Source organism: Mustela nivalis, assembly GCF_964662115.1.
Source record: "Mustela nivalis genome assembly, chromosome: 12".
Classification (NCBI taxonomy): Eukaryota; Metazoa; Chordata; class Mammalia; order Carnivora; family Mustelidae; genus Mustela; species Mustela nivalis.
In genome coordinates, this window is record NC_139031.1 from 67,100,083 (window position 1) to 67,172,171 (window position 72,089).

At 41.3% G+C, this 72,089-nt stretch overlaps 1 protein-coding gene and 1 long non-coding RNA gene across 3 annotated transcripts; one reads left to right on the forward strand and one right to left on the reverse strand.

The window, feature by feature from the left end:
* Positions 1-11,082: 11,082 nt before the first annotated feature.
* On the forward strand, positions 11,083-15,565 carry LOC309845536. The gene is made up of 2 exons (XR_014301330.1): positions 11,083-11,238; positions 12,566-15,565. It is a non-coding gene; the product is annotated as an uncharacterized lncRNA (long non-coding RNA).
* On the reverse strand, positions 14,563-50,907 carry COL1A2 (collagen type I alpha 2 chain; the record flags this gene model as incomplete). Of its 2 annotated transcripts, XM_082693622.1 has the most annotated exons (52): positions 14,563-15,565; positions 16,292-16,534; positions 17,230-17,414; positions 17,817-18,075; positions 18,403-18,510; positions 18,634-18,687; positions 19,145-19,252; positions 19,636-19,689; positions 19,848-19,955; positions 20,043-20,096; positions 20,455-20,562; positions 21,225-21,332; positions 21,932-22,093; positions 23,073-23,126; positions 23,997-24,050; positions 24,437-24,544; positions 24,641-24,694; positions 24,794-24,847; positions 25,527-25,580; positions 26,503-26,556; positions 27,250-27,357; positions 28,521-28,619; positions 29,882-29,926; positions 30,917-30,970; positions 31,257-31,310; positions 31,462-31,515; positions 31,977-32,030; positions 32,401-32,499; positions 32,966-33,019; positions 33,983-34,081; positions 34,183-34,236; positions 34,601-34,708; positions 34,867-34,920; positions 35,340-35,438; positions 35,546-35,590; positions 35,710-35,808; positions 36,320-36,373; positions 36,736-36,780; positions 36,879-36,932; positions 37,225-37,269; positions 39,040-39,093; positions 39,591-39,644; positions 40,046-40,099; positions 40,405-40,458; positions 40,554-40,607; positions 40,696-40,740; positions 44,084-44,140; positions 45,638-45,730; positions 46,882-46,917; positions 47,545-47,559; positions 48,146-48,156; positions 50,680-50,749. In XM_082693622.1, the coding sequence occupies 52 exons, from the start codon at positions 50,747-50,749 to the stop codon at positions 15,419-15,421; spliced, it is 4,104 nt and encodes a 1,367-aa protein (XP_082549748.1). In that variant the 3' UTR covers positions 14,563-15,418. The 2 variants fall into 2 exon arrangements, with proteins under 2 accessions (XP_082549748.1, XP_082549747.1); XM_082693621.1 differs by lacking the exons at positions 47,545-47,559; positions 48,146-48,156 and having other exon boundaries at positions 46,882-46,953; positions 50,680-50,907.
* Between the last annotated feature and the right edge of the window lie 21,182 nt (positions 50,908-72,089).

Genomic DNA, 72,089 nt, shown 5'->3' on the forward strand with positions numbered 1-72,089 from the left:
TAACAAACTTGCACAAGCAAACAAACATGATTTGACTTTTCAGAAGGAAACAACTTACTCAGATATTAGAGTCTCATTAACACATCCTGTGATTCAGCAGTAATTTTATTGATTATGTGAACTGTTAAATAGTCCATCTGCAATGCAAATGTAACTTTAAAATTAAAAACCTGACATCAATTTATTTTCCTCCAGCAACTTCAGAGCTAAATTAAATAAAACCCTTGATTTGAGGCAGCCAGCCTTTTCTGATAAAGCTTTCAAATATCCGGCATGTTAAAAGTGTGTTGCTAGGTATGTGAAAGATGATACTAGACAAAGAACGACACTGTTTCAATCATTTTTTAATAAAGGAAAATATATAACTCTCCTGTGTAGCTGCACACTGCTCGACTGGTGGGCAATACTAATATGTGTCCGGAGATACGATGATGTATCTGCTAGTCTTGCCGAGCTCTGCTGAGACCTCTTGTCCTGACGCTCTTGTGTGACAGCTGGCAGTGTTGTCGTCCATTCCGCCTTACTTGTAAGGCTTGCACTTGAAAACCCAAGCAGCTAATTTTAAAATAGTAATGCATGGCACAGGCATAAAGAATGAATGAAAATACTCATCCCTGAGGCATGTCATGGGTTGATTATAATAAAAATTCCTTAATTATTTATTAGTAGTTGCTTTATAAATCACTCTGGTTTTGCTGAAGGGTATAAACTGTGAGATGGGAGAGCAGAGCTAGAGAGGTGAAATTGTCAGGGGACACCGTAGTGAAGGGTTTCATATACCACACAGATGCCTTTTGACTTTATCCTGTAAGTGATGTGGAAACAGAAATCTCTTAACAGGAGATTGAAAGGTCAGATTTGTGTTTTCTCTGTGTGATAGCAGATGGATTTGAGGGAGACAGAAAGCGAGGCAGGTAGCACTTAAGGTGAAAGACCATGAAAGCCTCAAGTTGCAATATGGGGGGAAAAATGAGAGGTAGCACCAAAATATTTGAAAAGGAAAGCATGTCGGAAAAACATTCAGAAGGATTTGGTAGTTGAGTGAATATGGGGGCCAGAGGTAAAGTCGAGGAAAGAATTGAATTTTCTTCTCTGTATATCTGGGTGATGGTTAACTCCCTTATCTGATATTGAAATCACAGGTGCTGATGGTGATTAGAAGGGGGAAACATAAGTAGCTGGTTGACCTACTTTCCTAATGGAGACATGCAGTCACTCAGAAATTTTACAAGAGCAAATTGTATAGACAGACATACAATAAACAATGACAGTAAAATTACAGACAAAACCCTCCAACTAAATCACAAAAGGCCAGGAAAGCATAAGAACCTTTTTATGAAGCTGATGTCAGAGACATGAACAAAGATGGAACAATCAGGTTGCATTAATTGTATTTGTTATGTTGCAACGGCAATGATTTTACTCCAGCAATAATGAGGTCTGTTATAATGGGCATTCACCTTGTATCCCACCTATTCATTCATTAGAATGAGTCCCCCCCCCCTTTGACAAAGTAAATACACAATAAGATCAAATAAATTTTGATGATTGCCAACAGATGGTGAGGGGCTCAACCTCAGACCATCTGATCGTTCGCTTTTCAGTTCTTTCCGGCTGTTCTTTCTACTTAATTACCTTCCCCTCACTTCCTAATCCCTTCCATGTAATTCTACACCAAGATTGGGTCTAGCACTCTCTATTAATTTTCCACAGCCTACACTCCTTTCTGATAAGATATTCTTTCTTTATAGCTGTGTTGCTAATGGATCTAAACAGTCTGGTTTTAGCAGAACCTTTCAATCCTACTTGAACCATGTCTTTGCTCAATTTATTAATTCAGTTTAATGCTGAGAATTTAAAACCGACTCTTACAGTTTAATCTCATTTCACATCTGACACAATGGATCAATGACCAGTAATTTTACACAATCAAAGAACTATTTTAACTGACCTGTCTTTTAAATCCTTCTCCTATGAGACATTTATTTTTTCCAATCACTAAAACAGACTTACCAGAGTGATATATGTGTTTCAGTGAGAAATTTCCTTTATTACATGAACGCATGTATGCATTTTTTATGAATGGAGCAGAGAGTATATTGCTATAATAGGTATTTTAATGAAATTTTAGGCAAGCGCATAAAGGATAGGAATTCAGGGGAGCTCAGAAGGCATCTACTAACATAATTTACTATAGACTCTGCATATTTACACAATCCATATCTAGATAGAACCTTCTTTTTTCTTTTGACAAGTACATTTTAATGTCCAGTTCAATATTAGGAGGCTGCTTCTGTGTCCTGTTCAATAGTCCCTAATAACACTGCTTTCCTGAGGTAGACTAATAGAATTCTGTTGATTGAGACTTCCTGCACTCCACGTATGTTCTCGTGTTTCTGTCGTGTTTAGCAGTAGTTTGTTTAACCAAGTGCTTGTTCTTTTGATACAGAGATTGTGCATCAAATGCTATATACTGCTAAGGATTTGTAATAGAATAAGGCTTGGTTTTAAGGATAGCATCTATGTTTTGTGAGTGCCAGTTAAAAACAGTCACTATTATTTTCTGATAATGAAAGCAATAAATGTTCATTTAAATTTTTTTTTAAATACAGAAAAATAAGAGGAGAAAACTTCGACAATACTCATCATCTCTTTAGAGATGATGGTTATTCAATTTTTGCATATACTCTTTCTGGATCATGTATGCATATCTGTATAAAACGAAAATTCTAAAGCAGTCTTGGACTTGTAGATAGTGATTTTATACAAATAACCATTACACACATTTAATTTACGTGAATTTTACTCTGTGTGCATATGAGAGGACAACAATTTAAATAGATTTTTAAAAATTTCCCCTTCATTTTGTTCACAAGTATATGCCCCAGAATAAGCACGAGATGGGTGATAGGAACTTACTGTTTCCTTAGTCTCTGTGTCTCAATTCCTGTGTATCTTTTATGGTAAGTGCATCTTGCTATAGTAACCATGACTCCAGTGGTTAAAAATACATACTTTTTCCTATAACAGGGTCTAACCTCAGACCAGCTGCTTTGATGCTCAATCACAGACACAATGACCTATTCTAATGCTAAAAAGAAAAACTATGATGCAGTTATGGTATTTGCTCTCCAACCTGGAGATTTTCAAGGGTAATGTTAACTATATGAGATTTTTTTTTTTCATCGTGATTTAAAAACCTATCTCCTGCCTGAGAGGCAATTTCACTGTAATCTACTTGTTTATTTTAGTATATAGTTATTAATTCACCCCATATCACTAAGTATTCCTGGAGAACATTCTTCATAACCGTATTGCAATCCATCATCTGGATGTGCCATATCTACTCTAACCAATCCACTATTATTAGATATTTGGTTAATTTCCAATCTTTTGCTATAATAAGGCAATGACAACTGTTGCGCCTGAGATGTGATACAAGAGTCGATCATTATTTTTGTGCAAGTATTTATGCTGCTGTAGTGTCTTTCCCTTAGGCCCTTCTATCATGTTCATGTGGATAGGATATAGGAGGTGGAGAAGGTGATTTCACCATAGCCAACTGGGGATCAACTTCAGTGGAAGAGGAGGTAGTCAGACATACATTTATGAGTACAACCTTTTGGTGTTTCTTGGAGACTCCTCACTAGGACACCTTCTGTTCAGATGACTGGATTGGCACTTAGGCATGCGAGCCAGTTCAAAGAGTGGATTTGCTGTGGCTTTTTTGAGAGCTCCCGGGTTCTGGTTCCTTCTGTTAGCTTCATGCTGCAAATAGCCATGGCATTTCTCAAAGTTTGAAGACTTCTGTGATTCATGGGCTTGTCTCTCACACGAGTATAGCGCTCCCTCTCCAAGCTTAGGTTGCTCTGGGCAGCTGCATGAGAGGACAGCTATGTGCTTAGATTTGGACAAGGGAAGAAAACTAGAGTCTCACTCTTCATACAAACTCTGCTTGCTCAAAAGTCTTTAGAAAAATTAAGGATTCATTTCCTAGGATACATTCCAGGGTATGGAATAATAACTGCTCAAAAGTATAAAAATATTTTTAAGGCTTTTGGTACATACTGATAAATTGCTCCCCAGAAATTTTGTACTGATTTATACTCATGCCAGCTGTACATAAGACTGATATTTTGGCTAAAGCACTATTATTTTTAAAAGAAGGATAGTCATTGACCAGTTAAGATTGTACTTTTTGTTTCTTTATTAGACAAGTTGAACATTTGTTTTGTATATTTAATGACATTTTGTTTTTGTTTTTGTTTTTCAGAATTCATGTTCTTTGCCCCCACCACCCAAGTTTTTTTGGTATAGGTATGTGTTTTTTTGATGTCTAAGAACTTTTTGTGTTTTACATTCTTATCTGAAGACAAAGTACTCAAACCACATGAAATAAGGTACATATTTTTCAGGAGGAAGAAGTGACAGGAAAAGAGTGAGAGGATAGAGAGGCTGCATACCTCCAAATAGAGATGTTGTTTATGGCCTTTCATACCCTTGGCCTCTTGAAAAATCACCCCACCCATGGCTTCTGATGCCTAGGTGGCCAGATGTTATACCACATGACATTAATGATCACCGTTGATGGGATGTCTACTCAAAGGTCATCAGTTAGTAGGCTGCCAGGGGATTTATGAACTGCACTGAAATCTCTTCCTAAGGAATTAGGACAGCAAGGGGAAAAAAAAGCTGCTAATTAATAGTAGATCTAAAAAGACAAACATGTGGAATATGAATGAACCAGATTAGTGGGAGAGCTGCAGATAAAAGAGTCACAAATTCCTGCTCCTGAGATCTCTAAAACCCCCTTAAAAAAAAAAGCACTTTCCAGCTCCAGTTTCAGCAAAGCTGTTTGCCTTTCCCACTCTATGTCCCTGCTGCATGAGCTTCCCTGAGTCATCTCTATTATTCACAATTAAGTGAACTTGAAGAAACAGAATGATTCCGAGGCAAAATACCTGTGCTACAGATTTAATACTATCTCAGTTAGAATTCCATACATATCTCAGCAGAGTCATTTTTTAGTTAATTCTTTGATTTAATAATTTGTTCAGCATAAAATCATTGAGCATACAGTCTATATTAGGTTTTGGGCTAGGTGATAAAGGAGATACGGAGACGAATCAAACAATCTCTGTGATCTTGAAGTATACGGTTCCATCATACTTTTCTACATAGTGTGGTCTTTCATTACTGCAGAGTGTCAGATCAATGGTGGCCAACTAGTTGCTAGGCAACTTGAAAGATAGGAATACAGATCTGAGGCAGCTCCATTCTGATATGTATTTTTCTTCAAAATGTTTGTCAAGAACTGTGGAGGGTCTGAAATTTTCTCTGCTTTAAAGCTGATGTTAGCCAGCTACAGTTTAACAAATGCTGGCAGAAGACATGCAACTTCTAGGTCAGAGACAAAGGAGATGTTACTCACAGCAAGGCAAGCAACAGAAGCTTCTATGTTTGCTTCCAGTTCCCTTGCCCCCAGGGCCTGTGGGGGCAGTGCAGAGCAACCCAGCTGGACCCACTTCAACAGAGGAACACAAAGCATAGGGAACCCGAATGTTTTACAGTGGACTGCAAGCAAACCTGCCAGACATTTGCCCTGTAGGGAGACATTATCTTTATTACATTGACAGTAACCTGTTCTCCACTCTGGAAGGAGACACTGAATCCTTCTTTCAGGGCTGTTCATTATCACTCTATGAACATCCTTGAGAAGATAGTCCAGAACAAATGTTATCAGTACCTTTGTCTGCAAGATATTTTGTGGCATTGTCTCCCTACAATATTTTTTCTCTGGTGAATGTTTTCGGGCCAATTAAATTTCTGGTTCTTGTTTCTACTAACTCTAAGTATCTCTTTACTCTAAGATAGCCTTACAGTCCTCTGTTTTTGCTGTTCACTCTATATCTGTTTACTAGGTGCATGAGTTAAAGGTTTTTGTTTTATGTAATAGAAATCAATTTTCCTCTAACTTAAGTGAAATAGATAGTGAAAGGATACTGGGTTATTTCATAATTCAAAGCACAACCCAAAACCTGCTATGGTTCTATGATCTCATCAGCAGAAGTTTATGGCCACCCCTAGAGTGCTGTCATTAGCATGCCTCAACTTCAAGGGCTCCCAATCTCTGTCATTCTCCACTCCAAGTTTTACATTCTCAGGGAAAAGGAGTCAATGGCCCAGGTGGCTAAGTATCTGCCTCTTCTATTTTTTCAGTTATGGAAGAGGAAAGGGCCATAAAATCATAGGCCTACTAAATCTTAGCTGTTCCCAAATTAGGAGAGATCATTTTTCTGGGAGCTTTGGAAGCCTTCCCAATTGCTTTCTACTCTGTCTGGATTTGTTTTGATTGTTATTCCATTGCTTGTAAGAGAAATATGGTTATTGTATGCAACTTCTTTTTTTAAAATCAATTAAATACAGTTTTGCTTTGCCTATTATTTTCTTGGCCATCTCCTGCCATTTCTCAAAAAAAAATTTTTTTGAGCCATTTTCTAATATGATCTAAACCATTTTAGTGATTCAGGAGTTTTAGACAAATATAGGTAGCTTCTAGTGGTTGGAGACCAATTGGACTATCTGTCTTTTCTTGTCAATCTTATTATTAAGTGGCAGGCTGCTAGTAGAGCAAGGCTTAGCTCAAATTTTGTTAATATTAAATATTAAGTAGTCATTTATCTTAACAACCATTATTTCAACAGTAAAAATTTACTTTTCACATCTTTTATGCTAATTAATATATCCCCAATGTAGCTTTCAGCGATGCCCATTTGAAATGGCACAGCAGCCGCCTCTAAAGCTTGGGTTTTCCTAAGTAGGGTATCTCCAAGTTCACTCATCAGCCCTGGAGTGTGAACTAATATTACCTTATGCCCACACACACATACATACATGAGTTGTCCTGTGGAAGTATTTTTTAAAGAAAGTTACCAGACCACAATATAATAGGTCAGAATTTAGGCATTTAGTCATGCACTCATGCTAATTTCCATACTCCTTTGTAATTAACATTCCTCCTGACTGGATTAATTGGGTTTGCAATAAGTAATCACATTTATAATACTGCAACTGTTCCCAAATTAATTGCTCACGAGTTCAATGAGCCATTACATGTTCTCATTTAAAGCAGCTTAGAGCCCATGATTTTAGAGCTGTGGCCCTAAACATTTCGGGGAAAGGGTCACAGAATCATCTTAGAATATGTCAGTAATACAGTGACACAACTAAACCAGTGGTTCCCAAACTTTGAGAATACATGGGAATCACCTCAGTGATAGTCATTAAAAATGAAGATACCTTGATTCCCCCCAGCAATTCTGGTTAGGTAGATACTGTACGGGCTCTGGAAAACCTTTAAATTGCACACCATCTTCCTAGAAAGAGGCACATTTGCACCCACTTCCAAATTCACCAGTGATCTTAAGGGAGCATTTCAGAACCCTGTGGCATTAGTCAAGTACAGTTTTCCTTACCGCGCTGGCTGCATATTACCATCACAAAGGGAGTTTTAAAACAAAATTTCAGACCAATTAAATTATAATATGAGTGGTGTAGAGTGACTAAACTGTCTTCATGGTTTTCTCCCCCAACCCAGAATGGAGATTAGAGGTTTTCCCCAATGGATCAATCTATTTTACTGAATTAGATTCACTTGACAGATACCTAGCAAAAGTGATCATAAAAAGAAGCCCACCTACCCTGTAAATCTTACAAAATACACAGTTTAATTTGTGTATTGGTGAGAAGGCCCATCATTTTTGGCATTGATTTGTCTTTCTCTCTTCAAAGGTTCAAAGGATTTAGTGGACTTTGTACTCTGTTTGATAGATAGCCCTCCCAAGCTTGGGAGAAGAAAAGCAAGACTCTTTTTATAATTTATGGTGACAAGGTGAGTGCTTATAGTGACATTTCAGTTGAGGATAATCTAAGAATACATGCGGAGCTTCACATTAGCCAATGTGAATATACTATATTGTAATATTTAACGAGAAATAAATATTCATTATGAATAAACCCAGAGAAAGTGTTATATAGACAATTTTCTAGATGTTATCTGAGTAAAGTCTTTTTTTACTCTTTTGATTAGGAGCATATCTTATGATGAGCAAAGTAGTTGATGGAAACTTTAATTTAGTGACATTGATAAGGCTTAAATTTTTTTAGACTTTTGTGTTATAAGGAAGAGGAGACCTATAATCAGGGATAGAAAAACCATGTTGGAAATGACTATAATCCAACTTCTTTGAAGGATCCACTTATAATAATACTCATATAGACATTCAAAGCACTGGCTATAATAGGTGATTTAATGATGTTTAAAGCCCTTGAGTAAATTCATATAGGCCAAGAAATTTCCCCGAGGGCATGGATTTAGTAATTACGATCATCGCTTGTGCTGATAACTCTTGAGTTAGAATTTCTGCTGCCAGAGACAAAGTTTTAGAAACTCGAATTGTGAAAATTAAGTGTCAGGAGTTTGGCTAATTCAACATGTATGTATGAGTTGTAGTCCATTGGTGTACAAGAACGGGCTTCCAAGCAAGCAAAGTGCCGTTGTCTCTGCTCAGAAAGCTTTGTCTCCCAAATCGGATGAACCTATTAGCATACAGCAGAGCCTAGTTGAATTAGAAAAAAAATTTTTTTCCAGAAGTTTTACTTTGTGTTTTTACTGTTGAGGTGGGATTGTTTTTTTCTTCATAAAAAATTGAGAAGATTTTCAGGCTTCTAATAAAAGCTCAGTACTTTTTTTTTATTATGTTATGTTAGTCACAATACAGTACATCATTAGTTTTTGATGTAGTGTTCCATGATTCATTGTTTGCTTTTTTATTGGATTGTGGAGATGGATTCACCAGAACTGTGAGGGTTTGGAAGTTTGCTGGAATCCATTTGTCGTGGGAGAAATGGAAGTGTCACCGAACTGTAGATGTGCTTGCGGTTTAGGTCACTGTCCTCAGAGAAGTGGGCGCTTCTGGAAGGGTGAGGGTGGTGCTCCAGGCTGCAGGGAAGATGCAGTCTTGCGGGGACTGGGGCTGAGGCCACAGTGGTGCTGCCTGCTCACTGCCCACCCACCCCCCACACCGCTGTGCCTTCCTGTTTCCAATCCCAGCCATCCGGTGGGCAGTTAGTTCATCGCTATCCCCATCTACAGAAGAGGAGATGGTGGAGACAGGGCTCATAGGCAGAGAGCCCTGCCACCCAAGCCCCTGTTCTTTCCATCACATCCTGTAGTGTCCATTCTGTGTAATCCCCAGACTCCTTGCTTCACTCCCGGAGTTACGCACTGCCTTGTGGGGCAACGTTAGTAGCACTGGACAGCTCTACTCACCCAGAAGGCTATTCTCCCGTTCTCCCCTTGAGCTTACATTTGCCTACTTGTGACTTCCATTTTACCAGCTCCATGGGAGAGAGATTAAGGATAGATTTAAAAGGGTAAAAAAGGCGGGAGCATTGAGGACATGAAGGTAGGCTGCTACAGAAGCTGGAGGGAAGGCTGTGTGTCTTGGCAGACAGGAAATAAGCACAGGAGGCCATTCTATTTTCAACTCTGAAATCTGAGTTTTCTTTCTTGGATGGTGTGCATGTGGCTGCAGTCGAAGACTGGGGTGTTCTATTATCCAGTCAGCAGGGGGAGCAGTGAACTCAAAGTGACATCCTGTAGGGAGAGAATGGCCATCTACTCAGCTCGGTGGTGTATGAGTAGGTGTTCTTATTCTGCCTAGGATTAATAGAGTCCATGAAAAAAATTGTTTCTGCTTCTCCCCACCCCCCATGCTGTTGATGATTAATTAAGTCATTGGGCACCAAGAGCAGTGCTACACTAGAAAAATTTTATTTTAGTGGCATTTTGTATTTGTGAATTTCTTTAAATATGTAATGAATTACAATTTTAAGGATGCCTTCTAGAGTCCATGAGGATTGTTAATTCTGGAAAAAATTCTTATAGCTTGGGGAAATAATAGCTTTGTTTAGAAAGAGCCAGATGAGGAGACATTTGGTTCTGGGGGGATTTGAAGGTCCCTGAAGAACATGTTCCAGTTGTCCTTACAGTCTTTTATCATACCAGGAATTACAGTTTCTTTATGGTTAAACTTCGTTTAAAAAAAATTAACATATAAAATATTAACATATTTTACCTAAAAAGAATAACTCATTAATCAGTCTCCATTATTGAATTTGTTTGTTCTTATTTGTTTGTGGACAGGTGCACTTTGATATTGGTAAGTCCAACTCTGGGTCGTAAAGCATCTGCCAGGCCTGTTAAAACGTGGGAGAGAGGGCCCATGGCAGGGAAGTGGGAGAATGAAAGACAAACCTCAATTTTAGTTTTTTAAATTTTTTTCAAAGATTATTTATTTATTTGACAGAGAGACACAGAGAGAGAGGGAACACAAGCACGGGGAGTGGGAGAGGTAGAAGCAGGCTTCCCGCCGTCCAGTAGGGAGCCCAATGTGGGGCTCAACCCCAGGACTCTGGGATCATGACCTGAGCTGAAGGCAGACGCTTAACAACTAACCCACCCAGGCGCCCAAACCTCGATTTTAATGTGGGTCGGGGCTGGTTGGTTCTCCCAGGCCTTAGAACAGGAGAAGCAGCATTTTCCAGGTGTGAGACCCAAAATGAGATTTGAAAGTCATAGTTCAGGAAAGCCCAGGGTTTATTAAATAAGTAATCTGCCTTTGTGCGGTAGTTCATAAATGATTTTTGGTTATGAACCCTTTTGAGGCATCTGAAAAAAGTTGAGGATCCATCCCCAAGAAAAATACACATACACACAAAATTTAACACCCTATTTCAGGACTTCACTGATGTTCTGCTTCCCCCGAATCCCATCGTGAATCCTTGTTTAGGGCACTAGTCTCTCTAATAGAGGGTAGGGATAGGCATGCCGGTGGTGTGTAAAATGATCTATTAGAGTATGGAATTTCCTGTTTGTATTTATTTTCTCTGTTTTAAAGGCTTTTTTTACCCCATATAGGTTTTACACTGCACATCGTATATTAGCACTGTAGTACCTAGTATGTGCATAACATTTATATATAAATAGAGTAACAAAATTAATTATAAGGGCTCACATTTTTTACTGATGGGGAGGCATGCTCGAAATTGATTGATTACCAATTTGAAGAGTGGTGCTAATTGAATTTAGATTTTCGACTCTGTTCTCCCTACATTGGAGGGCCAAGGATAGGAGATTAACTCAAGAGGTGACTGGAAATTCTGGACCTAATGATGGTACGTAACATTTGCCCCCACTTCATGAAGCACAATCGCATCTGCCCCGTTCAGTCCTCCCGGTGGTTCTGTGGGCTAGAGGTAGAGCAGACGCGCTACTGTAAATCTCTGAGAGCAGGCATGTTCACCAAATTCTTACAGAACTTGAGACTTTCCCACGTGCCCTTGGCCAGTCGGTGGTAGAGGTGGTGCACATAAACACGGCTGCTGACCACAAATTATGTGCTTATTTGGCCCAACAGCAGGGATAAGTCAATCGTTACGGGCTGTCGATGGCCTCAAAGCTGCTGTTACCACCGCTCCCTGTGGACACCGAGTTGTTGAGTCCCTGGCTGATCCAGGCACGGGGACAGAAAGCACATTTTAGCTACTTGATCAGAGGGCCAGGAAGCCGAGCTAACAATTCAGCATTAGCTCTCTCCTGTTGGTACTGTAATACCAACATATTTCAAAACAGATAGAGGGCTCTGGAAGGGTTTAGATACATCTATGTACAAAAAAGATTTACAATGGGTTATTAAATGGGAGTTTTGAGGCTGGTTTCTCAGGAAGTGCCAACCACTCTTTCTCCCAAATTTCCCTTGGTGCCACTGTCAAATGCGAAGTACTCATCCAGATGAACTGTTGTTCCGACCCAAAGTGACATTTCCAACTTTTCTTATATATAATCCAATTTCTGAACTTCTTTTTCAGTGATATTAAGTGGAATAGCAGAAAACAGTATTTTGGCATTAAAGATAATAAATGGGTTCTGCATTGGTCAGGTGTCCTTGCTCTTTGCCAAAGCATTAGCTGTATTGATTTTAGAATTTTAAATGACCCTTTTTACCAGACTTGATTAATGTCTCATCCTCCAGTCTTGGCTACCTGCTCCTTCCTTCTCTCATACGCAAGCTTCTTCCCTCTCAGACTGGCACAAGTTAGAGGTGGCCGACCTTCATGGGACCAGGGGTCAAGAAATGTCGTGAGCAGGGTCCCTCAGGCCTGGTGATTAGCCTCTACAGACAGGGGGCTGGTCGTGCAAGGGTCAAGCCTTCAGTGCTCAGCCCAGGTCCCGGGAACACTCACAGTGGACCTCCTGGCTTGGTAAGTACCAGATGGTTCTAATATGTGGCTTCCAGAGAAGAAACCTCTGGCCAGATAAAGGCTTTGGAAGTAAAATGAGCTCTCTGGCAAAAGCTACCCAGCTAAACCCAAATGTCACTGTTGCTGTATGAAGCTAGGTTCATTTTCTGTGATTCCTTCTCATTAATTGTGTCCTCTGCTATCCTCAGAGGACACTTTATTTAATACTGTGTTCACACATTATTTTATTCTCTCCCTACAGCCGTACTATGGAACCCCCTAAGGGTACTGCCGCCTGGAATGTATAGCTTTGTGCACCCCTCCCTGGGGCCCCACATGTGGCCGGGTCACAGTAAGTGATGACTCAGGGGCTGGGTTTTTCCTTCTCTTACAGAAGAGAAGTGGGTGGGAGTTGGACCACACTTGCCCTGGAGATGGCCACTCCTCAGCCACGGTGGTTTTCACTTATTTGCTGCTTATTTTCATTATATCTTAAGGGTTAATTTGTTGTAAATGATGGTGATATTAGAGCATTAGAGCAAATTTGGAAAATTTGGGCATAAAAGTCGTTCCTATCATTCCTCCATGAATGCACCTACTCTTAGCATTTTGATCTGCATGTTTGATAGATTTCTAATGACAGTGTACTTGAATGTGATATTTTAAAGATTATAACATTCCATTCTAAGCATGTTTTTTGTTTAATCATCCTCATAAATTTTATTGAGATATCAAGATAGATTTCACTCTTTTCCTATTGCTGTCTATTGGACATACCATTATTTATTCCTTTTTAATATTGATTGGATATACCATCATTTATTTCCTCATTGTTATTTATCAGATATGCAGGTATATACTTATCAGATATACAATATATATTGTTTTTTGAACTATTTTCCTGTAATCCCACACTCAGGATTAAGTGATTATTAATGCATGTTGGCTTAAGAAGTCTGCCTGTTTGGATTCAGTTGGCAAAGCATTATTAACATCTAGTGTAGTGTTTGGCTCTCAGCCTGTACTCAGGAAATTATTTCTTCCTTCTTCACTTTAGCCTTCTTTAAGCTAGCTTTCTTGGACTGTGGACCTGAGGGCATAACAGACTGAAGAAACCCAGAGATTTCTAACTGGTTATCATGTAAGTTTGCTCTGGCCATTTCAGTTCTTTTGTTGGGAGCACTCATATTCTGATTATTTGTGTCATTTGGTCAGGAATATTGCTTAATTCTTGCCAGATACAAACTGTTAGAACTTTGAAGGGCTGTGGAAATCATTGTGTCTAGTGGTTTCCCAGTGCATGGATGTACAACACAATTTTGCAAGGTGCATAAGAATATGGATTCCTTACTAAATCGTAATTTGTTGGTTGAGAACTGGGAATCTGCATGTTTAAAAGCATCCCTGTGTTCCGATTCACAGACCATAATCTGAAGTTACCATTTGGTTAGTAGACCTTGCTGGCTTTTTAGAGCTGATGTTAGGTTTTCACTATGTTCAGTCTTTTGCTTTTGAAATTAATTGAATCTTGAGATGACTTACTTCAGGAGGCAAATATTACAATCACAATTATGTTCTGCAACAGGAAATAAGCTCTAAATGAATCTTAACATTTTACTTGACACATTACTATGTTTAAGTGTATTAAAGATGTCATTGAAAGGTGCAGGGGAGGAAAATGAACTTGATTTGGCAGGTAGGTGTTCATGGTACTATTATCCACAGCTGTCTCTGCTGATTGACGGCACACACATTACCTCCTCACAGGCATTGTACTCACTTGCATCAGATTTAAGTGTATGGCATTGTTACTGAATATTTGAAACTGTTTTAGTTAATAGTATTAATTGTACATAGACCAACTTTCAGCCACTGTTTCAAAGGGCTTAATAGATAACAAACCAGAAGGTTCTGTGGATCTCCACATGAAATAAACTTAGGTCTGCAATACCATTTGCTTAAGTCTTAGTATTTTGAGTAAGGCAAATGTTTTATAGTTCAGAGAGGGAATCTCCCCCCATTTTATAGGTAGGGAACTGAGACACAGAAAGGCGAAGTGGTTGAGGTCACTCAGCCACAATTGTAGTCACAACTGAAGTTCAGATCTCCTGGGTCCGTCTTCTCTGCTCTTTCTACTGTACCAAATTGCCTTTTTTGCATAGTTTCTACCTAATGAGAAACAGTCTAATGGCTGGTAGAGATGCTATAATCCATTATTTATATTACAAAGAGCAGTGAAGCAAGGAATTCTACTCAGTATTTTCTTTTGGAAAACCAAACATGCTTTATTTCATTTTTTTCACAATTTAAACATCTCACATATACAAAATAGTGTGTACAATTTAATTTTTCTGCTTGTCTGAGAAACAAGGCTTCTTTTTGGTACCACGGGAGAGGATGAAAATGAGACTGGCAAAGAACAAATGCTGAATTTAAAGAAGAGGACAAGGTTGGGCAAGTAATCTGCATACTTTTATTTGGGAGCAAGATGTAAAATACTGATGCTAAATCAGATGAAAAAAGAATACACAATACAACTCATTACAGAGGATTATTTCTTCTCAAATTCTTCTAGCACCATCAACGGTCTTCAAGTATCTGAAATACTATTAGCACCTTTGTATTCTGAACAAAACAAGTACCTCAGCTCATCTCCGTCTAGGTCAGCACCTAATGATGTGGATCACACTCACAGGACAGTGTTTTGAGGTAGTTTCAAACCTTTGGAAGTTTGGGTTTTTAACTTCCCTCTGTGGAAGATATTCAAAAGCCACAAGTGGTGCAAATGTTCATGGTTTTTATTTTTCAGTTTTTATTTTGGTTTTCTTACAAAGGTTGACATTTTCCACAACAGGTTGTAAGAGTGTTGAAAAAAAATTCCAAATCTTTTTTTTGGGGTGGGGTGGGGTGGGGTGGGGGAGGGAATGAATGAAATCATATTGCACTATGCTCTGATCGATCCTCCTCCTTCTCTTTTGCCCACAATTTAAGCAAGTAGATGTGCAGAGGAAATGGAAGGACTCAGTTCTCAGTTAAGAAAAGAAGAAAAAGAAATGGCAAAGAGAGAAAGTTTTTTCAGATTTCTTTCCTTTTTTTTAATTTAGGTTGAGTTCATTTATTTGAAACAGACTGGGCCAACGTCCACCCTGAATTCTTGGTCGGCATCACCGATGTCCAAAGGTGCAATATCAAGGATAGGCAGACGGGATGGCTTATTTGTTTTGTATTCAAAGATTGTCTTTCCCCATTCATTCGTCTTTTTCTGTTTGAAAAGGAAAAAAACATGTGTATGAATATATAAAAAATATGTATATATATGTAGATGTGTTTATGTAACATATATTTTTATATATACACATGTGTATATATATAAATATGTGTGTGTGTGTATTTATATAAATAATGTAGCACTATAGAGATAGTTAAAAACCACTTTGGGGCGTGTTCATTATGAAGTGTGTCCCAGATCACCATGTTCATCTTTGAAACAGAAGCATCAGGGGTGTCTTTACATATTCCAAGTAGGTTTATTGCTACAGTATCATTTTTGAGGGGTGTGTGTCTCGGGAGGGAGAGCTGGGTGGGGGTGTTGTGAGTAAATTTTCATTTTTCTTCAATGTATAGCATAGTATAGAAACAAATTATATGCAGACAATACTATTAAGTCAAATAACGTGCATATCACTATAAATTATACCTTGGGACCTTTTAACCTCAAGTAATTTTAAGTTCCAGGAAGCCCTCATCATTTAACCAACTCATGTTTAAAGAAAAACTGCTAATGCACAGCCATGGTATGTAGTTCAGCTTTTCAGAGAATTTCCGAAGGCAAGATCCGATAAGAATTCCCCTGGAATTGCCATCTGAATTTAAATAAATACACTTATGAAAATGGATTGAATAAGGTAGGTCTCTCATTCACCTGTTCATGCAGTGGTCTGAGCTAGAACTGCAGCCCCCCCTTTCCCCAGATGTTGCTATGACTTACAGAGCAGCCGTCCACAAGCACAGTGTAGGTGAACCTGCTGTTGCCCTGGGCAACCAGTTCAACGTCATTGGAGCCTTGCAGAACGACAGCCTTTTTCAGGTCGCCAGTCTCCGCATCCATGTAGGCAATGCTGTTCTTGCAGTGGTAGGTGATGTTCTGAGAGGCATGGTTGGCCAGGAGGCGCATGAAGGCGAGTTGAGTGGCCATTTCCTTGGTGGTTACTCCTTCAGTGTTATACTCAAACTACAGATAATAAGAAATGCTAGTTAAGTGGAGAGGGAATCAGCTACTAAGAGTCAAAAAAGAGATGGGGGAGAAAAAGGCTGCTGTAGGGAGAAATGATGGACTCAGATCTGAACCTTGGGGAAAGGATGCTTCTACAAAGGAAACTCAATTCCCTTGTCTGTGCAATATTAGTTCCCTAGAAGGCACACAGCAACTACCAGGCTGAGGCAAGATGATCTCAAAAAGGCACCTGTTTTAGATAAGCCTTTAGCCTTTATGTGTATGTTTCTTCTTTAGAATAAGGGAGCAAGGAGATAGAGTCAGACCTGTTTCTTTTTCTGATTCCCACCAGTAGGCATTCAATAAAGTTGGTGAAGACATTTGACTAAAAATTCAGAAGAGCACATGTCCTGAGACTACACAGGCATGGGCATATGTAGTGTGCGGGCTGGCACTGCCTCATGCTGAATGGCATTAGCTTCTCCAGTGATTATCAGGTAAGTCCAATTTAAATAATAACTCTAGATTGTCTGGGATATGTCCAGTCACTCCATCTTTAGTGTGCAGTCCAGCACAGAACCAAAACCCAAGAAGAGAGCAGGTACTTTTTAATAACCCCATTTTGGTAAAGGATTAAAGTGCAGATCATTAAACAATGAACAACTTTAATATTCTTTAGATAGGAGAGAAGGAGTGTTTGTAAGTTTCCTCACCTGGGTACCACCATTGATAGTTTCTCCTAACCAGGTATGCTTCCTGACCTTGGAATTTCTGTACCAGTTCTTGACTGGGATGTTTTCAGGTTGAGCCTGGATGCAGGTTTCACCAGTAGAGAAATCACAGTATACTTTGATAGCATCCATAGTGCATCCTTGGTTAGGGTCAATCCAGTAGTAACCTTAAAAAAAAAAAAAAAAAACCAGCTCAGAAAGCCTCTCCTTGACTAGAGCATAGGTTCTAATGATTAGTAGAGAAAGATTTTAATTCCCATAAGTAACACTGTGTACCCCACATTTAAGAGGAAGAGGATGGCTATTTTTAGGATTAGATAGTTCCTCCTCTCCTCTCCTCCATGAAAAATCAAATCAGAGTGTATTATCACAAAAAAGGCAAAAATATATATGAAGAGGAGCCTGGGACTAGATGCTGGCTGGGAGAGGAAAAGGCTTTATTAATTAGGTATGATTCCAGATAATGCAATTTTTACCCCCAAATTTTTCACTGTAAATGTCCATGGGAATGGACTTCGCAAAGCCCAGCTTGTGAGAAGGGCTGGTCCGGCTTGGACATCCTGACTTACCGCTGCTCCACTCTGGGTGGCTGAGTCTCAAGTCACGGCATGTGCGAGCTGGGTTCTTCCTTGAGCCTTCAGGGGTAAGAAGGGTCTCGATCTGGTTGTTGAGGGATTTCAGAGTAGCATCAACTTCATAATCCTTGGGTCTGAGAGAAGGTGGTGAGCGAGGCTGGTCAGCCCTGTAGAAGTCCCCTTCGTAACCAAAGTCATAGCCACCACCGCTTGGGCCGGGAGGGCCAGGAGGACCGGGGGGACCAGGAGGGCCCTGCAAAGGTGAGAGCAAGAAAGAGGAGGTTTCATATTTGGTCACAATGAGAGATATCAGTGACAGCAAATTTTCAGCTGAGTATTACAGACAAGCACATTCTAATAAGTAAAAAAGAGTAACTTGATCCCAGGCATACTTGCAGGGACTGTACAGCTCCTTCTGTATGATCTTTACACAGTTTAGAACTAAACATATGGAAGAGGGGGGGGAATTACTTCAATGTGTGGTCACAGCCGTCTTGGGCTAGTCTGAAGAGAATATTTCTCAGGCCCGTGATGCTCTTTATTATTTCATGGAACATTATTATTTCATGGTCCTACTTACAGCAGGACCTTGGCTCCCCTGAGAGCCACGGATGCCAGCAGGTCCGACTGTACCAGGATGTCCAGTGCGGCCGTCTTTGCCAGCAGGGCCGGAAGGACCAGCAGGGCCCTAGGGAAGAAGGACACCAAGTCTGAGTGAGTCAGTAAAAACCCCACAAGGAAGGAGAAGCCTGGGCCTCCCTCCCTGCCATAAGCTCCTTTTCAGAGACCAAGGTCTTTTAGGTTGACCTACCCTAGGACCGGCAGGACCCACAGAACCAGGTGCACCTTGATCGCCATGTTGACCCTTGAAAGAGAGGACAGGAAAAATCACACTTTCAGAACACTTGCCGACAAACAGATTTTTTTTTTTTAATTGAATGGAAAACTTTAGTTTCAATGGACTCTGGATTGAGAAAATTGAAAATGTAAAATGGGGCTCTTTTCTCCCATTATGTCTATTATATTCAATTATATTTTTTCTACAAGCTATTTCAGCTGTGCCATATTAGTCATTCCTCTAATTATATTTATTTTAAGTGGGGTTGAAGGACATTGTTGCCAGGAGATTTTAATATATGTATATTTCAATCTCCCTTAACCCGCACCTTTCTGTGTTGGGATGAAATAGCATTATCTCTGTGAGATGAAGTCAGCCAGAGAATGGGAAGTGAATATGAGTTCATTTTAGAGCAAGAGCAGTGAAAATTTGAGGAAGATCATCTAAGACCCGTATACATGCAGGAAGGGCGCACTTTACTTACAGCAAGACCAGGAAGACCTTGCAGTCCATTGTGTCCCTTTAAGCCAGGAAGACCTCTGGGCCCCTTGTCACCAGGCTCTCCCTTATCACCTCGAACGCCTTGTGGGCCCTGCAAAGAAAAAGGCGCACAGAGACAATTTACCTTCCTTTGAAAATGACACTTTCCCACAAACATTGCTTAATCTGTTTACAGAGCGAACTCAAGACATGCAGAGGGTTGAGAACCACATGGGTGTTTAGAGCCATCCATTCCCCTGATCTGCTTTAGTTGAGCCCTCCCTTAAGTGGCTGGATTTTTGTGATTATTTAATACAAACAGGCAGAGGAGATCTGGAATAGAAGAAACTTAGAAGCTAGTTGTAGCAATTCTCTACATGGACTGAATTTTTTGAAAAATATGAAGTCTAGCCTATACATTATTTTTTTCATGGACAGTCTGGACTGAGTTTCCTTAAATGTTAATCTGTGAAGAAATCTTCACCATGTACTTACACTAGGACCTCTTGGACCAGCAGCACCGACAGGACCCACAGAACCAGCAGGACCCTGCAAATTGGAGAAGCAAAACCGAACTGGTCAGCCAAGCCCAATCCCACCCACCACCCTCCTCCCCCGGCTAAAGCCCCACAGTTCCCGAGTGTGGGGAGGTCAGAGTGAAGCCTCCAAGGAGGATAGCACAAAGGGACTGGTATTTACAAACTTACAGGTTCACCACGGTTTCCATGTTTGCCAGTGGGACCCACAGGGCCATGAGGACCAGGTGCGCCCACAGCGCCAACGGGACCAATGTTGCCAGGGTAACCGCGCTCTCCCTACCAGAGGCAAAGTGAAGTTTAGTATCCAGCTGGCCTGGATTCTAGTCACTTTTAAATTGGAGAAAGACAAAGAGGTGTGCTGACCTTGTGTCCAGGTTGACCGTCGCGGCCTGGGGGACCATCGTTCCCAGGGTTGCCCTGTGAAGATACCACACCAGTTAAGGTGCTCAGAGAGGCTCTTTACCTCACCAGCCCCTAGAGTTCAGCTCTCTTGTCTTCATCCCTCCCAGCCTGTCAGACTGACAGTTGGGACCGCCAGTTAGAACTTGCCAGGCTCGTTTTCTGAGACGTGTTTTAAAGAGCCATCCCCCCACCCCCCGGCCCAAGTAATTTTTCATATTTTCAATAGCAGGAATGGCCAGGACACATAGATATCATGGAGAAACAGACCGTCTTGTTCAGAGACTTGGAACAAGAGGAACTCAGCTGAGGACATGAAGCTGTGCACAGTGGAACACAGCTGGGTTTGATTGTCCAGACCACGTGTTAGACTCACATCACGACCAGCTTCACCAGGAGCGCCGTTGACGCCAGGTGCGCCCACAGCCCCAGGGGGACCACGAGCCCCAGGTGGACCAGCGATGCCGAGAGGTCCAGGTTCACCCTAGAGGCAAAGAAGACGAAACATTCCTCTTGTTGGACTGAGTGCAAATCTCACCCTCCCAGCACAATCCCGGCTAGGAGATACCAGCTGGAAAAGAGAAAGTGCAGTGAGGGAATGGGCGACAGAATGGCAAGAAGCATCATTCGTGTTCTCCTCGCCCTCCACACTCAGATGGCCAGCTTCGTGTAATTTTGGAATGTTGCTTCATACTAGGTGAGCCTGGTTGCATCTGATATCGCCAAATAAATGAATTCACAAAGTTGAGAGAGTTTATGGAGATGAGAGGATTCCTAGTTGCTGTCATGTATCAGATTTAATGGAATGATTCAGAACTTCAGAGTTTCAGTCTTCCTACAGGATAAATGATGCCAGCATTTCATGCTGCAGAGGAGTAAATGCAATTAGAGCTTATATAGTTCTTAAGCATGTAAAAAGAAGAAAAATCATTCTGCATAATGTTAAGCTGTATCTTTATAGCGTGTGTCTAAGGAAGGTGGTATTAAAGCTTCTCAGATAAGTGACATGTGATCTGTATAAAGAAAATGCCATGAATAAAAAATCTTAAGTGGAGTTATTCAGTGATCAATCTGTCACATCTGAAGTGGCAGCTTTTAAAATCTTTTATTATGTTAATGAGAAGAAGAATGGTGTCAAACACTCACCACAGATCCAGAAACACCTGGTAGACCACGTTCACCTCGAGAGCCTGGGAGACCCAGAATGCCAGGAGCACCAAGGAGCCCTTGAGGACCTGGGGTGCCAGGAGGGCCCTGAAAAAGAGGAAAGATACGATTACTGGGGAGCCACGAGGTGGTAATACAGGTTGGCTTGACAAGTATATTTCTTTGTACCTGGTTCCTCCCTGAGACCAATGGGACAAGAGTGAAAAATGTGACCGAGATTAACAAAGCCACCAGGGGTAGAGCAATGGACTTTTTACAGAATCTATGCCAAGAAGCAAGTTTTGACCTTGGCCTCTAACTGAACCCAGTCTCGTAAAGGCACATTTCCGAGTAACGATAATACCAGACGTGGCGTGTTTAAGACATCAGTAGCTTACGGAGATTGATTCGTTTACAATAGGATGGCCATGGCAGTGGGATTCTGCTCTAATCCCAGGACCAGTGAGGTGCCATTCTGATCAAACAGTGAGTTCCTTCATTTATCGTCATCCCCGTCTAGTGCCTTCTAAGCAACTGCCAGAGCTCTGACAGCTCAGTATGTGCTGGACAGATTTCCTGGCTCGACTGAGCTCTCCATGAAAGCCTACCGTACTCATCAACAGATATACGCCACCTGAAGATCTGTGTAAAGGCTTTACTGCAATTCAGTACAAGGTATTACCAGAGAAGAGCTTAAAATCACTTACAGCGGTACCAGGCTCTCCAGAGGGACCCTTCTCACCGGCAAAGCCGGGGGGACCATGTGCACCGGTTTCTCCCGTTCGGCCTACTGGACCTTGGTCACCCCGAGGCCCACGGAGTCCTTCTTTACCAGCAGCACCAGGGGGACCAGGAGGGCCAGTGATACCCTGTAAGCAAATGACTGAGTCATTTATTCTGTTAATGGTTGCCGACCCAGGAGAGAGATGCTGAGGTTCTAGAGAGGAAGATGCAAATGGATGAAAGCAACAAAATGATATCCTGGCCATTCCGGGGCCCTGCTGAGGCTCTGTCACATTCCCTCTAATGGAGAGAGGCAACTCCCTGTCCTCCTCCTCCCAAGGCTGTGAGAAGGTGACTAATTGCGTTCGAGGCTGCGGCAGATGTCTGTGAGGAGAAGAAATGCTGTGCTACCAGGCCCCTGGCATCTTGGAATGAGAACTCTGGAGAGTGAGATGAGTGGGTCCTAAATGAATGGGACTTTGGGTTTGGGAGGATTCTGCTCATTTCTTTTTGAAGAAAACCAATACTGGCATTTTGTTCATAATTGAGGAATCAGATATGCTCTCAACTAGGTTTAATTAAATGCCTACAGGGAATGAAGATTTTTCTGTTATGAACCTATAAAAGGATTCCAAGAAATCAACATCTTTGCTATTTTTTTTCCCTGAAACCTTAACCGGAAGACTTAATCCTTGGTAATTAATTAAATTCTCTTGAGTCCTGACAGGAGAGTCTGAATCAGAATTAAATTAGAGGCCAAACCACCTTTAAATTCAGGAACAATTATACCTTAACAACGGAGGCAGAATGTTGGCCATAAAGGGTAATTAGATATAGAAATATCTGATATGTGACTAAAACTGTTCTGTTTTTTTAATTTTTAACGAAGAGACCATGCCCCTAAAAGGGGACTTGTGTTCACATGAATAAAAGCCTCTTAAGCTAATCTTATAAAATATAATCTGTGATGGTTTTGCCTTAATGTTTCAGGAAAACTGATTTCAGACCAGAAAAGTAATAGCAAAATATTAGTAGCAGGTTTCCAGAGACTTTCTTGTCAGTTTCTTACTAGAAACAAGGCCTTTTGGTTAGAGTATATGACATATTTTGAAGTGATTTACTTACAGAGGGCCCAGGAGGACCAGTCCGTCCAGCAGCACCAGGGAAGCCAGTAGCGCCCTAAGAAGCAAGCACATTCAAGTTCTACAATCAACACCAACTCTAGGGATCTGGGTAAGACGGAAATCTCTCCTCTGGCCAAGCCTTAATACACGTGACCAAGGATGGACCAAGGAGCACGTAGGGCAGCCTCATACAGGGTATTATTTAACAAGGACTCCAAAGACATCCATGTCTGCACCTCCCTCCAGCAACTCGCCCCTGTCGCAACACCCATATTTTGCATTAAGGCTCTGATGGTCCTTTTTGAAATGCTACCATATAACCTGACGCTTCTAAGAACAAGAAGACAAGACACCATGCCATTATTACACATTGATGTGTAATGTCTTATACCACGCTATCTTAACCACCTGGCTGGGTACGAAAGAAATGAACACTGGAGAAGTACTTTTGTTTCCAGAGGAAGGTACAAGAACAGACCCAAGAGTATTAACTACGGTCCAGTAAGAGCAGGAAAGAGTGAGTGCGGCTCATTCCTAGGGAGGTTCGGGTCCTGAAGGAGTCAGTGTAACAGCACTGGGCAGGTCAGAGAAAGGGCATGGTCAGGCAGGAGAAGGGGGGGCATCAGCAAAAGGACAGGGGGTACCAGAGAAATTATTTTTAACCATTTCACAATTCAACAACCTGGGGTTAACTTTGGTTATCACCTTAGGTGAGGCGGTAGCAACATGCATTGCATGAGTTCCAGTTGGGATTAGTAACCCACGATCTAACTTCAGTATCAGAATTCCTCTGAAAAAAAGTGAACCTGGATCTCAAGAGTCTCCTGAGTATAGTTCAGAATTAACCAAAAATCTCCAAACTTTCAAGTTGTTTTTAATAGATTCTAAAGAAAGACATGTTATCAGAGTCCCTTGAAATACTCACAGGGGGACCACCGTCACCACGACTTCCAGCAGGACCAGGGGGACCATTTGGACCCTAAATGGAAACAAACCAGAAAGACGTGAGGTGTGGTCACAAGACATTTCCTATAAATGTTGCTTTTTTTCTTCAAAGGTAATCATTCCCATGTCTATTAGAGACCAATTCAGAAATTAAAAAGGATGATCATCTGTGTCATGAAATAAATGTCCTTGCTTCAGTTCGACCACCCTCATGGGTTATACTAAAGAAGTAAGAGGAGATGATGTTTATGAAACTTCACAAAGTATAAAGTGGAATGCCAACATTAGTTCTTATTTTTTAAATCATCTTCTATCCAGTATATCCCTGGTACACAGCAGGGACTTGATTGACCTATGCTGAATTGTAAGAGTTCACGGGTAATGACACAGGCCATGTCGACTACAGTGAACTCAACTTACAGAGGGGCCAGCGGATCCGACAGGGCCTGTGGGACCAACAGGACCGTTTTCACCCTTGGGCCCTTTGGTTCCTCGCTCTCCTTTAGCTCCAGGTTGGCCAGCAGCACCCTGTGAGAGAGGAAGAGTTGTGTCCACGCGTCCCAGCTCACTCTACTCGCCAGCTTGAGGAGGTTTTCAGATTAAGTTGCGTCCTAGCATACTCACAGCAGGACCAGCAAATCCATTGGGGCCAGCAGGACCGACCTCACCACGTTCACCCTGGGTGGGGGGAAGGGAGATTAAGAATGGTGCAGCAGTCTTAGGTTCATTAGGGTCGAAAAGTTATGAGTGTCCCGGATGACCCAGGTTTCCACTTACAGGGCTGCCTCGGGGACCAGCAGGACCAGCAGGACCAGCAGGACCGGCTTCACCCTATAATGGGACCAAAGAGGAGTTTGTCACATCCGTGCTCCCAGAGGCGGTAAGGAGAGGGACCGGTGGTGGAGAGCAGAACTTGCAGTTGTGTCCGAAGAGAAAACCAATGCGCATCTCAGGGAGTAAAATAAAATGGATTCTTACTGTGCTTCATATTGTATTCATTTTGGGGGGGAAGTGGTATTGGTCATAAAAACACTATAAATCAGTGCCCACAATATGAGGAGGAGGACATTTTAATTTTTAGATGGACACAGAGCTGATCTATTTGCTGCAATCTGTGCAGTACAATAAATAAGGTCTATTTTAAGTGGACCGTTCGATGTGAAATGGGCACACTATGTATTTTATTGATTTTTTACAATTGAAGGCTTTGAGGAGGCTCAGCGCATTAGGATATTGTTAATGGGCAATGGGGAAAGTCTTTAAAACAAATGATAGGGATTAAAGTATAGATCAGATAGCTGGCACATGTAGAGGAAGGGAAAGAGAACTTTAAACACACAGCATTTGTTTCCTGCGGCCCCATCACAACAGATAGGTTTTTAAATAAGTAGGCTCTATACCAAGCCTTAAAAATGAGTTGCAGGGGCTCTCTAGGGCGGGGGCAGGCAGCAAACCTGCCGAAGCTGCTAGTGGCTCCCAGAGCCGTGACTCCATGAGAATGCATGCTTACCCGGTCACCAGTGGCTCCCGCGGGACCAGGGGCACCTACAGCACCAGGAGCACCCTAGCACCGAAAAGAAACATATCTTATTAATTACACCCCTAGGCCATCAAAGGTGACCCCTGCCATTTCCCCTCGCTGTGCTCAGACCGTGACCGAATGCTGTCACTGCACACTCGGGATGGACATGGAGAAAGCTTTTGATGCACTTCAGTTCTAATTATCAAAACCATTAGAAGCAGCTCTCGGGAGGAAAGCACCCCAGTGATCAAGGTGACAGGAATGTGGAAGTCAAGGGCATGTTAGGAATTGGAGAGATCTGAACTCGCTGCTCTTGTCAGGCTTCCTGGAGAGCAGCCAACGAGCAGCCTTGTTTGAAACCACCGGGGCTAGGGGATTCAGAGAAAGGACGACTTTCAGTGTGCCAGAGGGAGGTGTCAGCTCTGAGGGAGTGAGGTGAAGAACCACAGCCAGCGGCCTGGAAGAGCCACGTTGCCAACTCTCCAGGGAGGGTTATTATCCCTTCATGGTATGATCTTTGGCCTCTCCATGGCATTAACAGCTAATCACGGGGGCTGCTCTTGGAGGGATAAATTCTTAGCCACATATTTGCATAAACGGCACCTTGGGTGAGGTTCTGGCTTCTTAAAATGCAGGTGTTACTGGTCTTTTTCCAAAGTCCTATAATAATCACTTAACGTTCTATTAAACCTAGAGCTTCTGGTGTATAGTTTGTACTCAGTAGAGTTAACACTGAGGAAGGTAGAAAGTTATTCAGGTTATGCTTTTCAAAGGGATAAGTTCTGTTCAGTCTTTCTTTTGGAATATGTTAAATGATCCTACTGTACATAGACCCAGGAAGGAAAGGAAGATTCTAACTAAACCCTGATCCTCCTTTTGTAAGTTCTGGCTTGGAAAGCTGCTCAACTCAAACTGAATGAAGTGGAAACACAACAGTCTGAGTACAAACAACAACACTACTCACACGGGCACCATCTCGGCCTGGGTTACCAACTTCACCTCTGAGACCAGTTTCACCCTGAAAGTATAAAGCAAGAGCAACTTTTGGTTTTCCGGCCCAATTTTTGGATCAAAACGAATCCGCAGTGCTTTTACAGAAAATCCCACACACTTCTAGTCCTGTAACATTTAGTCACGTCTTGAGACCCTACCCTTCTTTAGGTTGTTGAATGAGGGGGAAAAAAAAAAACGTAAGGGAAAAATAATTCAGGGCCCTCTCCAGATTATCGTGAAATATATTCTTTTCTAATTTCCATACTCTCCCCTGCAGCATAATCAAGCAAGGTACACATTCACGTGGACAGAATTCTAAGGCGACATCACAATGGGCCTCGGTGCCCGATCGCTCTTACGGCGTAACTAATGCAGCAGCACGGCTGACAGCTGTTCAATATAGCGTCTTCCCATTAATTAGGGCAGGATGAGGCATTATTGTTAGTGGCATTAAAATGAGCCTCATGTATTACTCAACACCATCTGTTTGCGTGAAATTCCATGGTAGCAAGGAATTTTGCCAGATTAGTGAGTTTAGAAATGCGTAGGTGCTAGGTGGCAGAGGGAAATGTGTAGAGAGAGGTCTCAAAACTCTAGCAGACCACCTCCCAGGAACTGTTTAAAAAAAAACACCAACAAAAAACCAGGCAGCCCTGGGCGGCCTGCTTGGCTCGAGTTCCTCAACAGCACGAGTTAAGGTGCAACAGAGAGAGGGTACCTTTTCTCCCTTGCCTCCGGGGACGCCGGCAGCGCCCCTCTCTCCTGGGAGCCCGCCAGGACCAGACGGACCCGCCGTGCCCGGAGCACCCAGCACCCCAGGCTCGCCCTGGAATCAAACACACGTGAAATCAATTATGTCAGCGGCAAGAAAAGAAAATGAAACTCGAACTCTTGAAGGATTCCAATTTCAACATTTAATAGGTCGCATTCTTGCCTGCTTAGAGACACAAAGGAGGGCCATTGAAAAGCAGGGAGGCTGTAACCGCGGGAGACGCGATTAATGACGGGGTGGCTAAAGAGAAGTGGGAGTGGGTGGTCGTGAGCTTTCTGTAACCTGCTCCGGGTCCTTTCAGGCAGGCAGGCAGCCATGGAAAAGAGGAGGCCCGGACAATAGGACGCGCAGAGTGAAAAATGTTGGCCCACAAACCTTTCTCAAGGATAAGTCGCTCAGCCCACGCAGGCAATATGGAGAGAAACCTCGTCAGCTGGGGAGATGTTTACATTTGAATCTCCTTAAGAGCGGGGAGTACAAGCTCCCACTTTATATAAAGACCCTGCAATTCCATGTACTTCAGACCTATTGACTAACTTCTAAGAGAAAACCGAGAGTACTGTCCTCTGGACCAGGTTTTCTTTCCCGTTTCCTTTTTTTCTAATATCCTTCCACCTCTCCAAATAGCTTTTTTAATAATCTTTGCCCCCCCCCCCCCCCCCCCCGCATAAGTGTCACTCCATCAGGAGTCACAGGAATTGCCTTCTCTTTACTGTGGTCAAAGTAATCCATTTTTTAGAAACGTGTCATTCCACCTATTTTAAAATGCAAACCAGATTCCGGTTTGAAACCCAGCTTGTCAAGCTTCTGTCTGGGAGATGAACGTATTGTCCAATTTTTACCTCTCCTCATGAAAACTTAGACCACCTCTGGAAATTTTTCTCTCTGAAGTAGGAGAAGGTGAAACTTTGTTCTTAAAAATAGGGTCCAATTATTTGCGATGTTTCTAGATTAAAATCCAAGTGTTCGGAGCACAATGATGTGAGAGTAAGAACCATACTAACTCATTCATGGCTGTAGAAGACTGGGACTTCCCTTCCTCTACACTAATTCAGGTCCACTGGAATCAGATTGTCATTTACTGAGATGGAAATCATTACAGAGTAGGAAATTAGAAAAAAAAACAACCTGAAAAACAATTCATTTCCTGTTGTAAATGATCTCGTTACTCTAGAGCATACTGGGCCAAAGCAGCAATAGAGAACAGAAAATTTTACCTTATTTCCATCGGGCCCAGGAGGTCCAGAAGGACCTCGGCTTCCAATAGGACCAGAAGGACCAGCAGCACCACTTTCTCCAGGGGGCCCACGCTCCCCCTGTGAGAGAGAAAGAGAGAGAGAGAGAGAGAAATTAAACTGTTGCACTCTTCATCGCTTTCAGAGATTCCATTTTACACATCAGAGCTCTTACTTTTTAAGCCGTTGAATCCTGTTTCTGCCATTATAAAATTATAACTACTTTTCCTTAATTTCTCTACTAGCAAAATGAATGGATCTGAGGGTTGTGAAGGGGCGGGGGAGGGGGTGGGAGGTCGGGGTACCAGGTGGTGGGTATTGGAGAGGGCACAGATTGCATGGAGCACTGGGTGGGGTGCAAAAATAATGAATACTGTTATGCTGAAAATAAAAAATAAATAAAAATGAATGGAGGGGATGAGATAATCTCTAAAGTTTCATTCAGCTTTAATATTCGGGGGCTACAACTCCTAAATGTTTTTCTTCTAGAATATTCAAACTTGGAACTCGTTTTTGTTTTGTTTTTTGGTTTTGTTTTTTTGTAATAGATCCATAGGTAAAAATAAATGCCAGTTATGCATGGTACTCATAGGGAAAGACTGTGTCATTTTAGAAGAGCAATGCTAGGTGTAGATAGGATTAGATATACTCATACCCACCCTCCCTTTTGTAATCTTATGCATTAGCAGTGTAACAGTTAAAATATTTAACAGGATATACATGTGTATGTGTGTCTGCATGTGTATATCAATCTCTCTACCTGTCAATCTACATTTGTCCCAATTGCATGTCAGCCTCACCATGACAGGGTACTCCACGGGCCAGAATATTTAACATGTATGTAGTCCACATTGCAACTGTTTCAAAGGCCCTTGTTATAATTATGGTTGGGGCAGACTCATCATTCCAGTTATTCTAATGACCACACACAAATTAAATCTATTTTTTTTAAAATAAGAGCTGATTCATGATTTCTGCTTTAGACTTTGAACATCAATGCACATTGCAAAAGTGACTTAAAATCTTAGTAAGATATTACTTTTCCTTGGCTCAGTTTGAGCCACTTTCATAAATATAACTTGTCTATATAAATTACTGAATAGAATACATATATTAGCTCATTTATGTTTCTTAGAACTGTGTGGTTTGGGGCTGCAAAATAGGAGTAATTAAATTAAAAAGTCTACTTTCAATTTAGAAATCAAATGTTCTCTACAGATTATGTTTGAGTACAGAAGAGTGTCAGGAACTTGTTGCAAGATCAGTAGCTTTTAAGAGAAAGCACTACTTATTTTAAAAATACCTTGACTGAAGTTTATGAAAGTAAATTAAATAATACTTACTCTTGGGCCAGCAGGACCAGGGAGACCAAATTCACCAGGGAGACCCTAGGCAGAATATGATATAGAAATAAATCATGAAATGTATCTATGTTCTTGAAATCCATTTAGGATTAAGATATTTAGATAGCTTTTGAAATAGCTAAACGAAGCCAGCTAGGCTCTAGCTCCCTGAGTGTGTAAAAGTACAGCGCTATTAGGAACAAGAGAATTTTCAATTGTATACGGACAGATACAAAAAGTGAGAATTCCACTGATATCAAGGATATTTCTATGCAAGAACCTGGTATCAGAAAATTTAAGTTTCCATTACTTAGCTTATTACTTTAAAACAATTTATCTCATTTTATAATATGATAAATAATGATGAACAATATCAGACATTGCCTATTTTTAGTTATATAACAGACTGCTTTCTTAATAGAAATGATCATATTCTGCACATTACCTAGTTAATCGTATACCCAAGTGTATCTCCTTTATTACTGACCAGCTGTCTCCTTAATGTGCCCCACTGTTGACAAAGGAGACCAGGCCACAGAATGTAACTGAATTGAGGCACATTCATCACAATTACCAGAGAAAATGACTCAGAACTCCTGCCCTGATTGTGGCTAGAAGTGTCATGTCTGAATGCCAAGAAAAACATTAAATGCAATTTTTCAGGGTCTAGTTTGGTGGAAAAGCATTGCATTTACTTTTTCACTATGGGAAAGGAAATAATTTGCATGTTAACATTACCAAGAACAAGACAAAAAGTAAGGCTATTAAGCGGAATATTCATTGATATATTTTCCTTTCATAATGCAGTGTTTCATTCAGTCTTTAAAACAAAGGAGTTGTTATTCCAAGACAGTGCAAGTAACTGGGTTTATTCTCTCCAAAGTACCAATGTAAGTAGAACACTATCATTAACATATGAAATACGAAGTTTCTTTTTGCATATTATAATTGCAGTGCAGTCCTAGGTTCCCTGGGGTGGGGGTGGGGGGAGAAGTCCCAAATTTCCGTGAGCCTGCTATCCCTTGTTCTACTCACCCTTTCTCCTGGTTTGCCAACTTCACCAGCTGTACCTGCGGGGCCAGGCAGACCCTAGATGAAAAAGACCACAAATCTCAATCTTGTGCCTCTATTCAGAGGATTTGCAAATAATTGTTTTTTTTTTTTCTGGACGCTATCTGATATCGACACGATCATGAACTATTCTAGGTTATTAAGGAGTTACACAAAAGTTTGCCTTGAAAAGGTGGACCCTTCCTTACTTCAGTTCTGTAATCGTGCTCTGTGCTGGGGGTGGGGGGCGCGGGGGAGTGCTCTGGGGATTTACAACCAGCTAGTATGAGCAAAGGCAATATTCTGTTTGTCTCTGTTGACTTACCTGGAAGCCTGGAGGACCAGCGGGACCTTGTTCACCTTTTCCACCTTGGACACCCTGAAAGTAATAATAAAGAGGGCCTAAGTAGAGATGTATGCCACCATTGCTGTCTGCCCAGACAACTTTTGCACAGGAAAAAGGAGACGGTCATTTGGGAGGACAAGCTTCGTTTGGGGCAGCAAAGGACGAGAATGGGAGAAATACTCACTTGTGGCCCAGGAGGCCCCTGAGCACCATTGTTTCCATCAGGACCTGGAGCCCCCTACAACAGGTCACAGAGAGGTACAGCATTACCTGTGAGTTTAAGAAGACTCGAAACCTCATGCATTACTTTCTCAACACGTCCCATCTTAGCATGACTCACTGTGGGTCCCCTGCCCAAATGCCAACTTTTGGTATGGCTTGTGGGAAGTCCACGGATGGAGGGCAATTTATGAAGGCCAGAGAATGCTACTAGCATCTGCATAGCTTTTTAATCATAGATTAAATAAAAATTAAATGCGCCCATAAATAATTTTTACCTACTATACATTCTGATTTGTTGGCGCTCCACTGCCTTATAAGTGTGGTCGAAAAAGAAAAAAGATATTCTGGGACTATAAAAGGGTCTTTGGGGATGCCATTTTGCAAAGACAAGGACAGAATTCTATCAGATGGCCTCAGAGGACAGGTGTTTCCAGAGGGAAAGCTACGTGTGGGCAGATATGCAAAGTCAGCACCTACCCGTGCACCAGCAAGGCCAGCGTGACCTTTCTCACCGGGTTTGCCAGGATCACCCTAGAATAAACATTTAAAAAAAAGGACACAATGTCAATTTCACCACGACAATTCTGAAAGGTCAATTTCTTGCTTGCTTTGCTTTTCTTAAGGTCCTACTCTTTGAATTCTGTCCCCTAGGGCACGTCCCACCATCTCACAACTCCAAGTGCAATGAGGCGCACCTACGTCCCCAGGGGCGCAAGCTCCGGAGGCAGATCCCCATCAGGTGTGCATTGGTAGCCTGGAGAGCGGCTGCCACTACGCTAAGGGGCTTGCAGTGTTCTTGTGCTGAAAGGGATGCCCCGCCCTTGAGGTGGAGTGGACTGACGGCAGCGGGGAACCCAGGATTTGGTGAACGTGCGGAGGAAAGAGGGTGTGGTGTGCTTACGGTGGGGCCTTTGGGTCCAGGGAATCCGATGTTGCCAGGCTCTCCTCTTGCTCCAGCTGGGCCGATCGGTCCCGGCCTGCCATCAATACCAGGGAGGCCCTGAAAGCAGAGTTTATTTAAAGTTCACTCAGCATCGACTGGAGTCTCCCGACCTCAAGCCGGGGATGCTCCCGTAGGAAGAAACAGAATCATCCTCGGAACACACAGAGCTTCCTGGTATAAAGTGTCAATGAAATATGAATCCATTTTCCTTTTCTAAATAGGATGTCAGTACACACACAGCCAAGTCAATCTCAGATGTACCCAATTCCCTCCTTCCCTCCCTTTCCAGACCCTCGTCACCCTCTTCAATTTTCCCTGCCATGTTTTTTTCTTTCCCTTCCCTCCTTCCCGTCCGGCGTTCATCTGGACTCCATAATTACAATCTATTACTTTGCGTTCCCAGATGATGTATGTGGCTGATATTTATTTTCAGTGTGTTCATGTATAAATAAGCCGCAGAATAGACTTGATAAGAGTGCAAGAAGTGTCCTTGAAAATATAATGGAAAATGAGCAGTTCTTACCATGGGACCTTCTTTACCAGCTGGGCCAATATTTCCAGGGGCACCAGGAAAACCCTATAAAGTAAATGAGGATGCTTTCATGTCGGCACTTCAACTTACATACTCGAGGCTCCAATTTATGAAAAGCTCACAAAAGCGCTTCCCCTCACCCCACCCCCGACTTTTCGTTTGTTGCCTAGGGTAAACCATTAGGGGTATTAGCCACTAGCTGGGAGGTATGAAAAGAGCTCTGAATCTTTCTTCTCTCTGTTTTTTTTTTTTTTTTTTTAATATATATATATATATACCTTTCCTTTCTTTGGAGTTTAGTGCAACGGATTCATTTATGGAGATCTCAAGAAACTGGGAAGCAACATACTATATAGGCAAAGTGTTCTTTACCCCATAGTAGAAAAACAAATACTTTCAGCAAGCAATTTTCAAAGTGGATTTTTTTATTGCTACATTTGGTGTCTTTATTACTTGTTTATGGTACAATTACAGATGATATTCATCCATAAGAGATAATGGAGGCAAAAAAAAAATCACTCTATTGCTATGGATTAGAGTGTCTACGAATCTAAAGGTCATTTCTCCATGGCTAGTGTGATGCTGAATACATTAAAGCATTTTGTGATTGCTGGAAAAATGATTTCACTTATGAATCTAATACACTGATAATGTATAGTCCTAATACGTTTCATGGACACCTTATATAAAACTCACAAATTGAGATAAAAGATTCATGCTGATAGGAGAACCAACCTAATTTGGGTATATTAAAATAAATCTATTCTTCAAAAACCTCACAACCATTGGATCAAGTAATAAATAAGAAATTGATGAACTAACCAAATACGTAAAAATATCTCTGGGCTTTGATAAAGTTAAATTAAAAATGCAACCATCAGCAAATCTACTAACAGATTTACTTTGGATGATTCTTTTTTTTTTTTTTTTGTCTTCTAATATTAATCATTTCTTTCAAAAAGGAAGCAGTGCGAGGTATGACTTGCTCCAAATCAATCTGAAACTTACTCGGGGTCCCATGAGGCCAGGCTCTCCAGGGCGACCAGAATCTCCATTGGGACCTCGGACACCAGCAGGGCCGGTTGCACCACGAGGGCCGGGAGGACCCTATTCAACAGAAGGGAGAGGGGAGGATGCTAAATCGAATGACAGCCCCATCAAAAGAAGCATCGGATTCCTTCCCCGGGAGTGAGTAATGGACAGCTTACCATGACACCAGCTCTGCCATCAGCTCCAGGAAGACCACGGGAACCAGGACTTCCCTGTAAGAAAGTACATTAAACAGGAAGGATTGGGAAAAACCCCTGAATCCCATAGGGCAGCGTTTACTGAGACATGGCTTGCATGCAAGAAATCTTGATGCCCTGAAGGGAGAGATACAAACAAAAAAACCAAGCCAGAAAACTTCACCCAAACCTCAAAGGAATGCGTAGAGGAGGCATTCTACAAAAGTAGGTCAGCATTGTTTCCAGACCAAACTGAGAGTCACTGATTTAATAAAGGAGATGGAAAGCAGATGCTCCCCTTGTCTAGAAAATGCATTCAGTGGTTCTGACCAATTCCCAATGAAAGGGTGTCCTCAGATCCCTCTGATATGTCAGGGTGTCAAGAGCATCTGGAACCTACTCTCAGCCCAGGGGGTCCAGAGGGGCCAGCGGATCCAGCTTCACCATTGGGGCCTCTCTTTCCTTCTTCACCACTGGGACCAGGGGGACCTTGGGGCCCAGCAGAACCCTGTTTCATGAGAAAAGCAAAAGAGGAGAGAATAGGAAAAATCATTTTTATGTCATATATAGCCAGAGAAAAAGTAATCATTTTTTTTAAAGTAAAAGTAGGACTTTTTAGATCAAACAAGTAATAAATCCATAAAATTCGATCATAGAACTACTTACAGGTTCACCCTTGTTGCCACTCTCTCCTTTGGAACCAGCTGGACCAGGTTCACCCTAGAGTTCAATACAAAATGGCGGTCAAAGGAAAAACAGGTGTCACAGCTCTCTCACAGACAAACATCTTGGAATATTTATGGATCAAGATAAAGAGAAATGTGTGTCCAGGTTCACATTCAAATAGCTGACAGGGGACTGGCTTCACTGAACAGACAAGAGCAATATAGAAATCTACCTCACTGACCTCTGGGGAGTGTTCCAGGATAGCAGGAGGGGTATGTGTGGGAGAGAGAGAGACACACAGACACATAGATGGACCAGACATGTACAGGCACTCTCACAGAAGTAATACACACTAAAAATGCTCAGGAAAGAAAAAAACAAAAATGTGAAGACCACAAGAAGTTGAGATGGTGACAAAATGACAGCTGAGTCGGCCTTTCAAGATGATGGGAGCTGCAGCCATGACCACTTACCACTAGTCCCCTGGCTCCAGTAGCACCAGCAGCGCCAACAGGGCCGGGAATTCCACGGGGTCCAGGGAGACCGGGAGCGCCAGCAACACCGGGCAGGCCCTGTGGAGACAATGTGGCGTGGTGGGTCCTGAGGTGCTGGGCAGACCAGGGGGTGTGCGCCCAAGTGTGCCTAAAAGCACAGTGGCCCAGGGTGGCCAGATACTCACAGCAGCTCCTTTAGCACCAGTCAGGCCATTGGCTCCAGGGTTGCCCTGTGAGGAAGAAGAGAAGAGGAGGTCATCAGTCAATGGGAGTGTTTCTGTTCTTTGACCCCACCTTCACTCCTTTTGCCTGCTTCCACTCCATGAGGCTGATGATGGTGGCTACTTACAGGAGGTCCAACGGGGCCGGAGACACCTGGAAGACCCACTTCACCACGGGGACCCGCGGGACCAGCAGGACCAGGGTTACCAACTGGTCCGAGTTCACCCTAAAAGAGGGAATGACACCAAGGCATTGGTCTGCAGATCATTAAACAGCGTATCTCCGTTTTTAAGCCCCCAAGTTCCACGAACTTTCTTCAGAACTGCAATTATTTCCCTCATCTCATTTGGTACCATAGATTTGGACTGGGGTTCCTATTTTCCTGGCCTTGTTCTGCCATCTTGGTTACCTACCATCTTCACCTACCTCTGTCTCTCTGTGATAGACACTCTGGTTCTCAGCTAGTCAGTCCTCAGTAGTTTGGGAATATATCCCAGAGGGGTCCCATAAAATAATGTTCTTTGTTGGCTTCTGTATCTATGTTCCTGAGCTCAAGTACAGAGACATGATCCACATCAAGCTTTAAGTGAGAAAACGGGTCATTCTACATCCATTCTGAAAGGGGCGCTCATTAAGCTCTCTGTGGTGTAACTTCCTATCTGCAAATATAGGGCCTGTCTTTCACATCACAGTAAGAAATGGATCAAGGTAATGACAATGGTTGGCAGTGTTTTTACCTTGGGGCCAGGAGCACCAGGGAAGCCTGGAGGGCCAGCAGACCCAATAGGACCCTGAAACCGAAGTAGAATATGGTAAGAAACTGCTTCCCAGCAAGTTAACAACACAACAAGACCAGAAAATTAAAGTGGCTTAGAGTGGCTTGATCATATTTAATACTGGCAAAGAGAAAATGGACAGTCTGTTGCCATTAATACCAAAGGGGATACATTCAAGGTATCCAAGGGGAGGTAGATTTTACTTTATGAAGCAATGAAGAGCCCTGGAGACCACAGTACTTATAAATAGAACCTTTGAGAAACCACATAGAACATTTGGTAAGATGTCTAAAATGGTATTATTTTTACAAATTAATAAAGATATTTTCCATCCCAAATTCTCAACCCTTCCCAAATTCTTCAGTGTCAAAACTTACAGCAGGACCCACAGGACCCACACTTCCATCACTTCCACGGGCACCCTATGAAGAAAATAAGGAAGACAAAGTCAGAGGAAAGTTCAGTGGCCGTTATTAGAACAATTTTTAAAAGGATAAGGGACAAAAACGGAAGCACTCACAGCTGGACCAGGGGCACCGACACGTCCTCTCTCGCCAGGAAGCCCACGGGCTCCCTAGAAGCAGAAATATTTTCAATGAAATCCACAATGCTAATTTAAAAAATGTCACAGGCATCATTTGCTTTGTCCAATTTCCAACATGCGCAAGAATCCACTAGAAATAAATAGGTCTTGTTCTAATTCCAACTAAAAGGTAATGGATTTCAATTAAGTATGCAGAAGGTTATTAGAAACATATCAAAGAGTACAATGCCGAGGGAAATGGTAATTAGCAAAAACATGAAAGAAGTTCCAGCTTACACAGAGGATATATATTTAGATTTACAATCAAGTCATCGATACTTACTGTTTGACCTGGTGTTCCATTTTCACCAGGGGCACCGGGTTCACCCTATGTGGAAAAGAAGGATTGAGGTTTTGTTCATTTCAGGGTATCAGTTTGGTTTTTTTTTTTTTTTTCCCCCTGATTGGGTCATTTTTACCCTATTATTTTTTTTATTATTATTTTTAAAAATTTTAATTTATTTGACAGAGATCACAAGTAGGCAGGGAGGCAGGCAGAGAGAGAGGGGGAAGCAGGCTCCCTGCTAAGCAGAGAGCCCGATGCAGGGCTCAATCCCAGGACCCTGAGATCATGACCTGAGCCAAAGGCAGAGGCTTAACCCACTGAGCCACCCAGGTACCCCTACCCTATTATTTTAATTTGAACCATTTATATATTTTGTAACATTTCTTACACAGATAGACTTTCTCAATTACGCCAATCCATAAAATTTTAAATTTCTAAAATATGCGTTTTTAATATAGATAATAGCAGATACCAGAGTACTAGGGAGATGTGGTCATTTGAGGATTATGTAACCCAGCTCTAATATTCCCCCTTAGATTTTGGGTATCATTTTGACTAGGCTTATGTATCAGGAATGATATCATAAAAAGAGATGGCAGAGAATAAATTGCTTTCAAAAGAACCGTATTTACCCTTTTTAAAGTTATTCTTAACAGTCAGTATTTTCATTTTTGTAAAATATGCATGGAAATTTAAAGCTTTGTAATATTTTTCAAAGCTGTCTTATTTATTCCCAACCAATATTCTTATCTTGAGTAAAAACCATGGTACCGGCAGGGGAGGGGGAGCAGTCATTTAAAAAATGGCACATGTGAAGGAACTTTGTTACTAAGGAATCTGATTCGGGTCTAGAAGAAACAGATTTCACAGACCCTTTCGGAACCATTCATTTCTAGGCTTCTATGTCAAGTGTATTCTTTGGGAATAAGCACAAAGTTGTTCTTTGAGAGTCAGAACTTCTAGTCTCTGTCCTCCTAACTGCTAGATGTGTGACTCTGGACAAGTCACTCATTCTCTCTGTGCCTCAGTTTCCCTCATGTGCAAAATGAGCTCCTTTCGATGCTAACATTTTATGATGCTGGGACTAGTAGGCTGAGCTATTACATTAGGCTCTAGGGAGAATGAGTTTGACCTTATCCATTTGTGTGGCAGCTGGAAAGTTAGAATAGATTCTCCATATTCATGTTCATTTCTAGTCCCGCTAGTATTCGTTACTCATTAATTTGTAATTACGTTGGTATTCACTTTAATATCACATTATCTCCTTAATAGGAGAGAGAACATTTTATAGTTGAAAATGCTGTCAGAGAAGAGCCTAGCCAAGAGATAACACACTTCTGAGACTTTAATTACCTAATTAAAAATTTTTTGAGTGTGCACAGATAAATCACAGGAAAGAGGTTGAAAAGTGTATTGTGACATGAATGTACCTATCTAATTAGTGCATGGCAAAGGAGAATTTACAGTTTAAAATAACATAGCGTTCCAGTATCTGATTATATGTTTATTTACTTTTATTTTGGCTACAGAGATCAGCTGAAATTGGAGGATAGGAAATGAAGGAAGAAACTATTGACATTATTTTTATCTCAACTGTTTAACAGCTATTGAATTAAAGAAATGGTATTAATAATTGGACTTTTGTCACAGAATCCCATAGCCTCACCACTGAGGCTCTGAAGTACTGAAGAGGAAATAAGATATTCTTTGGAATACGAGTAGTCTTCACTAAAAATATCCCTTCTGATGGTCATGGGGAATTTAAGTCAATTTAAAACAACCACAACAACCATGTTCTGGCTTAGTATTTACCTTCACACCTGGAGCGCCGGGCTGTCCCTTCAATCCATCCAGACCATTGTGTCCCTGAAATGCAAATCCCTTATTATTAAAATGCCATTCCATCACCGTGCTTGGTCAAATCCTGCCCTCCCCCAGGGATGACCCCTTCTGTGCAAGGGGTCCAGCCAGCCAGGCCAGGCAGCTGCAAGGGGCAGACTTGCTCCACTGCCCCAGGTAAGCTTCCTCTCTGCACTTGGATGGGAGGGAAACAGAATTAGATGCTCTCTCACAGCCTCTCCCTCTTAAATAATTTTTACCATTTTCAGATGGTTTTAAGTACCTCTTCAAGTCGTACGCCTTTTAGACAATTTTCTCTGTAGGGATCCTCATTTCTTGGAAGCTGGGAGCACACTGAGAAAAGTGCATCCCACCATACTTTTCAGCCATCTGAACTCTTCTCTAACTCTCTTTTCTCTGGCGAATTCCAGGAATTTGGAAGCAAGTATGTGTCACCCAGGAGTTTAAATATAGTCGAGGCTGTTCCTAAAAGCATGTACTCTCTGGGTAAAGAATGTGCTCACCCGAATGCCCTTGAAGCCAGGAAGTCCAGGGGTCCCAGGGAAACCACGAGCACCCTTAAAAGCAAACACAGAAGAGAACAAGTCATGTTTTCATTCTAAATTAGAAAACAATGATTTCTTCCCTCCAAAGTATTTCTTCCCATTGAAGTTCAAACTTGGACTAGGTTCAAGACTAGGATATTTTAAGCGCATCCACTTGCTCTCACTCGAGTAACGCTAGGCTGTTTGAACAAAACAGGGTTTTAGCTTAGGGCAAGCTTGCCGTCATTAAAACGACATCCCTCGCACTAACAAACACTGTATGCATTCTTGACTGGGCTCCCTGCTTGGTCAGTGAGTGGTACAAGCAATCCAACATCTAGGTGACCGTTTAGACGGATACCGGTTTTACCAGCCACCTGGCACGGGAGACGCCTCTGACGTCTGGGCTGGAGACCCCGGGATAAAAAGCTTACCTGTGGTCCAACAACTCCTCTCTCACCAGGTCGTCCAGGTTTTCCAGGGTGACCCTACAACATGAAAGCATCGTAGGGTCAGCCTTTTCTTGCTAAGCGGTCAAAGTTGGAACATCTTGGTTTTAAAGATGAGGGGAAAAGGCATTCTACAAAGATGTGGGTCCGAATACATACTTAATGGACAATGAATTTCCCAAAATACAAACAAAGATTTCATTAAAATAACATCTTCCACAAGGGTGAGTTATGTCGGGCATATCCAGCTTTTGGCAGAATACTTCATTTGAATCCAGAAAGTCTTGTCGAGGAGGGAGTGTTTAAATGGCATTTTGGAAATGCTTATGAGTGAATATACTCACATCCTCCCCAGCCTTGCCAGGAGGCCCAGGTGGACCTCGAGCACCCGCAGGACCCTGAAGAAAACAGGAGACCAATCATTTCGTTGAGGTTGTATTAATAAACATCTTGAAGAAACATAATCTACCACAACGGGCGAAAATGTACTCACAGTTTGACCAGGTTCACCGGGCTCACCAGCAGGTCCTTGGAAACCTTGGGGGCCCTAAAAGAAACCAGGACGTCATACTCCACACATCTCTTTAATTCTGGCTTTTTCCATAAGAAAAGGTTACCAGCTGTGGGTTACTTACAGGAGCGCCAGATGCACCAGGTGGCCCTCGAGGTCCCATCAAGCCCTAGAAAGAGGACAAGTCTTAGCACTGAGAAGTTATGGAGGCTTTGGTTCGAGTTGGAGAGCACTGGCATAGTAGTGCCACCGACGTTTTGTGATAGACAAACAGGACTGTCCTGGTTTTATTTCCGTTTTTGTTTCTGCCAGGGAGGCTCTTACAGACCAACATTTCCTCTACTATTTCTCTGTCTTTGCTTCTGCCTTTTCTCCTACCCAAATCAGCAGAACCCAATTGGGTGGGTGGATACAGGTTCCTTAAATTTGCAGACAACTGGGCTGATTGAGATTGTTCTAAAGCAATGAATTGGAATCATGTGCACAGTATGGAATATACAACCGCCTTCTGGGCCGTGGGTGAAGCATTTCCATTCGGAGGGCCTCGATCATAGGTCATCTCCCCCTGTCATATTTAGCGAAGAAATTGATATTTTTTCTTTCTTGCCTCAAGGGGCATCAATTGAAAAGGATCAACAGTCCTTCTTAATGATTAGAGGGAGGTTTGTTATGTAACCTTATAGCTCCTTTTAGGGCTGCTGGGGACTGATGAAAATGTCAGACCCAAGCTGAGGTAGTGAGGGGTGAAGGAAAAATGAAACATTATTGAAATATCCTCCTAGAAGGTTCTAATGTTATTACTGAAAATGTGGCCCACACCCACAGCAGATGCTCCTTCCTTTTGTTTTTCCTTCTGTCACAGGCAAGTAGAGCGAGACAGTGTTACTAGTTTGTGAGTTAAATCCACATTCTTGACTCCCCTTTGCAGTAAGCAGGTCTGTGCAAGATCTCTTGTAGGGGCCAGCTCCTTCATGCTGAAAATATTGCATAGGCAAGTCTAGGGTAATTTGTTCATGACACATCAACCATGGGGACTCTGCAGGCAAGTTTGCCCCACGGTATTAATGCCTAGAGTGAAATAATATGGATTTTATTAAAAAGCAGCTCATCTTAATTATAAGAATTATTTGTTTGGTTTTAGAAATTGCTTCCACATTAAAAGAAACTGTCACTTTTCAATCAAAATAATTTTTTAGGTATACATTAAAAATAATTTTCTTTGACACCATGAATTTTTAATTATATTTATTCATTTTTCCGCATATTTGCAACAATTTCATTTACATAAAAGGTAGTTTATTTTGTGGAGGCTGTGAGACGGACTATGATTACTCATTAATTCAGAGAAGAACCCTGTGGGGTTTTAGAGTTATTGATTTTCCAACATGGAAAATTATTTTAATACTTTATTGCTGCCTATCTTTCTTATTTGTGAACCACATATCTGCATATCTGTTGATTACATATATCTGTGACTGTGTGGGGATGGTGCAAGCTTAAATTATATTTCATTGATATTTAAAAGTAAAACACTCTGTTTTGTGCCCCCCAGAAAATGTTCCAAAGTCAGGGGAATCTGAAATCCATATTAATTTTCTGGGCTTATGTAGGCTATTTTATTTATTTTTTTTCCCCTTTAGCTTCTTCCTGAGACATAGGTACTGCTTTAAAGCTGACTAATGTTCAACATTAGCTGAAATGGCTAATTTCAAATACCCAATACAAACAAAGCCAAAGAAAATCTCTACTTCTTCATTTTAGATATGGATGTTTGAAAATTACCAGAAAAATCAGGAAATTGGAAATCATCAATTAAAGGCACATTACTTCTCAAATGAGAGTTTTAATTTACACAAAATATTATCTTGCCCCTACAGTGGATTAGCTTACTGTGGACCATTAGGTCCAGCCGACATCTTCTTTTGAAGACAGAGCACTGAATGCACTGTCCAGGTGAAATTTATACTTTATAGACCATGTTAACGTTACATTGCAGTGTTTAATTAACTGAATATTCTTAGTTCCAGCCATTTTTGCCTTTATTTTATACATACTAGTATATATTGTGCATGCTCATATTATTTTTTTTCTAACACATCTTATTTTTTTTTTAATATAATTTTTTATTTTTTATAAACATATATTTTTATCCCCAGGGGTACAGGTCTGTGAATCGCCAGGTTTACACACTTCACAGCACTCACCAAAGCACATACCCTCCCCAATGTCCATAATCCCACCCCCTTCTCCCAACCCCCTCCCCCCAGCAACCCTCAGTTTGTTTTGTGAGATTAAGAGTCATTTATGGTTTGTCTCCCTCCCAATCCCATCTTCTTTCATTTATTCTTCTCGTACCCACTTAAGCCCCCATGTTGCATCACCACTTCCTATATCAGGGAGATCATATGATAGTTGTCTTTCTCCGCTTCTAACACATCTTATTAATGCTTATTGGTCGCTTGTTAAAGATACACCATCATCATCGTAATCATGCAGGGAGCTTTTCTAGCTATTACTCAAATTATAGGATATGTTGCTTACTATTTGCGCTGAGTGATATGAATGCTAAATTACACTCTTATTCTCTTCTGTATGGATTTATAATAGACTAAAAAGGTATTAATCAAAAGGTATTAAAAGAAACATTTCTAGTACTGTTAACTCCTTGAGGGAGGGTGAGATTTTGCCATATTCATGGCTACAGCCCAACGCCCTAGTGCAAGTGCTATTCTGAAGAGCTCACTGAAGGTGTCTAATAAATAGTTGCTGAATAAGTTGATATTTTATTCAAGTACTAGATACGTGAAACACGATGTCGTTGATTATCAGATATCCTGCCTGAAGGCAAGTCCCAGTTTTGTCATTAAGCACTTCTATGGCCCTAGAAAAGTTTAAACTCTCTCGTATAGGACAAATGGGCGGGGGCATCGGGCTGGTTCAGTCGGTTAAGCATCCGACTCTTGGTTTCAGTTCAGGTCAAGACCTCAAGGTCCTGGGACTGAGCCCCGCATTGGGCTCCATGCTCAGCCCAGAATCTGCTTGTCCCTCTCCCTCTGCTCTTCCGTTACCCACTCAAATACATATATAAAGAAAGAAATCAATATTTTTTTAAAAAATGGGCTGGACTAGAACTTGCTATTCCTTTCCAGCAAGTTTATAGAACTTAATAGCTCTGCATCTCTACAGGTTGCTTAAGATTCTGAGCAATGTTAAAGGATATAAAAAAATTAATCAGAGTGATCACTCTTTCAAATTAAATTGATTTATCTAAGTTATAGTTACGATGTCCAGAGATTATTTACACACTGGACACATGTTTGTAGAGAAAATTCAACCCCCAGATCTAGAGTCTTGTAGATCTGAATACAAAAGGACTTGTTGCCTTTATCTGATCTAAGTATTGAGTGTTAACCTAAGGTAGTTAAGGAAATGGCAATGTGAAATTTTTTACAAAGAAACAAATTCTCTATTCAGTAATTTTTTTCGCTGAGATTAAAAAGAGGGAAGCATACCATTGGTCCAGGTCCAAGGCCAACTCCTTTTCCAGGATCATACTGAGCCGCAAATATCTAGAGAGGGAAAAACACATTATATAAAAATTACCAGCTCTGTAGTTCATTTTCTCATCTTACTTGTACAGATTTTTATGTTGTTATTTAAAAAAGGGAGTGATATTTTTATAAACTTAATAGTTTATAATTCCATATTGAGCTAACTTCCTAAAAAGTCAGGAGAGAATGTAAGTTTAAAATGGAGTCCCCAGGGGCGCCTGGGTGGCTCAGTGGGTTAAAGCCTCTACCTTCGGCTCAGGTCATGATCCCAGGGTCCTGGGATCGAGCCCCACATCGGGCTCTCTGCTCAGCGGGGAGACTGCTTCCTCCTCTCTCTCTCTCTGCCTGTCTCTCTGCCTACTTGTGAACTCTCTGTGAAATAAATAAAAATCTTAAAAAAAAAATAAAAAAAATAAAAAAATGGAGTCCCCACCTGGTTTGAAGTGGGAAGCTTCCTCACCTCATTTTTTCAAACCCTTTCCGCTCTGCCAGTCACCTCTCCCCTCATGCACCCTCTAGTTCTACACTGAGAAAGGGGAGCTTTCTAAACTTTAAGTCCTTGGAGACTCCTGAGAAATTGAGCAGAGAACGAGAGGTCACCTTTGCATTTCCACCTGTTGTCCTGCTCCTCCAGAACTACACAAAAGTGACTGAGAGGCCTTTTTCTTGCTGGAGTTTCAAAAAAGAATATAAAGAGTTTTCAAGTTTGGAGGAAAATTAAATTAAAATGCCCCTTGGAAGATTAAACTTTTAAAAAATAGTTCACAGTAATAACTTTACTGTTAAAGATCTCTCTTATAGTAGTAGATCTATTAAAGGAGGTGCTTTTTAATGCACTCAGTAGATAAGCAATCATAATAAGATCTTCTGGGGGAGAAAGGTCTTATTTTACTGGCATACAGTTGGATATTAGAATCAGGCTCCTGATTCATAGTGCTAACCAATTAAGCAAATATGTTTTCCTTCCTGCAGTGAGGCCATTTGGCACTCATACCATTGTTAAAGACATAAAGCTAAAAGAAGATATTAATGAAAAAGGGAAATGTACTTTTCTCAAATTAGTTTCAAGCAAATTAAACCTAAAACTACTTTGAATGTTGGTTCAGCAGACTTCAAGCCAAGGAGAATAAAAAGAGTAGGATGTTTGTGAAATTGCTGAAGACCAGGGATTTCACTTATAATTCAATCTAATCAAACTCTTTAATAATGCAACACCTCTTATTTGTGCCCTACTGATGAAAGATATTAAATCCCCAAATTAAATAATAGTCGTGAGGGCTGCAGTTACCTTCAGTGAACACAAAGACCAGTTCTGTAACTGACAAGGGCTCACAAAGAAACCAGGCAAAGCAAAATCTTGAATGAAGAAACCAAAGAAATGAATAAAATGTACTAATATCCAAATAGCAGATTCTCCCTTAACTGTTAAAAATAAGCTCCACAATGAGCCTTCTTTCAATAGAGGTAGAAGACACTGAAGTGAGCTAAAAGTTAGCAGTACTTAAGACGCCTTACCCCGCCAAGACCAGGGGGGCCAGGAGGTCCAGGTGGACCGGGAGGGCCTGGGATACCATCGTCACCATCTCTGCCTGGAGGGCCTGGTGGACCCTGTTTTGTAAAAAGCAAATTCGGTCATGGTTAGACAGACCCCCATAGAAACCTATACATATAAAAGGAGACCTAATATATGTGGTAAGATCAGTGGTTCAGACCTTTCAATGTGCAAGGGGTAAGGAAATTTAATATGCCATATTTGTCATCGATTGAACTTCACTTATGACATGGGTCTTTCTTAGAAGGAGGTTTAGTGACTGATACACAAAGACGACACTGGGCAGACTAGTTCCGCTGGAAGAGGGACAGCTCAGCCTTTGAATATTAATTCAAAATGGAGCCCCAGAATTCAAATAAAGATAGAAATTATAGCTACCATTTATACTTCTATAAATTTCACATGGAGATCAGTACACAGTGGTGTTCTCTGTATACTGATTGTCAGTTTCAGACTGATGAACTTACTCAACAGTTTTGGTATACTATGTATGAATGGTAGATTAATTGATAGGATAATAAAGTCACTTTATCACAAGGTAGAAAATCCTGCAGACTTCCTACCGTTAACACTATTCATGTCGTTACAGTAATTTACTGACATAATGCGACCTCTACTAGACTGTTGGGAGTAGAATACATTTTAGACTGCGCTTCCCAATAGATATTAGATATAGGTATTTATACATTGGCAAAAGTGTCATATAATGTAGCTGTACATGCCAAATAAGCAGAGCAGAGAGATCTAAGAATACCATGAATAAATCGCAAACCTAACTTGCACATTTACGAATTTAGGCAGAAGCATGTTGTTGACTGCTGTTTTACTACTATTCCCGGGCTTTGTAAGAGATCTTGCTTGAAAAGCAAACAAAACGTGCAAAGAGAGGACTGTGGGGATAGGTAGATGCATGTCCATCTACCTACTTATGCATAATGATATGTGTAAGTTGGACAAGTCTACTGAAAACGAAGACAAACTAATGCAAAGAACATGGCTGGTTTTAACATCTTGGCTTTCTAAAAAGATAATCTTGATCTAGAAAAATAGTGATTATATATGATAATTCTAATTCTACTCTTCTGCAGGGCATTATCTGCTTAAAAGTTGGTGCAAATATCTCAATACATAATAATCCTATGAACCGTCTAACCAGTAGTTATTCAAATATGGTCCAAAGCTTTTTAACAGTTCAAAAATCACGCACCCTTTCTCCACGTGGTCCTCTATCTCCAACTGGGCCCTGTGAGGAAGATACAAACAGCAGAATAATAAATGTCTAAGTGATTTCCAGTGAACGAGAAAGCAGTCTTGATAATCATTAGTTGGTAAGACTGATCTAAACACTGTATTATTAGAAAGTAGCTGTAAAAATGGCATAATACAATAGAAAATATACATTGTTTTTATTATAATTACATGTAATGTTTTCAACCTGGGAGACTAGAGGCTGCAGTCTCCAGTCATTAGGCCAATATATAACTACTATTTTTAGAAATATGATTTCTGTGGATAAAGTTATCATTTTGTTACACTGTTAACAGTATATTTAAAAAGGCCTTTAAAATAAACGTTCATTTACTACCTATAATTAACGTAATACTCCTTCCATCTCCAGAATTAAGTCTTTTTTTTTCTTTAGTATGTAAATCACCAGTTTGTATAATATAATTAGAGATAATTCTGGAAGATAATGAAACTTGGTTATCTTAAAAATCAAAGCTGCTTTATTTTATGGTTTACTTAATGCATATCCATGTGAGCAAAATCTTGACAAAATATTTTCCTTCTGTAGTTTACTATAAATTTAGTTAAATTAGAAGATATTTCTGATCATTTCAGATATTATGGAAAAGTATTAGACTCTTACCTTTCTTGCAGTTACCTAGAAAAGAATCAGAAATAATTATGAGAAAAATTGTGTATTTTTTTAAATGGCTCCCATTTCTGTATAGTGTACAAATAGATCTACGGAGTACATACATCATGCATACCATTATTCCAAAATGTCAAAGTATGATTTTAAATTTTACCCACAAATTAAATAACATGTTCAGAACCAAAATGCATCCTTATCTCTAAATATGCCTCAAATTCAATTCATGAGCTAAGAATTTGTTCCTAATACTCTTGCAAATGATCCCAAGCTAGATTCTCTAGCTCTGTGAAGTCTCCTGCTTCGTGGTAGTGGCTGCTTAAAACCCAAACTTCCACTGGATTATTTATTCTGTTTCTTATGAGCATTCTTGTAAGGGTGGTCTCATTCAACAGCACCGCCCATTTTGGAAATTGGGGTGGGTACTTTCTAGGCAGCCAGCAAAATTTGACTACCATAACTCTTGAGGATTTTCTTGGAAATCCAAATTGTTCCACACCACTGTAACCTTCTCTTCCTTGCCTAGAGAAGGCATAAATGCGGCCAAAAACATTCCCAGTATAAAAAAACAAATTCTAAAAGTAATTTTACTCACCTCTTGTAAAGCTGTAGAGGAAAGGGAAAAGAGGTAAATAATCATTAGCATCATTTCATTGATTCGTAGCAGCAATTAACAAATAGACATATTAGCCTATAAAGTTGACTTAGCTAATTAAAGGATCAAGTGTATTTTTTATTAAGAATATTCTAATGACTTGGAAATTATGCAGGTCAAAAGTATGGCAGGGATCAGCAGGCTGATTTGTTTGCAATATTAATATGTAAATATATTTGGAATTAAATTGTTAATTATTTACTATTTTATAAATGCTGTGAAATATTAATGTGTCCAAAGGATATTTCCAATGCATAGTAATTAAGTTGATAAACTGAATGGGTGAGTCGCTGAATGTAAGACCAGGATGCTGATGAGGAAATAATTTATGGTGTAGATAGTTTTTGATACCTAAAAATCTAAAAAAGGGAAAACTTCGGGAACTTTGTTACCTAAATATTTTATTTTTTATAAAAGTTACCTAGTGCTTCATTGAGTTTATACCATTCTTAAAGTCCTTTTTCAAAAGGTCTAATTTGCGAATTAGTCACTATGAAAATGGAGCCATTTAGACATCCGAAATTTTGCTTTACATTGGTTCACTTAAATTAGGTAAGGTCATTTTACCAATATATATCTCTTTTGTCCCTGAGAAGGAATTGCTCTGTATAAATGGAAAAACGAAAGATCTTGAGAAGTAATGGGAAAAACACACTGAAGTAATATCCCCCTCTTTGCCATAATTGCTCTAAGACCTTAAAGACTGAATTCCTCTCCTACGGTAGAAAAATTATAGGTTAACACAGGATATGAGGGTGGCCAAGCTGGCAACGAGATGAATCAACCCTAAAAATTGCTTTAATTAGGTGGCCAAGAAATGTGTCATTTGGAGTGAGAACATCTGTTGCAAGAGTCACAATTCAGGAGGGTGGACCACATCCAGCACTGATATTTAAGGGCAATTTATGAGAATTACTTTTAAATAAGGAAAATGATATGTTTACTTCATTGTGTCCATCAGTAGGAAGAATAATTATGCCCAGGCCTGATTAACGGAACTCCTTATGATTTTGGAAATTTGCCTTTTCATTACTCAGACTGAGCCATTTTGAAGAAACGTGTGTTTGGTAACTTTTATTCCAGACTGACGTTGGCTGTTGGTCAACCCAAACTGCCCAGAGGAGCAAAGGTGAGTTGCCTTTTTGTACCTTTAGACTTCCCTAGGTCTGTTTTCATCTTTCCTTTAGGAGCCAACTTTTCCCCCCATCCTCAGATCTCATAAAAACAAAATTGGTAATGTGAATTTGTTCCTTACAATCACTCATTAATATCCACAGTGTGAACACTGAAAGTGGACAAAGGGAGAAACACACACACACACACATAAATGCATCGACAATGATGCAATGGTAGACACCGTGGCATGTGGGTGGAGCAAACTTTTCGGAGTGCTGGGTGTGGCCAGACACCCCTCCGACCCTATCAAGTCAGTATCTTTGGTAATTAGGCAGCCATTTTCAAGAAGGACCGATTTTCTTCTATCTTGACACAGAAGCCTAGTCATGAAACCTTTGTCTGAAAGTAGCCTCCGCGTCCATCTAATCTGCATTCTGCATTTTAGAAAAGGCTCAGTAGGACTTGCCCGAGGTCACATGGTAAATTAGTGGCCAAGTCATTGGAAAACCCCGGGTCTCTTGAGTTTCAGATCCGTGTTGATATTTTCCAACTTGCTGTGTTCAGAATGTCTGATTGTCATTAAGAACATGATAAAAAGGTAACTTGCAGGCTCAACAAAAGGCAAAACAGATTTTAATTAAATAATGTCACCATGTCCATGACCAGATAATAGATGGAGAAGCTAATTCTACTCTTCAGATTGTATCCATTCCAAGTAACATCATTTTCCTTCCCAGGACACACTCACTAGCCACCGGGCATGGCTTTCATCAGAAACGCAGGTCACCTCCCTTTGTAAACCTGTAGGGGTCTCTCTCATGGGGATTCCATCCGCATAAGGCCTGGTCCCCTGTGCTTTCACTGTCCTCCCTCCAGAGGGCGCCTCGTAGTTATCATCATCATCCAGGCAAGCCCAAACCGCCCAAAGAAGCAAAGCCCTTAGGGGGTGAGTTCTACATGACTAAATTCAAGGGCTTTCTAAAGCAGGCCTCAAGTTTTCCAAGGTGGGCATCAGTGCAGCCGTGGGCCCGATAGTTGTCAATATCTCACCCTTAGGAAAAAGACTTTTTGTTCTCTTTTGAGCCTCACGGATCAGAGGATCCAGATAAAATTAAGACTCACTTCGAGTTGAGAGAAAAGTTCCCTAACTTCGGGGGAGGGTTGAGTCTTTTCTGTTTTCATTTCTAAAATAATTTCCACGTTTCTCATACATGCCTGCCTTTCTCCACATGCCAGGGAGCCTTCCCTCCAAGCTAGACCTAGACGTGACTGTAGGATTTCATTTTTCAGTCCAGGGTGCCCACCCATCTAAACTTTCTCCCCCTCTCGGGCAGCCCAAACAAGCTCAAGGCACTTACATTGGCATGTTGCTAGGCACGACGTTACTGCAAGCAGCAACAAAGTCCGCGTATCCACAAAGCTGAGCATGTCTACCACTTAGACATGCAGACTCCTTGTGTCGCAGAGCCCCTGGGTCACCGGCGGAGGTATCACCTGGCGGGCGCAGGCATGCAGTCGTGGCCGGTACCTCCAACTTAGCCGAAAGCTCCTGCCGCCTTGGTGCTAAAATAATAAAGCCCGGATCTGTCCTATTTATACGGCCAAAGTTTCTCTGGCCGGAGGGTGCCTCCAAAAGCGCCTCCACCAATCGGAAGGCTGGGGCTGGGGGCCCGGGCAGCCACAGCTGGGAGGAGACTGCGGGGGCGCAGAGGAGGGAGTGAAGGGGGGAGGGACGTGGCCACGGGGCCGGCTTCTTAAATTGGTTCCATTCTTTTTGAGGACGTGGACACTTTTGAGGCTTTCGAGGGGAAACTCTGACTCGCTGTCTGCATACCTCCGCCCTCCCCATCCCCCCGCCCTTCCCCGCCCTTTCCAAGTTTGGAAACACTTTTGGACACGTCGGAGCGCTCTGCAGACACCAACGTGGGCACACTTTGCAGATCTCTGGGCTGCCAGGCAGCTGTAGAAAGGACGGGACACCGGAGATCAAAGCAGGAGCTGTCCAGCCCTGTCTCACCTTGTGCCCTGCAGGCCACCCGCAGGGTGGAGGGCGCGCAGCGGGCGCAGAGGAAGCAAGGGAGGAGGAGTGGGGGCTCGACAGCGTGGCGCAGCTGGTGGCCGCCCTCCCTCCGCCCCCCCCCCCGCGCGCGTCCCCTCCCCCACCCGCGCCCAGCTTTTTCCAGCTTTGAGGCGTGTGTGCCCCCACTTTTTCAGCTGTAACGCTCCCTCCTGGCTCCGGGAGATGGTGAGAGGGGGGTTCTGTCTGTGCAGGGTTGGGTTGGCGTCGGAGGGTGCCTGCCATTGGGGAGGAGGGGGGAACACGTGAAGGGTAGCGTGGCACTGAGCACTGGGGAGGATATGCTTCGCGCACACCAGACTGGCCCCAGCCATTCGGGAAGTCCTTCGTTCGACCTATACTGAGGCCACTCTCGGCTTCCGCTTTGGAGATTATCGGGCTCTGCAAAAAGACTGCAAGTGACCACCTGGACGCCTCTCTTACGGGGTCTCTCCTTTCTGAGATTGCAGTGGAGAATCCATCCTCTACCCCTTCAGGTTTCCACTCTCCACCCTCTCTTCTCCACTGATGCCTTGTCCAGATTCATCAGCTTCATGAGGAGCCTGGACTCAGATAACTCTCCAACAAGACCCCCAGTGCCCCGAGCTCCCCGTGTATTCACTGACCCCACTCTTACAGGTAACGCCCAAGCAAGTTCTTGGCTTCCTCATGGCTCCCCTCTGCACCTTGGGGAAAACACCCAGCCCACCTGGAGGGGCTTCCAATTCCATTCTGAGATGGGGCAATCTTCTCTGGTCACACCCCAAGCAGTGTCCTCATCAATGTGGATATTAACTCCCTCCCGAACACCCAAGTTCCTTCTCCCCTTTCAGCCCCATCCCATTCTTAGCTCCCCACCATGCAGAGGAGAAACTGAGATCTTCACCCTGAGCTCAGGACTGAGGGTGAAAGCCCTCAGTGAGAGCTCCTGAGAATTGTGAAATACTGGGTGCAGTCAACTTCAGTGGACGGCCCTTTTTCCAACTCTCTTGAGATGTCATTCCAGGCCCATAAGGCTGGGGCTGCATTTCTGCCTGCTCTGCATCCCCAGTGAGGCAGTCATGAGCTACTCAGAATGCCAAGGGCTCCTAGAAGTCAACATAAAAGGGACATCTTTAGGTCAATTCCCTCTGTGCCAAACAGAAGTGAGTGGGCTGCAATTCTTCCTTTCCCCAACCCCCTTCTCTTTTTTCCCCATCTCTCCCTTCCTTGTTTTTTTTTTTTTTTGGCTGTGCTTTAAGGAAAAATTTCTGCCTAAGTTAACTCCATCAGCAGCTGCTATAAACCAAAGGGATTGAATAGTCTTAAAGTGGTTGCTTTCTCTAAACTTAAAAAAAAACAGGTAAATGGAAATAAAAGGGAGAAAACAGAACTATAATAAACCCTTCTTTTATTCTACTTAAGGACATTGACTTGGGGGATAACTCAGAAAGACTTTTTGAAGTAACGGGGAGGGAAGGAATTTGAAAGGGTATCTGGTCAGTTCTAGGAGGCTTTTTACAAGGAGGAATCCACAGTCAAATCTGATCTTTTACACGGGAGAGCATTTTGTGGAAGCATGACTGTCATTTCTTTTATACTATAAAAAATGCTCAGCTAGTTTTTGAAAACTAGTGAAATATCAGTTCAAGCACACATTTATAAACTTAAAGGAAAAACAACTCTGCAGAGTAAACTGATAACTTGAAACACATTCCTGGAAACTGATGCAAATACCAAATGCTGCCAGGCTCCTTCCCTGCTGATGTGGCAGGGTTTGAAGCAGGCAGTCATCGGCGTTTGGTGGGAGGCCCTGGGACTAGACAGAATAATGGAGATGGTGAAAACCAAAGGGGGATTTTTCTTTTTTAAGCAGAAGACTGATTGCCATCCCAGTCATTTTTATACATGATTTTGACTCCTCCTTCCTCACCACTCATTGGGGAAGTGAGTGTTTACAGTTAGCTCTCTGTTAAATATTTTGGGTCTCAGAGAGAAGCTTTTTGTGTGGGTAGGGGAGGGACTGGGAAGGGAGCTGATCCCAAAGCATGGAGGATGGTCCTGGTGATGGATGTCTGGTGTGTGAGTGTAGGGGGCCTGGTGTGGTGGCTGGTGGTTGAGCAGGAGGAGAAAGGAGTGAAGGGGGAGCCACTGAGGGCTGAGGCGTGGAGGGGTGGAGGAAGGGAGGCAGAGATCAGTTAACACCTGCACTCCTATTCCTAAAGTATTCTCTGTTGAAAACAGATGGTCTCTTCAGCTCCCTACACCCCACAGATTTGAAAAGGGGCCACACCTTAAAGGAGGACATGAGAGTCTGCCTGCTAAAGGGATGCGACCAGTCTGATAAAGCCTTGTTGTCTTACACTTTTATTCCTTTCTTTCCTTGGATCAAAGCAAACATTGGAATGATGTCTCCTTTTGGACATTTGTTGAGGCTCCACCCTGTGGAAAGCCCAATACCATCCTCTCTCATTCTAGTTTGAGTTTGAGTTGAGTTGCTGTCAAAGAATTACCACGAAGGGACGAGCTCATAATTAAGACCGTAGCTGGAAAGGTTTGAGGGCTGCCTTCTCGCTGTGATATTTGGAAGGCATGGAGCTTCCTGCCCTACATCCTCTCAGTTGGGTTGCTCAGTTCCCACTGGCCATTTCAATGTATAGTCATTTAAATAATATTGAGTGTTGTGCCAGCCACTGTACTAGTTGGGGGTTTATAACTGGGAAACAGAATGACAAGAGTCATTGCCCTAAGGAGGCTGGCTGATAGTCTGTTGCAGGATAGAGAAGAGTGTGGAGAGGACTGCCCCTGGCGGAGGACAGGATGTTTTTGTGTTTATGAGGGGATTTAAGATGGACACCTTATCTAGACTTAGGTGGGTAGAGTCAAAGAAGTCTTCCTGGAGGCTGCAGCAAGCTCAAGCCTTAGATATGAATATGATTTAGAAGAGATGGGGGTGGGGAGAGACCCAGGTAAAGAGGCATTAGAAAATGTGCCGGCTCTGAGGAATGGAAGCATTTGGCATGGGGGGGGGGTGGTGGGGTTGGGTAACCAGGGAGGAACCGTGAATAGAGAAAGGAGCTGGAGATGAGATTGGTGGATTTGGCAGGAACCAGATCAAAAAGCAAAAGCATGTTTAAACTGTATTCTGGTGTTTGTGTTTTCTAAACTGTGCTATGGGGAGTGTTTGTATAATTTTAAGGATAGAAATTATAAAATGAGAGCATGCATCTAAAAAGATGGTTTTGGCTGCAGAGGAGCCAAGGAGGAGGCTGCGGCAGTAATTCTGCCCGAAAGCAATGGTGGTCAGGACCAAGGTAATGCTGTTGGACTTGGAAGTCATCTGGTAGTTGACTGTGGGCACTGAGGGAGAGGGAGGACTGGAGGAACGTCACCAGGTTTCTGCCTCAGGAACTGGCTGCCTGGAGGCCTAGTCCATTGAGCCGGGAAACATTTGAGGGGAAGAGATGAGGTGAAGAGAGGATGAAGAGACCAAATCTGGGCAAGTTCAGTGTTGAGTGACTGTGCTCCCCCGCCAAGCTGGATAGGTTCCACAGACAAGAAGTCCAGAACTTACACTTGGTCTAGGTTTACAGACAAAGGAGTTAAAGACATTATGTTACTGATGTCATAGAAATGGGTGAAATCCCCCAGGCTGTATGTGTGCGTGGAAGTGGACAATAGGAAAAAACCCAGGACAAAACCCTGAGGAGGCCCAGAATATTAAGCCATGGACAGAAGAAGGGGAAAATGCATCCAGGTGACTGAGAAGGAACAGCCATATGGGATGGGGGAAAACCATACTGTCTCCAATCACAGAAGGCAAGTAAACAGGTTGTTTGGGGGAGGAGAGAGCAGTTTTTTGGGTGTCGAAGTTTCATGTGTTTCTGAGAGGTCAAGGAAAAGTTAGAAAGACTACTTAAATTAGCAATCCGGAGGTCACTTGTGATCTTGGTGAGGTGGTTTCAATGGAATGGAATCCAGCTAGGAGAAGGTGGAAGGGTGAGGTCACAGACACATCTAGGGTGGAACTGAAGTTATACTGGGAGTATAACAGGAATCAGGAAAGAGGGGGATATAGTGTAAGGATGATGTTGGGATTCATATGGCAGAGAATTATGTATGTTAGAAAGAGACCATCTGAAGCAGATTAACCTTAACACAAACCCCATTCTAAAGATTTCCATTGAAATGCTCTTCTCCTTCTTTAGGAGAAGAAGACATTATGTTCACCCTCATTTGCTTTTTAGCATTGAAGCAAGGAGCAATTAAGTGCTTACAGATTTTTTTTTTTACTTGATAGTGAATGATCATTCTTTTTTCAGGTGTTCTCTTTAATATACGTAGACACAGTCAATTTATCTCATAGTTTATGAATCCCAGCTTAATCTGGGATTCAGTGCCCCATTTTTCAAGTTTAGAAATATGAAATAAACAATCACTATTTCTGCAGGACTCCCAGGATTCTTGTGTACAGATTGTATGGATATATTTGTTTTGTGGTCTCTTGTGATTGTCTATTCTAAGCCTGATAATTCCAAAGGAATATATTAGGGCACACAAATTTCAGCTTTCAATCAAGTCCACCTCTTTCTTTGAGAAGATGCTGATTATATTTCTTCAGCTAGTTCCAAATCTATCCTTAAATTGAAGAGCACCAGAATGCTGATGCCTTCCAAAAGTCCACTCTGGCTTATTAGAACTTTGGTTGGCTTGGTTTCCAGGTTCATATTTTTCAATTCGTTTCAAGTAGCTGGAAAAAATAAAAAGACTTTCACTTTAGTTGCAAGAAAGATCTGGATGGTGGTGATTGATTTACCCATTAAGTTGAATCGAGATACATCCTCTTTGGTTCCTGCACGGCATACAGAATAACAATTATAAAGACTTAATTATATATGATACCATATTTAGAATTTGTATAATTTATATTTCATCTTTTAAAAGTAACTAGCAAATTAAGTTAGCAGTATTATTGAGGAACTCTTTAGAGTTGAAAATTTGATCTTGACCTTTGGGATTCTTAATTTGCATGGATAATCTTTCAGTTAGTTAATGAGCAATCATAACTACCTATTATATTGTGTGTTAAGTATTTTGCTAGGAATTTGACATAAATTATCTCAAACCTCTAATAATCATTATCTAAATCTCGGGGAGAGATATGTTTTATTATTCCCGATTTTATAAGTGAAAAACCTAACGCTTAGAGAAGTGAAGTGACTTGTCTAAGGCTTCCTGGATACCTCAGAATGAGTCAAGTCTCCATTGTATGTTTTCTTTTGTTGTTGTTGTTTTTTAAATTTCCAGTGTAGTTAACATACAGTGTTATTTAGTTTCAGGTGTACATATAGTAATTCAACAATTTTATACATTATTCAGTGCTCATTAATAGAAATGTCTCTTAATCCCCTTCATCTATTTCACCTGTCCCCCCCATCTACTTCCCCTCTGGTGTCCATCAGTTTATTCTCTTATAGTTAAGAGTCTTTTTTGGTTTGTCTTTTTTCCCCCTTTGTTCATTTGTTTTGTTTCTTAAATTCTATGCATTTGTTTTTCTTTGCCTGACTTATTTCACTCAGCATTATACTCTCTAGATCCATCCATGTTGTGGCAAATCCCAAAATTTCATCTTTTTTATGGCTGAGTAATATTCCTGTGTGTGTGTGTGTGTGTGTGTGTGTGTGTGTGTGTGTGTGTATACACGGGACGTCTTCTTTATCCACTAATCTATCAATAGACCTTTGGGCTACTTCCATAATTTAGCTATCATAAATGTGCTTCAATAACTGTAGGGGTATATATATCTTATCAAATTAGTGCTTTTGTATCCTTTGGGTAAATACCCAGTAGTAGAATTACTGGATCATATGGTTAATCTATTTTTAATTTTTTGAGGAACCTCCATACCATTTTCCAGAGTATGCACCAGTTTGCATTCCCACCACAAGTGCACAAGGGTTCCTTTTTCTCCACATCCTTGCCAAAACCTGTTGTTTCTTTTTCAATTTTAGCCATTCTAACAAGTGTGAGGTGCTATCTCGTTGTGGTTTTGATTTGCATTTCTCTGATGATAAGTGATGATGAACATCTTCCTGTTGTACATTTTCTAATGCCTTGTATTTCTAATATCTAGTAGCTCTCACTATGACAATTGACTAATTAATGAAAGGAGTTAATTTTCCATTGACTAACCCCCTTAAATATGAGGTCATTTAAAAAAAAGATTTTATTAATTTATTTGACACAGAGAGAGAGATCACAAGTAGGCAGAGAGAGAGGGAGAAACAGGATCCCTGCCAAGCAGAGAGCCTGATGCGGGGCTCAATACCAGGATCCTGAGACCATGACCTGAGTCGAAGGCAGAGGCTTAACCCACTGAACCACCCAGATGCTCCAAATGTGAGGTGCATTAGCATAGCAGAGACAATGCCCATTTTATTCACACTTCCAACCCTTTATCCTAGCATAGCACCCACTAAATATTAGATGCTCAACAACTGTTTGCTCAGTTAATGAAGACAGATTTGGCATGATGTCACTGGAAAACAAGGACCTTAAATATCAGTTGTGGTTATTTTCTTCATTGTTGGTTTACCATCTAATCCACACACTTAAAATTTTCTTTTTATTCATAGGCAAGAGTGGCAGTCAACACATGAAATTTATTTGAATAATACATGAATGTGTTTTAGCCTATTCACCCAATAGTAGCACCTAAGTTTTCCTTGATATTAACATGTTGAGTTTAATTACTAAAGAACAAAGTGATCAAAAAACAGGAAAAGGCTAACTTTTCTCATTATGAAGTCAAAAAATTTTAGAGTTGAAAAACAACTAAGGGTTCATTCAAAACATAACCATAATTCTAAATGTGTATTGTTTTCTACCATACTTTTAATGTCTGGCTAATGTTAGACACATTAGGTATTCAGTAAATTTTAGTTGCATGAATTAATACATTTTATAAATGCACAAACAGGCCTGGAGAGGTTATAAGACCAGCTGCCGTACTACAGACTATGACCAGAGGGTTTCCTGATTCCCAGTATCTTGATTTTTCCTTTAAATAAAATAACAACTAGCATTTCCCTGGAATATTTTGCAGCATTTAGCCTTTACAATTATCTGAAAATTAATTATTTTAGGGAGGATAAAATTGAGACTCAACAAAATTAAAGGTCTTCAGGTCAAGGTTCTCAAAATATGGTCCCTATACCAGTAGTAATATTAGCATCACCCCAGAATTTGTTAGAGATACAAATCATACTCCCTGTCCCAGACCTACTATATCAGAAACTCTGGACATGGGTTAGCAGTAGTCTGTGTTTGAACAGCCCTCCAGGTGATTTAGTATTGAGGAATATAACTTATGGTTAAGCTTGAATTAGATCTAAATCTAACATCATGGAGAATAGAGGTGAACATGACAAGATAGAAAAGTGGGAGAGTCCAGTTAAGAAAATCATAACTCCTTTTCTCTATTCTCCTTCACTATAGAAAGCCCCCTTCACATCTGCTTTTGCTCTCTTTCCAATATATCCATGACTTGCTGCTTCTTTTCTTAATTCTTCTTGGTTAAAGGGAATGGGTAGCTGAACATTCTGAAAGGCAATTATTTTTTTTTATTTAAAGTATTTGTAACATCAAAGGAAGACCGTACTTCAATCCTGTTTTGCTGATCCAAACTCTATTTATTTGGATAAATAGCATTTATAGTGGAAAATGTGTGAGGAAGGGTAGATGTGAACTCTTGGGGAAAGCTGAGTGTGGCTGACCTCATAGTTGGAGCTTGGTGCTAATAACGTCTGGGCTGTAGCCACAGTCCCTCTGTGGACCAATTAACTTCTTCCTGTTTCACTACCTTGGAATTCACCACTCTGTGGTCCTGGATGTAATTCCCTGGATAATTAGTTCAGGTGAGGCAGGAAAGATTCATGGTTTACTGCAAATCCATGACTCATTCTGGACAATGCGTGCCCCCTCAAAGGCCCAGATGATGTTTTGAAACATTTTATTTATATATTGACATCACAGACATATGCTTCTATTCCCTATGGTCCCCAAGTCATGTTTTGATACTTGAATTAGAATGACACTTCAGAGCCTTAAAAAATGGACTTTCCTTCTGAAGCACCCAAGAGAGTAAGTAAGCAAATAAATCTTCCTATTCAGAGCTCCAGAATGTGCATGATGCTAGACTAAAGCCGACGCAGAAGTCATTGTTCCTGCCTGGAAGTCCCCGCTGGATTTCCTGACAGGGTCCCGATTTTATAACTGTGGCCACTTATGCACATCTTCAGATCTCATCCTACCCAGACTCTGTCCTTGGATAAGATGAAATTAAGAAGCTCCAGGTCTAGCATTTTCTGTCAGTCTTTGGATTTGACTCTCTACATTGTTCCTTTTGTCTGGGCTTAATATAGCTAAAGCCCAGTCTAAATGTATGACCAGTCTTACAACATAGATTCTGTCTCTTCTTGTACCCAAGTTCCTCTTTTGATAATATGCTTATCTCCTCAATGACTGGTTTTATTCACTCCATTCATTCGTCACTCGGTGAATCTGTTACTCTCCATGTAGGACAGAGTGCTGGGAGCTGGCTGTGAGACATGCTCCCGGCAACCCTCCCCTGACTGCCCTTTCCTGACACCCTAAAGACCAGAGTCCTGCCCCTAACTTCAGCACGGGGTCTCTACCTTCCTGTCTGATACTGTTGCAGACCTGCCTGCTTGGATCTGCAATAGTGATTCCCCAGGGCTCTAACTTCCAACATCTGTGGCAACACCTGCATTTCTTCTTGCAGGACCTCACTGACGGCAGTCCTGGCTGGGCCTGGCACATCCTCATTATCTCTGTGCTTTCCCTGCTTCTGACTTCCAGCTACTGCCTGCAGCTGAGTCCATTCCTGCCACGCCTGCTCCCAATCGCCACTTTCCTCTGAGTCTCCATCTGAGAGAAGAGAATGGGTTTTGCCGGTTCCTCTAGCCGCATCTTGTTTTGGATTGTATGCTCAACAGTGCTGGAGTTCCAGTTACGTGCCAGGTGCAGATGTGGGGATAGACAGAGGGATAAGGTATAGTTTCCAGTCTCAGGAGATGTCACAAATACAGCAGATTCTCCCCAGTTGTGAGGATAAGGAGATGTATCGGCTCAAGGTACTTAAGATGTGGGGGCAAAAATAAGGTTTTGGAAGGACTAAATGCAAAACCTTATAAATCTTTGTATCATCCTCAAGTAGAACCATCAAGACAGCATGCTAAATAAAGAGAGTATCGGTAACATTTTTCACGTCTTAAATTACTAATAATGGTTATGGTACAATTGCTTTCCATTTACCATCTCTTGCTCAATAGAAATTTCTCAGGGTCTCTCTCCCCTGCCATTTCAATGAAATGCCCATAAATTTGCTTTGCTTTGCTGAAGATAATATGCATATGAAAGGCATATTTTCTCCCTGTATCTAGTTCTCCATCCAAATGTGCAATGCCTTTCTGATTTCATGATTTGGAATTGTTGACTCCCGAATCCTCAGTCCCAGAGATAACTCCCCAAAGCACATACCATCAGGCCCCCGTCTTACACAAATATCACTTCCCTGCTTCCTTGCAGCTGCGGGAGTGCCATTTTAAGGTCCTGGTTTTATGTCTCCTCAGATTCCCTTATTTCCTAAAGCCTCAAGGCAAAAACCTCTGTTACTGCTATGCCATCTGCTTTACTTTACTTTTTTATTCTTGACACCCAATTTCTTTCTTTCTTTCTTTCTTTTTTTTTTTTTTTTTCTAATTATCCTCAACAGGAGTGACTTACAATTCTTATATATGGGAACTAAAATTTTGTGCTTGGGAAAAAGTATACGAAACCAAATCTGCATACACTGAAATCTCTTGTTTACTAAAATTTGAAATAGGGGCAATTTACGCATGGGGAGAAAATGCCTTACATAGCTGGAGAAAACTACACATTCGCTCATTAAAATAAAGATATTTTGTGTTTATTCAGTGAACAATGTATTAAGATCTCAGGAAGTCTCTAGGAGGATCAAAGAAGAAGTAACTGCTTCTGCTGGGGATGGCTGACTAGGGGAAGGAAGCACTAAAACTGACTCTTAGAGGAATTCATCAGGCCAAAAGGAAAGGCAAACCTTTCCCAGGGAGGTGGTACAACATGTGCAGAGACAGATGACATTTACCATAATCCCTATTTAAAAAATAATTAATACTATAAAAATTTCCCTCTTGAATACTGGGTCTCAACCTGGACAATTCTGGCCCCAGGAGATTTGGAAGATCTGGAGACATTTTTTTACCATCACAGGGGTTGCGGGGGGCACTACTGGCATCTCATGGATAGAGGCCAGAGATGCTGCTAAATACCCTCCAATAAACAGGACAGTCTCCATAACACATATTATCCACTTCAGATGTCAATACTGCCTAGCTTGTCTTATTCACCCCAGTGTCAACGGACAGGTAATACTGACTTAACATTTGTTGAATGAATGGAGGGGTGAAAGAGAAGGGGACATACTGGGGGAGGGGAAATACATGTGCAGAGTTAGAAGTTAGGGTATAATTAAAGACCAGTGAAAAAACAAGACCATTGTACGTTAAAGAAAAACTATAGGGGCACCTGGGTGGCTCAGTCTGTTAAGCAACAGACTCTTGATTTCAGCGTAGGTCATGATGTCAGGGCCATGGGATCGAGCCCTGCATCACGCTTTGCCCTCAGCTCAGTCTGCTTGTCCCTCTCCCTCCACTCCTCCTTCCTCTCTTATTCTTTCTCTCTCTCTCTCCCAAATAAATAAACTCTCACAAAAAAAAAAAAAAGAAAAAGAAAAACTATAAAGAGCATCTTGTGCCATATTAAGGAGGCCTCCGCTAATATATAGTGTGCGGAGAATCACTGGAGGGTTTTCAGCAGCAATTCGATACCATCCGATTTGTGCCCTATCAAGGAGCAGTAGAAAGAGCCAGGAGTCCGGGCAGTCATTTAGATAGGCATTGTAATGTACAAGGATGATAAAGGCCTACACTAAGGCTAAAGCAGTAAAGATGGAGAAAAGAGGGCAGATATGAGAGATATTCAAGACTTAAAATTAATTAAAATTAAAATTACTAGGACTTGATAATCAGTTAAATATGGAAAATGGAGAAGTTTCTGCCGTGGGCTACTAAGTGGACATTGGTGTCACTACTGGAGATGAGGAAGACAGGAAGAGAAGCATGGGATGTGTGTGTGTGTGGGGGGGGGGGTGTTTATGAGCTTGTCTTTGTATATTCTTTAAAAACATTAACTTACATCATTGTACTCAACAGATTTTTGATTAACCAATTATCCAGGCACTGAGGATATCAAAATAAATAATTCCAGTCCTTAAGAAGTTGACATGTTCATAGCAGCTCTGTTCACACTAGCCAAAAGATGGAAACAACCCAAATATCCACTAATGGGTGAATGGATACACAAAATGTGGTATATCCATACAACAGAATTTTAGTCATCTGCAGAAAGGAATAAAGTATTGATACATGCTGCTACATGGATGAACCTCCAAAGTATTATGCCAAGTGAAGGAAACCAGACACAAAGGGGTTACATAATGTATGATTCCACTTATTTGAATTACCCAGAATAGAGAAGTCCACAGAGGCAATTTGGTGGTGGCCAAAGGGCTGGGGGAAAGGGCAACAGCGAATGAGTACTCAGTAGGTGTGGGTCTCCGTTTATGATGATGAGAATGTTCTGGAACTATACAGTTGTATGGTCTCACAACACTGCAGAGATACTAAATGCCACTGGATTTTACACTTTAAGGTGATTAATTTTATTTTATGCGAATTTTACCTCAAGCAATTTTTTTAAAGTAAGTTCACAGTCTCATGAGAAAGAAAGACAAATAAAAAATATGGCAAATCAATGTGAACCATCTATTATTGTCTCAAATAATACAAAATGTTCTTCAAGCTGAGGAAACTTTCCAGATAAAGCTTCAGCAGGTATGAAAGCCCATGTCAGAAGCAAGGAGCAAAAAGGGGTTTAAGAGACCATTTGCTCTATTTTTACAGGCCTGATTACCACACTTCATGTGAAGCATAATGGAGTTATTCCAGAGACATAAAGTGGTTCCATCAATGTCTTGTGACCAGACAACGACAAAGGTCTGAAATAGTATAGTTCACTGATTCTTGGAACTCAGATCTCTTGCAGACTTCGTCTCCAAAATATTTGTAGAAGGTGAAGTCAGAGAATGACAGTGGTAATTCAAAGAATTGCAAATAGAAAAATAATTCTTTAAGAAAGAATAGTGGAAATTTACAACACAACTTGAAATGGAATGACCTCTAATGTTTCAGATGGATTATTTTCCCCGAAGAGTATTAAGGAACCTCCACTGCTTCAGTTGTTTTTAAGAATAAAGAAAGGGTTAAAAGATGTACTGTAGTGAACAACAAGGAATTGGTGGAAGAGTCTCACAATTAACTGAAGGTATATTCATAATATAAAGTGACTATATTAACACTTTTATTGTCCATATCTTTAAATACCTTAAAAAATAGACTATTGCTCCTTTTATGTTTATGATGCCTTTCAAAGATGGTAATGAGGAACTGGAATCACTGAATAGTTAGGATAGCTCCATCCCTCCATATTGGAAGAAATATTACTTAACCTACTTCTTTCTCAAGTGAATCATTTATCCATTTATTCAGCAAACATGTTTTGAATCATAATCCTGAGGAGAAATGGATGCTTAAGATGATAATTGCCTTCGAGCTGCTCATAATTTAGTGGGGATGTGTGAGACAAAAACAATACAATTTGACAGAGGTCTTTCTATAGGGAAACAAATGAGGTATCTAACTTTGTTGGAGAATATTAAGGTGGAGCTCCAAGAGGAAAAGATGATTATTGATGGGTGAGGGTTTAAACAAGAATATGTAATAAATAAGAATCTGTAAAAGCATAGGAGTATGGTGCAATCAAGTTATTTATCCATTTACTTATTAAATACTTTATGTCTACTATACCTCAGTATTTTATGTCGACTACATCTCAGGCACCGTGGCAGGCACTGATAATCTAAGGCAAGAGGGTTCCTGCTCTCATGATCTATAGTCTAACAGAAAAGACAGAAATTAAACAATTCTGCACCATAAACTGTGACGAATCTGACAGGAAATATGTGGGGTGCTATGGGAGTATATGGCAGGGGCCCTGATCTAGCCATGGGACATAGGGAAGGACTCTGGGGAAATACCAAACTCAGAAAGTCAATGGTGACTTAGCCTAGGTTACCGTTAACAACATACAATAGACGGAATGGCTAAAACAACAGACATTTATTTCCCACTGCTCTGGAAGCTGGGAAATCCAAGGTCAAGTGCCTACAGATTTGGTTTCTGGTAAGAATCCACTTTTTGTCTTGTAAATGGCTGCCTTTCTTCTTTTATCTTCATATGGAAGAGAGAGCATGAGAACTCTGGTCTCTCTGCCTCTACATGAATGGATATTAATCCCTTGATGGGGGCCTCACCATCATGACCTCATCTATACCGAACAATTTCTCAAAAGCCCCATGTTTAAATACCATCACATTGGGGTGTTATTCATCACAGCCAAATTTGGTGGGGACACAAACCTTCAGTCCATAACAAGTGACTGTCATTTAGGTAAGGGAAGGGAGATGGGTGAGGTATGGGTTGAGTTCCTAGACGTTCCAGATTAGCCAGAAGACAATTGCCCCCAATTGCCCCGCGGGGCGGGGCAGGGTGGGGAGTGGTTCTTGAAAGGCACCTCAAGAAATTTATTCTAGCAGCAATGAGAATCCACTAAAGAATATTAAGCCCTAAGCAAAACATTAACCTAACCTTCTAACTCTAACCCTAATCAGATTTTTATTTAGAAAGACAACTCTCTGTTCTCTTGAGAATGGACTGGAGAGGGCTGAATGGCACAAGACTCTTTAAGAGAACTTTAAGAGATACTTCTGGATGAGAGATGATTGGTAGTAGGGTCTGGGGTGATAATATTGGGGATGAAGAGAATTAGGTGGATTTAGGATATAAGAATCAGGAAAAGAGAAAATCAAATGTGACTCTGAGTTTTCTACCTTGTGATAACATTCCTTTCTTTCTTTTTTTGATTTTTTAAGGTTTTATTTATTTATTTTCCAGAGAGAGAGCGCACACGCACATGCAAAAGCGGGGGGTGGAGAGGCAGGCAAAGAGAGAAGCAGGCTTCCCGCTGAGCAAGGAGCCCAATTAGAACCCAATGTGGGACCCAATCCCAGGACCCTGGGATCATGACCTGAGCCAATGGCAGACACTTTACTGACTGAGCCATCCAGGTGTCCTGTGATGACATTTCTGAGGCAGAATCCTGGCAGAAGAGTGCATTTAAGCCTGAGAAAATGGTAAATTCCTCTTCAAGCATATTGTTTTGAAATACCTGTGTATAATTTCCCATGGATGGAACATGAGAGCTGTTTATGGTAAAGAATCCAAAGAGAAGTAGCAAGTAGGCAGCATCCATGTCATGGAGGACAAAGGTCTATCTTACAGGGAATGGAGAGTTATTGAGGGACTCTCACTAGGGCAATTCTGTGGTTTGATTTGTGTTTTAGAAGAATTATTCTGGCAGTGGGAAGGATGGACCTTGGGGACTCGAGATTACAGGCAGGCAGTTAAAAAGCAATTGTATCACATAACATGGTGGTGGTGGGTTGGACAGGAGGAGAAGGAGAATTGTGTTTCAAGGGCAGGTTCATAGAATTTGCTGAGAGAATACTGGGATTAAGGGAAGAATTGTGAATAGTTCCTAAATGTCCTTTGGAACACTGAGTGGATGATGGTGTCTAATAAATATGGGGAAAGAAGGAAGAAAGGCAGACTTGTGACTCTAACTTATAATTGTACCTGGTATATTTTAGGACATTATTTGCTTATGACTGGTAGGCAACTGCTACTGGTTTCTGTGAAATCACCACAAGTAGCCTTATGAATATTGACCCATTTCAATTTCCCTCTACAACCTCTTTCTTTCTCTTGATCCCTGTAGATGGGTCTTCTTCCTTCTCTGTACACTATTCCTGTGAGAAGATCTTTTAACGGGGAGGTAATTGAATATCATCATTCTAATATAAACACCACCATTCAATGTTGACTTTTGTTCTATGAACTCAATATTAGCCTTAAATATACAACTAATTCTGGGTATTTCTATTTGCATGTTTTGCCATCTTCTCAATTTAACATATTCACATCTAAGCTTTCCAAAATTCTTCCATTATGTCCAAAATCTTTGCATTTTCCCGAGTCTCTTTGTACCAAGTCTCTTTGTACCACAATGGTCTCTCAGTTGTATATCTTGAAATCTCAGTATCACCCATGATTTTTTCATAGTCTTTGTTCTTAAAATTCAGTCAATTGTAACATCTTATTTTTTTCCTTTAAGATGCCACTTGCTTTAACCTTCCTAAATTACTATTCCAAATGTTCTAGTTAATAAAAACAGAAAAGAAAAATATGGATTAAGCCCCATACTGTGTGTCAGATAATCAAAGCTGCTCAGAGTGTAGTACCATTGGAAATATAAATACAGAAGCCAACAAATGCCATTTAATATGATGTGGAATTACGTAGAGTATAATGTGTAGTGAAGGCCACAATAAGAGCTATTAACTCAAACTGTGAAAATCAAGGAAAAGTCAGTAAGAGAAGCAAACTTCTCAGTGAGTTTTGAAAGAGGAATATGATGGCATGGTAGATAAGAAGAGAAAGACAAGATATAGAGGTAGGGGGTATAGTATGAAACAGAGTGCTGAGGCAACCCTCCATGGTTAATGGGGTTAGGGTACAAATTACGTGGCAGGAAGTGGTGGAAAATAAGGCTAGCAAGGTACCAAATCCCTTATCCTAAAGAAGCAATGCTTCACACAATTTGCAGATTGCTCTTCCAACTTTGTAGTTGCTTTGATGCTTCTAGGCTCTCCTTCGTCTGGCTAATAAGAATTTATTTTATACGGTATGTAGAATGAGCTTTTCCAGTACTGTCTGTTGTATGACCGAGTTAGCCAGCACAACAATCCCTTGAGGTAGTAGCAAGCTCAGTAAGTTTTTTTTATATCAACAAAACCAACTTTAGACCCTAGATCTTTTATATCAGATTGTCAAATTCTTGCCATTCATGTATGCATTTTGTGTGTTTCTGCCAAACTCTTTCACACAATGCTGGGATTATCATTCTATTCCTCAAAACTTTCATTTACTCCCTACTATCCTGTATCAGCAGAAAGAGCCATTTCTGCTTGATGTTTTCAAGGCTCTCCATAATTTGGAAACATCATACATATTTAATCTTATTTTCTACTACTCAACAAAATTTGCCATTGTGCTTTGGTTATCTACTGCTGCCTAACAAATCAGCCTGAACCTTAGTGTCTTTAAACAACAAACTTTTGATTTGTGGCTCAGATATTCAAGTGAGGCTTAGTTGGGTGATTATTCTGTTTTACTTTGTATCAGCTGAGGTCACTCAGGTTTCAGCCATCAGCTGCTCTGGTCCAAAGGGTCGAAGATGGCTCTGTTCATATATGTGATACATGTGTTGCCTTACCAGAGGTGACTAAAAGTCTGGGGCTCAACTGGGACTGTTGACAGAAATGTCTACATGTGGCAGCTCCAGCACAGCAGTCGGTTTTCTTATTTGGCTCCCACACAGTGTTCTAAGAGACTAAAGCAGAAGCTGCGAGACGACTTCTATCTTAGCCATGGAATGGAGGTGATGCAGTGCCACCTACACTACATCCCAAAATCACAAAGAGAACCTCAGTGCCAACTGAGATTCAAGAGGATGAGATGGGATAAGGTCTGATTACCTAGAAGCATGATTTATCAGGGAGTTACTTTTGGAAACTAATAAGCACACTTGGCTTTAGTCCAACAAATCCTCAGTGTACATGCACATGCCACACTTACATCCATATCTGCACCTTTACCCATGTTCTTCCCACCAGATCCCATTCCATAGCTCCTTTCACTTACTGAAAGTCTCTTTGTCTTTCAAGGAGTGTTCAAGTTTCATCTTGAGCATTTTGAGTATTTTCCTGAATACTCTTGTTCTCAAAAAATCTTCCCCTTATTGAAAATGCAACATTATGTCTAGCCTGGTAGTAGGACTAGGAAGGAGACATCTGGGTGGAAGAATCAACAGGGCTAGCGGGCTGGTAGTGTAGGAATCAGAGATGATGTTGTAGCTTAGAGCCCCAATGGATGAGAGGATGGAGCTACTATTTATGAAACCACAAAACACCATATGAGTAGTGGACTTTGGAGAAAAGATGAATTCCCTTTTGAGTACGTTGCTTTGGGGGCATAAGGGAGGAGCCAGAAGAGGGAGTCTTGCAAATAATAAAAGGTGAGGAATGGAGATGGGACAGAGGTCAGAATTAGAAGAATCTGGGAAGAATCTTGAAGTTATGGGGTTGAATAAGCTTGCCAGATGAGAATTTGTAGAGATAGAAAGTACAACAGCCAATGGCAGATCTAAGAGGAATTTTTTTGCAGCAGAAGGAATATGAGAATACAGAGAAAGAACATAGAAAGAGATAAGACGACATCTGAAGGAGTGCAGAGCTCCTAATGCAAAGGAGTAATGGGCTTCAAGAAGGTGAAGATGGTCAAGTATTAAGGCTGAAAATACGTTTAGGAAGGAAGGGACTAAAGAAGACCACTGACCACTGATCAAGGAATCATGAGGAGGAAAGCTAGATTATACCCACTAGAAGCGGGCAGTGGGGTTAAGAAGTGGTGAGGCAGACTGGCCACTCTTTCTAGAAGTCTAGCATAAAGGAAAAAGTGGATATCTTCTGCAGCAGAATTCCAAATAGAACTCTTAAAGGTGACTATTCTTCTCTGATAGTAATCACTAAATGGGAGGGTGTGTGTGTGTGTGTGTGTGTGTGGTGTGTGTGTGTATGTGTATAGGGATACACTATATAGCAGTGTTTTCCAAGCCTCGTTCTACTTAAAAATCACTGGAAGACCAGTTACACTTTGCAACGCCTCAGATCAGAATGAGAATTTTTAGGGGTGGGGCCCTGGCATCTGCAAGTTAAAAAAACGTTTACGGACACTGATTTAAGGGTTTTGGTACATCGAGGAACCTTGGGCTTCACAAAACAGTTGGTGTCTTCACAGGAGTAGGGTGAAAGGGAATTAAGTTAAAATGGAAAACTGCAAAATGAAAACCACAGTAAGAATTCAAGGTGTATAAAAGAAGGCAAATATCTTTAAATTGAAGGCAAATATTTGGCCACCAGAGAAACCCCATGCTTTAGATTTATTATTGTTGTTGTCGTCATGGTCCCTGTTTGCCTCAGCAAGCAACGTGGACAATTTTATGAAAGTCTGTCATCAGAATTCCAAGCCATTTTCCTTTTCCTCTTTTCATTTCTTTTCTTTTTTTTTTTTTTTTTTTTCATTTCTTTTCTTAAAACTGAGCTGGGGGAGGAGGGTAACAAGAATGTGGTCTGTGAGGCAAGCTAAACCTCAGGAATTATTTCAAACCAAACATTTCTTCTATTTGAAGCCTGGAAGTCTGGATATTGGGGGTCGGGGAATGAGCACAACTTGGGCTGTGGAAACATCTGTCATTTCCTGGGAGGTGCCCTGGAATTAACTCTTGAACACACTTTCAAGATGTGACCAAGGTCAGGTCCAATCCTAGACTTTTTCTTTATACTTTTCAGATTGGTGTTTTCTTGGTCTACATCTCAGTGGGAAAAGGGTGGCTTTCCTTGAGAAACCAGCAAACAGCCGCGCCATTTGGGGATGTCAATGATACCGACACTGCTCAGTGCCTCTGTGTTCTCGCACTTCTCTGTGGTAATCCGAAGTGCGGACACAAGTAGTGTCACATTTTATGAATCATATTTAAATATGAATTAGTTTAGGGTGTTATGGTGTGTGTATGTTTTCAAGGGAAAAATCTTTATCAGCACGCAACGTCTGGCTTTTGTGTTGCGCTAGTATGCCCAGGAAAGGGTTACAGAAGCCTGTCTTCTTGATGTATAACAGCTGTTAAGAAAGCTCTGCTTCACGCTAACTCACCGCCATCACCAACCCCCACTGCCTCTCTCTACTTAGTAAAATTCCTCACAAAGTTGAAATCCAGTGGTAAGCAAAGGAAGCAGCGTTGGTTCATTAGTTTTGAGAGGACTAAGGATGAGACTGTTGTAGTAAAAAAGGAAGTTTTAAATGCACCAACTGGTATGCAGTCTCCAGGATTCGTGGTTGGGAGTGTTGATCCTGAAAAGGAATCATTCAGGATAAAGAGTAGTCTTGGATTTATTGAGAGCCTGAGCTACAATTGGAAGCCCCAAACCAAAATCACAATCAAGTCTGAGAGCTCAGCATCTTCAATTATGTGAACACCGCTTGGCAGTTTCTTGCTGTATGCAACTTAGAGCAGATAACAACTTCCACTGCCTCTCTAATCAGTGTCTTACAGAACTGCGCTTGCTCGCTACAAATAAACAGGGACACACAAATGAAGTGTCCACAAAATGGCACACCCTTGGGTCAGCATAATAGCCACTTAGGCTGTGGAGAAGTCCACATGATTCATGAGGTCCTTAACTAAACACATTAAGGAACTATATATTACATTTTCTCCAAGTCAGAATAAGTGCTTTAAATAGCAGTCAGGAAGGAGAGGTCGAAATGTCCATCTCAGAATGCCCCCACCCCCGTCTCTGTGTGTCTGTGTGTGTCTTTCTCTTGCTTTATCTCATGAAGGGCAAGTGTCAGTGTGTAACCCCCATCTCTTGAGTAACATGAAGTCCCCAAGGAAATGAAAACAACTCATTTCTCTGTGAAATCCAAGGATCATCTGGATGGACCCGATACACTACAATGCTCATTGTTGAGAGCCACGAAACTGATTTAAAAGACAGAAGTTGGGAAATGAAAGAGAGAAAGAGACGCTCAAGTTTACTAAATGCATGAATACTGCTAGAGAAGGGGCTGGCTGGCTTCTTGCCTGGGAGGCTGAGGGCAAAAGCCTCTGCTGAGCCACGCTGGCTTCCTTCTGGAAGGGCGGGCTGTGGGGCCGCAGCTGGGCGGGGCTCCAGCTGGTCAGCTATGTGGCACTGCTGCTATTGTTGAACAAAATTCTTTCCTCATTACACATCTCTCTTCTCAGTTTAATAGAAAGTACAGTTCTTGGGATTTTTCTCGTTGTGAACTTGAAGAAAATCAGAAACAAGCAGCTTATTTTCCTCTCATTTAACAAGGGACGATTTGCTGGATCTGTGGCTTGAAGCCACTTTCTATGAAATTAATTCTAAGGGCAGAGAAGAAAGAAACAGAAATTTGATCAATGTGATAGGATGAATATTCAAGCAGAATCCATAATTTACGAATGGAGAAGTCTGTTCGGGCTGATTGGCTGTTTTTAATGGACCTTAATTCTGTGGCGATTTGCTTTAAATTGCTTGTGTGAATTTAATGATCAGTCCGATATTGTTTCTATTACATAAGTTAAGAGAAACTTCTGGAGCTGGAACAATAATCTTTTTTGGAAAATTATTAAAATCCTGGAAAGAACAAAAATAAAAGAGGGGCAAGATCCTTTTTGAGCCTCATTTTTTAATCTGTAAGTTGGGAGTAATACTTTCTCGGCCTACATACATAGAACAATGAATGGAACCATTATTTGTGAATTCACCAATGC